The 72,089-nt window shown below is 37.6% G+C and overlaps 1 protein-coding gene across 2 annotated transcripts; it reads left to right on the forward strand.

Moving 5' to 3' along the window:
- The first annotated feature begins 15,772 nt into the window (after window positions 1-15,772).
- Window positions 15,773-54,401, forward strand: MANEA (mannosidase endo-alpha). Of its 2 annotated transcripts, none has more exons than XM_024551731.4 (5): window positions 15,773-15,910; window positions 20,690-21,271; window positions 37,307-37,416; window positions 49,947-50,023; window positions 50,744-54,401. In XM_024551731.4, the coding sequence occupies exons 2-5, from the start codon at window positions 20,728-20,730 to the stop codon at window positions 51,399-51,401; spliced, it is 1,389 nt and encodes a 462-aa protein (XP_024407499.2). In that variant the 5' UTR covers window positions 15,773-15,910; window positions 20,690-20,727; the 3' UTR covers window positions 51,402-54,401. The 2 variants fall into 2 exon arrangements, with proteins under 2 accessions (XP_024407499.2, XP_045044541.2); XM_045188606.3 differs by having other exon boundaries at window positions 15,773-15,906.
- Window positions 54,402-72,089: the final 17,688 nt, after the last annotated feature.

Consider the following 72,089-nt stretch of genomic DNA (forward strand, 5'->3'; position numbering starts at 1 on the left):
CTATATAACCTAGCAGCCAAGGAGAGTGGACTGGAACGTGCATGCGTGAACAATGACAACTTCACTGTAGTAGTCAGTGGGGGCGGTAGATACCATTGAGTGAGCATGTATATGTGTTGCTGTTCCATTCAAAATGACTGAGCAAGTAGAGCAACAAATCTGCATCAAATTTTGCATTAAGCTTGAACATTCCTCTACAGAAACTATTTGGATGATTAAGCAGGCTGCAGCTATGGGCAACTGGTGATTGGCAGCCTCATCATGACAATGAACCTGCTCATGCATTACATCTCGTGAAGAGGTTTTTTGAGAAACATCAAATCGCCCAGGTGACTCAAGCCCCCTACAGCCCAGATTTGGTGCCCTGCAACTTCTGACTTTTCTCGAAACTAAGCTCACCTTTGAAAGGGAAGAGAATTCAGGCTGTCAATGAGATTCAGGAAAATACAACAGAACAGCTAATGATGATTGGGAGAATGGTGTGAGGTCCCAAGGTGCCTACTTTGAAGGGGACTGAGGTGTCATTGTCCTATGTACAATGTTTCTTGTATCTTGTATCTGCTTCAATAAATGTCTATTTTTCATAGTACATGGTAGGATACTTTCTAAACAGACCTCATATGTAAAAACCAAAACCCAAGTTCCCCAAAATAAACACTGTTTAAAGTTTGGTATGTTTATTTTTAGAAATTTGTTCTATGGACACATATTTATATTTTGTTGTTGCTAATGTTGCTCTCTGTATCTTCTCTCACCCCTGTATTTGTATGTATGCACATATGTATGCATGTGTGTATATGTACATGTGGATATTGTGGGAAGCAGAATAATAGGCCCCCAAAGGTGTCCACACTGTCGGGGAGCTTTATCGCAGCCCCCGTCTGCCACGGATGAAGAATAAGTCTACCAAGACATGATTTGCTTGGGGAGGAGAGGTAGCCAATCTCTCAAAGGAGAAGGGCCCCGAGCCTTTCCCTCCATGAGCTTTTATTAGGTTCATTCACACAGGAATACAGATATAGCTCATCAATCATTGTTAGCCAATAAGGGTTAAACAATACATGATTTACAGAGAACTTTGAGGGCTTATTCTGAGTTATAGCCAATTACTTAGAGAGCCATAAAACTTTAGGCGCCAGACTCATCTCAGGTCTGGACCCTTATCTTTTAAGCTGAGGGTGCAAATTAAGTAGGTTTCACAGGAATGTATGTATTTTTTCTTAGGCCTGATTCCCCAGGGAATCCACCCTTTCCAGCACAGGACTGCAATGCCCTCTGTTATTGCTTCAGGCTTAAGTCAGGCAAGGGAAGTAAGGCAGCCAAGAGATTAGGAGACTTCTTGCAGACAGAATGAGGACTCAGGCTATTTCAAAGCTGAGGGGTGAGGGTCCATCACCCCCTTTTTCCACAGCCCCCCAAGTCCATCCCTGTGAGCTTATTCCTGGTGACCATGCCTGTCTTAGGTTGATCCTCCCTTGAGGATTCTTACCTGGCTAACTGGCCAAGCTCAGGGCCAAGCAAGGTGAAGTGGGCAGAGGTGGCACACCTGCCAAGGAGATAAGCTTTGTCTCCTTCGTGGCTTATCGTCCCAATTCTGACTCAGCCTTAACCATGGGGGGTTACAGCTTCTGAAACCAGGCAGGGTGGTTCCCAACACCACACCCTACTCTCCAGAACCTGTGAATATGGTACTTTACGTGACAAAAGGCACTTTGCAGATTCAATTAAGGTTAAGGATTCTGAGATGGGGCTATTATCATGAATTATGCACCTGGGCCCAGTATAACTTCATGAGTTCTTAAAAGTAAAAGAGGGAAGCAGGAGAGTGGGTCAGAGGAATGTGACATGAGAAGAATGTGACCTGCCTTCATGGGTTTAGTAAGGATGGAAGCCATAAGCCAAATAATGTCATGGCCTCTAAAAACTGCAAACTGGCCTCAGTTTACATCCAGCAAGAAAATACAGACCTTGCCCTGGCCATCATGGCTCAGCTGGCTGGGCATTGTCCTGCAAAGCAAAAAGTGGCTGGTTCGATTCCCAGTCAGAGCAGATACCTGGGTTGCAGGCCCATCTTCCATTGGGACGCACATGAGAGGCAACTGATGGATGTTTCTCTCACATGATGTTTCTCTCCTTCTCTTTCTCCCTCCCTTCCCTTCTCTCTAAAAATAAATAAAATCCTTAAAGTACCTTAAAAAAAAGAAAATACAGACCTCAGTCACGTGACATAAGACAATGAATTCTGCCAGCAAACTGAATAAGCGAGGAAACTATCTCCTCTACAGCCTCTAGTAAGGAAGACAGCCTTCTGGCACCTTGATTTTAGCCAAAGGATACACAAGTCTGACTTCTAAAGTACCGAACTGTGAGAGGAGCTATTTGTGTTGCTTAAGCCAATAACATTGCAGTAATTCGATAAAACAGTAATAGAAAACTAATACAGACACAAATATAGTTCTATAGTTATGTACATAATTTTACAACTTCATTCAAAAATATATGCATGTGTATACCTGAAATATATGTTATTAATCAATGCTATTCCAATAAATTTAATAAGAAAATACACGTGAATGCCTTTTTATGTCATTACAAAGAAAACTCACTTATGTGTACAACTTCGCGCATTATAAGTGTAATTTTGTAGGAGAAATTGTTAAAGCTAAAATAGCTCATGTGAAGAGTAGATGCATTTTATCATATGCAGACAATTACCCTTTAAAAGGTTCTATCGATTAATATTTCCACGAATAATATATGAAAGTGTCTATATTCCACATCCTTGCCAAAACGGGATATTGTCAATCATTTTAATGTCATGGCCTTTGCCTTCTATGGGAGTCAAGGTTGCTTTTACAACTATTTAGTACCATTATTTATTCTTTGTCTGCATCTCACATGAATTCTAATGTGACACATTAGAGACCCGCGCATGACTGTGTAAGAATGACCTCCTGACTTAGTAGATTTTCTTGGTGTCTGTGATGACTTGGCAGTATAAAATTAATTATTATCTCAGAAAACATTTAAAGACAGTTTTGAATAAAAAGTCCATACCCCTGAGTCCCAAAGCTTTGTGCTTGGACTCAGCTGACACTGACGGGGCAGCTAACTGTCTACATTCAGTTGGATACTTAGGTGCTGCAGTTGGTGACTAAACACCTACACTTGCCCTGATTCCAGTGCCTCTCTCCAGTCTCTCCCTACTGTCAACGTCAGCACCAAACCTGTAGAGAATTTTCATGACTTTATTTGAGCCAAACTGACAACAGTTGCCAGGAAGCAAGATCTCAATGGGTTCAGAAAATGCTCCAGAGAATGACAGTTTTGCAGCTAATTTTATACATTAGAATCAAAGGAAAAGATGTATAGAGGGTTACATGGAATCTTTTGGTGGTAGATTAATGGGTTGGGAGAAAACAAAAGGGAGAAAAGTCTAGGATTAGATAGGAGAAGCAAAATGGAGAGAGACGTACTTCTTTCACATTGGTAGGTAACAGGATAGTTAATAATTAACATCACAGCACATAGAGATGGTACATGGGCAACAAGACAGCAATGAGGAATGCTGTGGTCTTATGCTCTGGTGCTGGTTCTTGTGACTTCAAGGAGTAGGGAAAGAAAAGTAATCTGATATTTCAAAGGAATGTTAACCTAGAGGCATAAAAACAGTGGATAGAACTCACTTAAGGTCAAGCTCTACCTTTGCTAAGGAAGCTATAGGCCTGGGATATGACTACCCACTCTGACCTTCCCAGTTAGGAATTTGTGATCAGACCATCCTCTGTGGCTATTTTTGGTCACTGAGCTGGTCAGACCTGCCACATGGACCTTCTGAGCTTGTCAGGTTTATTGAATAGCCCCTTTTTTGTTCACACTGCCATTACAACCCCTTCAGAAAGTATTAGTTCCTAGGAAATGCTAAGAAAAACATATGGGGTGCCTTGGGATTTTTTATGAACACATAACAGCTAATATACAGGGGGTTAAGCTAAAAGTCTCCAATCATGTCTTTCATGAGGAATTTACTTAAAATTATACTTGCTTACCAAGTGTTCTCAAATTTCCCCTAGATTACCCTTATTTTTTATTATAAAATATTTTGAATACCTTTTTTAAAAATAAGAAATTCATGGTACCTATAATCCATTTAAATTTAGTTATTTTTGCCTGAGACTTAGGGGTTTTTTTCTTGTTTCTTTGAATTTTTTGTAGTACCTCTTCTAAAACTGTCTGTGCCTAATGGGTTGTTGCTGTTTTGTTTGTATTATTGCTTTTGTTGTTTGGCTTTAATTCTCTATTTTTGACACTTACAGTCTCTCCCTCTCCCTCTTGCTCTTTTTCAGCTCTGCTACATATTAAAGCCAAACAGTTTGCAATTACACTTTATCTAGCATTTCATGTGTGGATGAAGGGGGCTATCTGTGCATATTGGTTAGTTCACCCAGTTGTATTCACCACAAATTTTATTTTGAAATTTAAAGGTGGACATGAAGAACTAGTGCTTTTACTTCCCTCCTGGTCCTGGTATCTCAGGCTGAACTGACAGAAGAATACTTGCCAAAATAGAGTGTATTCTGCACTGGCCACTCAGTCCTTTATTCTGGCTGTGAAGTCACAAGGAGAACTTTTAAAAGAGGTAAAAGAAAACCTGAAAAGTAGGAACATATTCATTTATTTGTAGGGCTTTCTTCTAGCAAAGGGATTATAGTATTTTCTGTAGCTCTGCACAGAGAGCTAGACCAATGTATGGAAGAGAAGGAGAAACTCATTTTAGCTTCATTTGAGGAAAATTTGCTGCAATTTGTCCTGACTTTGTGTCAGTTGCCGGTTCTTGGCTGTTTTAGAGCAAAGTATTGCAAGCATCTGTTTGGAGTGTTGAAGAGATTGTTCTGTTAAGAGAATTGATGTCCAGCTAAACTTTACTATCCTTTTACGCTGTAAAAGCCTCCAAGTTGCTGTAACTCCAACCAAGGCCCAGTAGATGTAATCAAAAGGGGAGTAAATGAGCCTAAACCAGGTGTTTGCAGTCAGTAAGAGTTTTCAGACCCACAGGTTAGTATTGATGGAGGGTATCATTAAACTGACCCCACTAGGAGCTTGAGGGAAAAGGAATCTCACGTCTGAAGGCCAAGATGCCACACCAAGAGTGAGGAAGGCAAGAACTGTCTGTGGAGCTTGAACATTTTTAGGAGGGAATCAAAATTGAAAGAGAAATTTTGGAGAAGCCAAAATATTCTGTTCCTTGGTGAATCCAATCTAAAATTTCCTCATCTTACCTTTTAAATAGAAAAAAGAGCATTGGTACTCACTTGAAAAATAGCTTGGAAGTCAATATTTTCTCTTGACATTCCTTTCTATACTTTTACTGAACAAGATGTACAAAATATAACAATGTTGCAGAATAAAGATATTTCATATCTCGCAACAAATTCCAAACCTACAAAAGAAGTTAAAATGTATGTATAAAACTCTACTATTAATAATTTTTAGGAGCATATTATATTCTTGCAATGAGTCATAAAATAGCATTGAGAGGTAGTAGTTAACAGAATATATTTTTCTGCTGTGAAATCATCAATGATAATTTGAGAAGTTCAGTTTTTATTCTTGCATTTTTTTTAAATTTTAAAAGATGTTTAAACACCATACTCAATTTATTTTGAAAGAAGCAGGAACAGTAAAATGTCACCACCAAGTTATCACCCCCCACACACACACACACAGTGCTTTGTCTCTTATTGAAAAACAAAGAATGAATTTCTGGCCACTAGATACATTCAATTAATCAAACATACTTGAAGATTTGCTTCATGAAATGCATGGAGGCAGATGGTATAAAAATACGCAGGTGAATGAAGAAAAGCCTGCCTTCCAGAACACAAATTCTTTAGCAAGTGTAGACTATACATCGATAAGTGAAGTCACCCAAGCGGTGGTAACGGATAACTAATATAAACCGCATAATATGTATCTGTATCTGTCTTAGTAGATGGCAAATGTCTAGAAGGTAGATTTCTTATGAACTGATGTATTTGGAGAGTAGGCATCACTTAAATATTGTGAATAAATGAATAATCAAATAAAATAAATTGTCATAAAACTAACATATTGAGCAATATTAGCAAACCAAAACCAACCAAAAACAATCAGAATGAAATTTAGTAAATGAAAACCCAGGTTAAATCATTGTATCGAGTATTAACTCTGTAGATATATTTGAAGGATGAAGGTTCTCTCACATCCAAAGAATCTTTTAAGGTCTATAATGTATATATATTATACACATTATATATACATTATATGTATACATTGTGTGTGTATATACACACACACACATATATATACACACAGTACACCCATTGTCTTTCTTCTCACACACTATTTTAAAACCAACCCGAGCATCTCATAATAATGTAATTAATGCAGTATTTCCTCAATCTCTACTGTTCGTTGCTTCATTGATTCAATACATTTATTGAACACTATATTGGATTCCCATGGCTACTGTAACCAATTACCATAAACTTGGTAGCTTAAAAAAACATATTCTTTGAAGTTTTGGAGGTCAGAAGTCTGAACTCAGTTTCACTGGACTGATATCCAGTTGTTGGCACCATCACTCACCTGTAGAAGGCTTAGGGGAGAATCTGCTTTTTTGCTCTTTCCAGCTTCTAAAGATGTATTGCTTGCATTCCTTTGCTCGTGGTCCCTTCCCCAGTCTTCAAAGCAGCAGTCCAGTATTTAGCTTCAGTGGTCACATTACCTTCTAATATGTCAAATCCCGCTCTGTCTCCCTCTTATAAATAAGGATTCTTGTAATGATAGTTTTGGCTCATCCAGAGAATCTTCATCTCAAAATCCTTAATCATACCTGGGAAGTCACTTTTGCCATATAAAGTAGCATTTACAGGTTCAGGGGACTAGGACCTTGATATCTTTGGGAGCCATTATGTAATGGGGTGCAGCCAAGGGGGGGGCCCAATCAGGGATTTGTGATGGGGTCCAGAAGTAGGTGTCCAGGAAATACTAGAAAAAAATATGTACATAGGATGTCCTAACCCCCACAAGTCTGAGCTGTGGGATGGCACTCATGGAGCAGTGCCATTGAAAGTTGTTCTGAATAGCAACAGTTTTGCAGATAACCTCTAGAATGGTCGTTTAACCTTTAATGGTTCCACAGATATGTTAAACAGCTGTGGCCATGCTTTGAGCCAGGGGGATGGGAGTGACTTCAACCCATGATGTCACTGTGAGGCAACTCCCCCTGGTTACAGAGCTCGCATAAGAGCTGGGAGATGATTGCCTCCGCACCACAGGGCCACACCTGCCCGGACTTACTATGGCAGCCCAGTAAAGCTGCAAAAATATGGGAATGCTGGCAGCTGTGGCCAATTGTGGGAGAAGTCGGAAATGGTGGGGCAGAGGAAGATTGGTGCTGGGATTTAAACCCAGGGGTGGCAGCCATGTGGGGTCTTTTTGGGACCACGTGGCTTGGGCAGAGAAGAACCATGGACTTCTATTCCTTTTTCTGAGATACGGTACCCCAGACTGGGCAGAGGGGGAAGGAAGGACTGTGAGTTTGTGGGCATTCTAAAGGACTTTGGGATCTCAATGGAGACATTAAGTCATTACTCTTAAGTTTGTATAGCTCTAAATTAATAATCGCTTTCCTCTCACCAGTCTCTGGCATTGAGAGATGTCTTTCCCTGGTGGCAGGCAAGGCAAACCTAGTATGGGGTGGGAGGACCCCTGGAGCACAAGGGTGGGTCCATTCGGTAATAGTGTATTGTTCCCCACCCCCCACCCCATCGTCCTGTAACAATTATTCATCCTACTACAAACACTACTGTAGCACATCCTACTGTGTGCTAGATGTAGGAGGCAGGGAATCAGACACTTCTGTACCTGCACTTACAGAGACTGACATTATTGGGAATAGAAAAGATGTACAAGGCATAGACCTGCTTTTAATTGGATTCTCTAACAAAGAAATGCTTTAGCAGAGAATAAAGTATTGTTTTCTGTTTTAACAAGAAAAATTGCCAGCTACTTTTTAGAATAAGCACAGAAAATCACCTCGCAGCAGATACTGTTGAGAAGAATTAACTTTTGTCTTTCTTGTATAAATACAGAATGAGTGGGCTCATCTATCTCAGGAAAAAAAACAAGCCTTTCTTTTTTCTTTTAGTAACTTTGAAAGCTCTTCTTTTCTTTTATGTCAGAAGTGGATGGTGTTATGGCAGCAGAAATGTTAGGTGAATTTGGTTAAGGAATCTAAGGTATCCTGCAAAGGAAGAATCCCAAACCATAATGCTTTAGGAAATGACCTTGTAACATCTGGACTTTAAGTGGTATAATTGGGGATTGGCTGGTTGGGTTATGAAACTAGTGTTTGATCACAACACACAAAACTTTCTTCCTCTAAAACACCAAGAGGCTCTATCACCCTGTGTAGAAGTTTCCCCACTCAGGAAGTATATCTCCCTGCTTGCCGAGACTGCAACTAAAGCCATGCACCTCTCTCACCTGCCACCATGTCTGTGAGTGGGGCAGTCTCCCTCTGGAGAAAATGCCCACACCCCGCCACTGATGCACTGATGCCTAGCAGCACCAGTCCACAAGAGGTGAACATTCTGCCACCTCTCTGTGGGAAGGTAATGACACTGGAACTCTCCCCACCTCAATCACACAGGAGTGCCTTGAATCAGAGAATGGAAAGAGCTTTTGTTAAAATAAATAAATAAATAAATAAATAAATAAATAAACCCGGCCTGCTTAGTTGGTGCCTCAGTTCACTCATGACTGCTGTAACAAAGTACCATAGACCACATGGCTCATAAACTACAAACCTTTTATTTCTCACAGTTCTGGAATCTGGAGGTCCATGGTTAGGGAGCCAACATGGTCAAGTGAGGGCCCTCTCTGGGTCTTGAATTTCTGATATGGAAGAAAGGAGTGAGGGATCTCTCTGGAGCCTCTTTTATAAGGGCATTAATCCCATTCTGACATTATCACCTCCCAAATCCTATCACTTCAAGGGTTTGGTTTCAACATACAGACTTTGGAGGAACACAAATAGTTGACCTTAACAGCTGGGAATCATCTACACTGAATTTAATTCTGGGGTGTGAGTAAGTCCTGGAAGAGCCTCTACCCATGGGTAAAGAAGGCACCCAAACCCCTGTGGCCACTACAAAACCAGGGAATTTACACAGTTCTGAGTTTGAGACGTTACCTGCCATGGCCAACTTCTTCTTTGAACTGACTCACACTTCACAAATTTATGTAGGATGAAATGAGACTGGACTCTTTGCTGTCAAGATGCTAGTAGATACTCAGGAACTCTAGATACATATAGTAAAATGATTAGCGTATTAGGGGGATGGATAAGAGTTTAGATCTCTGAATTTTTTGCTACTCTCAGCTGGTAGAAGCTTTGGTGTCCTAATTAGGGGACTTCCTGGAATTAGTCTTTGCATCCCAAACTGTGTCAAGAGATAGCCTAGAAACACCTTCATAAAGTAATATATGATATAAGAATGGAATGACAATTTTTCTAAAGATTTTATTTATTTACTTTTAGAGAAGGGAAGGGAGGGAAAAAGAGAGGGAGAGAAACATCAGTGTGTGGTTGCCCTTTGAGCTTCCCCTACTGGGGACCTGGCCCGCAACCCAGGCATGTGTCCTGACTGGGAGTCAAACCAGCGACCTTTTGGTTTGCAGTCCGACCCGCTCCACTGAGCCACACCAGCCAGAGTTGGAATGACAATTTAATTAAAGAAGAAATCCTCGCTAAATTTTAGATTGCTGCCTCTGACTGTGATTGGACTGAAAGGAGTGGAACAGTCAGTAGGTAACGCACAGCCGTGGAGAAGGTAGACTTGACGTGGACATGGAAGCACGTGCCGGATAACTGGACTTTGCGGGGAGGTTATTCGTTTGTTCTTTAACTGTCTAGCATCCAAAATCCTTCTTTTAAAGGAATATCATAATGTGTTTCTGGTCCCCACTTTCCAATAAGGAAGCCAAAGAGGCTGACTTCCATTTCAAGAAAGCTAAGAAGATACAGACATATGTAATCTAAGCTTAGCTAATCAGGCTATTCTAACCAAAAATTTGAATCCTGAAGAAATGAGGTAAATAATGCAGGCAGAATTGAAAAAAGATTATTCGTGATGGTGTCAGAAGCATTGAGAGTTTAATGCAGCACTGAAAGTGGGCCCCTATCTATACTGTTGCATAAAGCTGTGCTCCCGATTGCCAGCCCTTCTGGTTTCCTGTCCATTGCTACTGTTTAAAGTCCCAGCCTTCAGTGTCATGCTGTACTCTGCTCTATCACCTTTCACATAAAGTCTATCTGTGTTTTAGTTTCCAGATGCAGTTTCTGTTGCTTGCAAAAATGAGCTCTGACTACTGCAAGTGGGAAGGAGATGGCCAGGAACTGAGAAGACATCTCAAGTGAGTGAAGTGATGAGTAGTTATAAAATGACATGATATGTCTAGGAGATGCTAATGAAACTTCTAGGACTAGAGAGCGGAAAGACATGAAATGTTCAGAAGACATATAGTAAGGGTGGTTCTAAGGCCAGGGCAAACAATACATATCAGGAAGTAGGGTTAAATAATAATGACTAAGTAACCTCGTAGTCTTTTACTCTTTTATCCTCCCAAATAAATTATTTGTTGAATTTTTCTTATATGTCAATAACTTCTGTCAGCTCTGGAAATATAAAAAGGGCAAAGCCCTTGCCGTCGATAGGTACTAGTCTTTTACATTGTGGGAGTGCATTTCAGGATACAAACTCCCTGCGTCTTTCAGTCTGGCCATTTAGATCACTCTCTGTCTCTCTCTCCTCCTCCTGCCCCCCTTCCCCTCATCTCTCAAGCTACCCATTGCCACCAATTTATTATTTTAAAAACTAACAGGCATAGAAATTCCAAGTAATATTTCCAATATCATATAATCCTAGAAGAATGAAAGGAAGAGAGCATGTATTCCCTGAGGGCGGCATTCTTCTCTATTTTAAGACCACATAGTTATTTGTTAGTTATGGTTAATTATGATGTATGAGTTTAGTGTGAAATAATATAGCACAGAAGAGAGGGAATGGAAAATCTACACATGAGAGCAGAAAGTCTGGTGCCACCGAAGTCCACCCTGGTAGTTATCACTTGACCCAGCTGCCCCTATGCAATTATCAGCTTGGACTCTTACAAAGCCCTTCTTCCTGGACTACTCAGGCCTGGATTAAAAGTCTATTGCTACAATTTTGATTAATCTCTTGAGACCATAATCAAATAGAAGAGGGAGTTGAAAGCACAAAGTGGTGTAAACTTACTAATCACAAAAGGAACATGACAAAATGTATCTCTCACATCCAAACAGACACTGATATCTCATTTTTTCCAAATTCCCCATTATTGTGAGAGAGTAAAAGAGCCATAAAGGTATGCAGTAGGCTATAAGACAAAATTACAAAGGGTAATTACGTGGGTAATAACACTACTTACACAGCACTGATAGAGATTGTCCAAACCCAGCCCTCACTCACAGTTGGGTGTCAGAGCTTCCTAAGCCATCTCCAAGCCACAACAGCATGCATGTCACCCCACCAGCAGTACTGCTGCAGCCCTAGTCTCCTAAAGAGTCTGTATATGGTGGCGTGCTATGCTAACGTGAAATTAATTAGCTAGGAAGAACTTCTCCTGTGGGGTGCCACTGTGTTACACATATGCCAATTTCTTGATCTCCTTAACCCTAGGATTTACCATATAGGGTCTGGAATAGTCAGAGCTACAAGATCCATCATGGTCATTGCAAGCAGGCCTCAATATTTGATGATAATATTATTTTCTCTGTTTGAGACAATGTGACCAAGGATGGGAAGCACTATATAGAATCAACACTCACGAGCCTCTCTAACCTAAGAACTCTGAGAAACCGGTGGCACAATCCAGTCAGTTTCTACATAGATCTAAGTAGAACTCTGCCAGGAAGAGCTAAATGGGGCATGGGCTTCCTGATGGAAGCTATAAAACATGGGTGTTCTTGGGCAGATAATCAATACATGTACTATGACCAGGTTAGCAAATGCCAGCACTTGGAGTGCCGCCACTGCAGCCAGAGCATGTCTCAAGCATCTGTCTAAATTTCAGACTCCAGACATAGTGGAGGGGCAGATGTATGATGGCACCTGGTGTCAGACTAGGGGGGTCGGTTTATGCTACATTTGGAGGAAGCAATTTAAGGCCCTTTATCTCATCTCCCTATTACTCTTAAAGATGAGCAGGTACATGGAATATATTAATGGGGCATTATAGGAGTACCTTGAATGATATGCTTTTTTTATTGAAATTACACTGGTCTTTGTACCTATCAATGTCAAATGCAGTTTAACCAAAAGAATACTTACCACCTCTAGGGCTAGGACCAGGAGTATACTTTGATGTCCCCTCCCTCCCAAATGGTGTTGGGAACTGCCCTGCCTGGTTTCAGAAGCTGTAACCCCCCATGGCTAAGGCTGAGTAAGGAGACCTTGGGACCATAAGCCACTAAGGAGACAAAGCTTATCTCCCTGGCAGGGGTGCAGCCTCTGCCCCCTTTACTTCATCCTGCTTGGCCCTGGGCAGAAGACTGGTTAGCCAAGGATGGGTAAGATTCTTCAAGGGAGGGACCGTCTAAGACAGGCATGGTTATGAAGGGGCCCTCAGGGAAGGACTTGGGAATCCATAGAAAAGGGGGGTGATGGACCCTCACCCTTTGGCTTGACATAGCCTGAGTCCTCATTCTGTCTGTAAGAAGTGTCCTAATCTCTTGGCTTCCTTACTTCCCCTGCCTGACTTAAGCCTGAAACAATGCCAGAGAGCAGTGCAGCCCTGGGCAGGAATGGGCGGTTCCCCGGGGCGATCACACCTAGGAAAGAACACATAAAATCCTGTGAAACCTGCTGTGCTAAGAATGTCCTCAGTTTTCTGATAAGGGTCAAAGCATGAAATGAGTTTGTTTCCCAAACTTTTATGGCCCTTTAGCTAACAGACCTGACTCAGAATAAGCCCTCAGAGTTCTTTGACTATTATCTATTGTTTGATCCTTACTGCCTGACAATGATGAATGAAGACCTTCCTTGAGGTAATGCTCCCAGAAAAGCAATAAAAGCCTGTCCAGGCAAGGGTTGGGGTGCTCTCTCAGAGAGTGGCCGTGCCGCCCCTTTTCTCCACAGGACTTCTGTAGTCTGTGTGAATTTGTTCATCTCATCCACAACATACAGACCCCACTGGACGAGTCTGCATCAAATGGTATTAAGGAACTTGATAGCTTATAACTGGCACTGGGAGAAGACATCTGCTGAGCATTTGTTTTACCCTTCTGAACACCTGAAGTCCTATGTTAGACCCATGTTAACCACCATTTATATTGGAAACTGGAAGACTGATGTGTGGCAAAATGCTCTCATTTCCATGGCAAAGCCTCTATGCTCTTTTGTTACCTTTCTAAAAACAGGGACACTCCATAGGAAAACTAAACTGCAATGAGATAAGCAACATGTATTTCAAGATCTTGGATTGGACCCAAGTATCTTGGTAAGGTGTGTCTCCTTCTCTTTCTCTATCCTATTTACTGCTGAGGTAAGTCCTGTTCGTTGCCTATCCAATATCCATTCCTTCCTTCTTTCTTAGTAACAGCACTCTGATTTAATTGGGGCCACGGGAGTCACGAGGCAAAAGGCCACATTTCTAAGAGTCCCTTGCAGCTGGATATGGCTAAGTGACTCAATTGCATTCAATCACATGAAATAATAAATTGTTGAATGGTACCTCCCAGAAAATTCCCTAACGAGTAGCTGGATGAGCCATCCTGGCCCTTTCCAACATTTCCTGTCATTGCCTTCCTTCTACTTGCTGACTGGGATTCAGACAAGATGTCTAGAGCGTAGCAGCCACTCTGAACTACATGACAGATGTGAGGATTAGAGCCAGCATATTTTGTCAGGATGGAAGCCAGCAACAAGGATGGTGGAGCAAAAAATAAAAATAAAAATAAATAAATAAATAAATAAAATGAAAAATAAAATAAAATAAAAAGACGAATGTTGATCTATTACAACTGTGGAGTTACCGTATGATCCCCAGAATCCTTTTACATAAGAGAGGAGCAAAGCTTTGTCTTATTTACACAACTATTGAGTATTCTGTTTTATATAATTAATGCTAATCCTAACTGGTATATTTCCTTGCATACTATATATTTTGTATGTGTCTGAGTCTCATTAAAATGGAGACAGGGAAAAGAATGTTTGAAGGTATAAAAGTCTGCATAGGCCTGGGAAACAAGGAGAAGGATCTTTATTGCTAATGCCGAAAGAAATGGATTCTGTTGTTCCGATAGCAAGACAAGATAAAATGCAAGGATTTTATGGGGTGTAGACTATTATAATAATAAGAGGTAATTAGGAGAAACCAAAGGCTACTACTAGGTTAATGCATTAGGATAGAATTTGAGGAGCAAGAGAGAAGTATTTAAACTTTTAAAATACATAATTATATATAAATTAATTTTCAAAAGCAAACAAATGAATTAAAAATGAGACATAATTGAGAACAGGCATTTCACAGGAACACCAAGCATACGCAAAGATGTACAACCCCATTAGCAAGAAGAGATATACAAATTAAAAGAGGTGATTTACAGTCAAAAGTTTTGAATCCAACCATTGCAGGTATTATAATGATGTCCCAGCTTAATGATGTGAAATGGATTTTTGTATAGGTGAATCTCAAAAACCCCAATGTGTAGTCAAAAATGAAGAGTTTGATTCATTATATAAAATACAACACCAGAATATAACTGTATTTTAATGGAATCATACATATACAACTATTTTGCAAAAAAATAAAAGCAAGGAAATGAGTAATACAAAATTTAGATAATGTTATTTCTGAGTGGGAGGGATATACTTTAGAAAGGTCTTCTTATAAAGCTTCAAAACTACTGGTATTTTTCTGCATCTTCTGCTCTGTAGTGTACCTGGATATTGTTTTTATTGCTATTCTTTAAAATGTGCAAATATGGGATGTGTTTATATATGCATATTTCACAATTAAATTTTTTTTAAAATTCAGTCAGGTGTTAAGGAGAGCAAACTGAGTACATCATCAAGTTCTAGACTATGTATGAATCAAGGTTTCCTTGTTACTATGTAACCAAACAAAATAGAGAATTCTCTTGGCTTCTGAGGCTGATGTAAGATGGAACCTTCAGCTGTAACCTCTATTTTAAATGTTCTTGTTCTTCACACCTGCCTCCCTGTTTTCAATTACTTTTATAAGTATTTCAGTACAAAAGTGGTTTTATATAATACTTTGCAAATTAAATGTCATCTTTATCTGTCTACTTTGGTTTTCCAAGTTTCCACTGAAAAAAAATGCAATGCAGTTCTTTAAAAAGTTTGAAAACAACCAGTGTACTCGAGTTAAATGCAAATTTTGAACACCTGTTATCAAAATCAGCTGTCCGTTACTAGTGAGAGCTTCCCAGTGGAACTTTAGTGGACCAGTTTCTAAGAGAGGGGACAGTCATCACCTACCACTGGAGAAAGGGACTGGCACACCAGCCCGACTGTACTCCGCCCCTTTCCCCTAGTAGTTCAGGAAGCACAGAAAAGCTCTCCAGTCTTTCAACCACTACCCCCGCCCCCACCCTCTCCCACTACCCGGGCTTTAGGGAGGGAGCCAGAGCCCCGCCCACTAGTAAGCCCCGCCCTCGGCCGAAGGCTGTGCCAGCGCCTTTTAAGAGGAGGGGCTGGCTGTGCTCGCAGCTGGGAGGTCGTGGGTACTTTCTTTCTACCCCCATTCTCTACGTGAGCCTTAGCAGAAGAGTCTTCGCTGGTGGCCGGGTTCCCACACGTCGGTGAGTAACCTGAGGGAGTCGGGCAGCTGACGCCGCTGGTGGGCACCAGGCCCGCAGCCGGCGCCTGCGCGCTGGTCCGCCTGGAGTCTGCCCGCTGCTCCCCCCCACGGCCCTTGACCCTGCGGCCCTCGGCGGTGCGGAGCTGTGCTCTCCGGTGCCCTGGGCCACCGGGTTCTGGCGCTCTTACCCCGTATTTTTGTCTGGGCTAGTTTTATTGCCTTCTACTGTACTTTATTCCAACCGCCACTTTGGAATGGAACGTCCTCCCGTCGCCTCGGTGTTTCCCTCTTCGCCCCAGCAAATTCTGGCAGCAGCAAATTCTGACTGAAGCCTTTCAGCACCCGCGCCTTTATCCTCACACCTGCAGCCTGGTGTTGAGCCTGTGGGCAGAGTGGAGGGACCTAGGCCTACCCGGCTCGGGGTGCGGCGGGAAGGGCCGGTCGCCTTTCTCCGGTGCCTTTAGTCGGCAGAGGAGAGCAAGGATGGCGAGGCCCCACCGAGGTGGTTTTTCCATTCACCTGTTCACATGTTCGGTAATGTCATCATAGACTTTATCTTTTGCTAAATCTCAAGATGCAACTATGCTGGACTAGTGTCTCTTCCATTTTCCAAAGGAGCAAGTTGAACTTCAGGCAGTTACGATTGTTTTGGTTTCATTATTGCAAGACCCTACAGATAAAATGTAGAAGTGCTTAAAAAAAAGGGAGGACAATGTTATACGAACTTGAAAAAAGACAAATGGGCCTGAAATGACTTGTGTTAACGTATTTAGACAATAGTCTGAAAGACAAATAAAATAAAATTTAAAGATTGGTAATAGTCACATTGCAAATCATTTTCATGATTATATATTACTCCATTCATATTAAACTATATGTAAACTCTGAAAAAATTGTGGAGTGCAATGAATCTTGATACTTTCAGGCTCCCCCATAAAACATTAGTCATGTGATGAATATTAAGTGTATAATCAGAAAATAAACTGTTTTGAGATTAAATTTGGGCTACAGTTTATGAGTAGGTAACATATAATCACTGTTTACTAGTCCATAATGTTTAAATCAAAATATGACCACGTGTCAGCAATTTTTATCTGTGTCACAAAAATTACAGTGTAATATTCTATTAACTTGATTTGTGTAATGTTAGACGTGGAATGGAATGAAAGCAAAAGCTTGTAGTTCTAGAGCCAGAATTGCCCTGCTGCTTGCTAGTTGCTTAACCTCAGGCAGGTTATTTACTGATTGCTAGCTAAGATACTTGGATAAAGTTATCAGTTGCTCTGTATCTTAGTTCCAGCATCTATAATATGGCATTAAGGAGAATTTCTGCTTCATAGGTTGTTGGGAAGATTAAAGTGGAAGGATGAGAATTTTTGTTAACCAAAGGGTACAAGTGTTTACTTAAAACTGACCTGGGCAGGAAGCCTTGCTACAGAAACTGATTTTGAAAGTTCCAGGTGTGTCTTCTAGTATTTATCTCCAACAGCTTCTTAGAAAATAAAATTAGAAGAAAACAATCCAAAAAAAAAAAAGCACTAGATGGTTGTATAATTTAATAATGGATAATTAAAAAGTGAAATGTTTTTGGCTTTTCTCAGTAACAGGATAACAGCAAATACTTTTAAAATGATTTAATAATTTTTATTGTATTTTTTTAAATTACCATTTAGTCCCTTTATACCACCCCCTTGCAATCACTATACTGTTGTCCATGTCCATGAGCCCTTTTTTCTTTTTGCTCAGTCGCAGATACTTTTTGAAATAATAGTTGATATTGTATTGCTTTTGTATCTCTTGGAACTCATTGGACCTCCATGTCAAAAACTAGTATTTCAAAGATTAAAAGCACAAAACACAAATAGAAACCATAAAACTTCAAAAGAACTTCCTATGCAATGTAAACTGCCTTTTGAAAATAACAATTTTCAATAGCTGATACCTGGAGTAAGTTCCTGCTTTGAGAAGCTATACATCACCAATTAACTTGCTTCCCCCCCCCCAAGTCATTTCTGAAACTTCTTTCTTTTGTTGAGCCAAATAAGTACTGTGTTGGCCAAAAAGTTCATGTAGTTTTTTTTTTCTGTGAGATGGCTCTAGCAGTGCTTATTGTCTTTAACATCATTTGAAACAATTTTATTAGGTTGTATTGTGACAGCTGTCATATCAGCATGAATTTAAAAAAACATCAAAATCGGTAAAGCATTCTATAATGCATTCTATATAAAGCATTCTATAATGCTTGTTTTAGCTTAAACCTTATATTATTGGTTTATTTAATGACATACTTTAATGAGTTCAGCTTGGTGTGGTCACAGTGTATTCATGTAATAACTATTAGAATATAATAAAAACTTGATGGGGGGTCCCTAAATTAGACTATTACTAATAACAGAAAGTATTACTTTGATACCTTATTTTCAAAGTTTAGGAAGGAGATTATTTGACACAAAAGCATTTTTATCCAACTAGTGAATTAATATAATTATGAAACAAAATCCCAGACCCACCTACCTATTCCTTTGGTAAAAGTCCATTTTCATGACTTTATAAGAGAGAAGGAGCTGATGTGATGGAGTGCACGGAGGGGAGAGAGGTAGGACACCAGGTACAGTGTCAGAGAAGGTTTAGTAATCAGTGTTGTTTTCTATGTTTCATACACTTTGAGTTATAGATAACTGTACATATTTATGGTATATGTAAATATATGTAAGGTATACATATATGTATAAGATTAACATGCATATTATATTCATAGGTATGTATATATATGGTATATATCTATGTGGTATATGGATATACCATATCTACTTAAATAAAATTTTGAAACTGGGCAAAACAATATTATCGTTTAGGATGCTTATGTTTTGGAAAACCTATTTAAAAAGATGAGGGAATGGTTAACAGAAAAGTCGGGTGGTTTCCCTTAAGTGAGGAGAAGGGGTAGGGCTAGTGATTGTCAGAGAGCATGAAAGGTAGAGATGGGCTTTTAAAAGCTGGCCATTTTATTTTTGAACGTTTCTGTTGAATTCTAGCCCAGAAAGAAATAATGCTTGCTCATCTTAGTATTTCTTGCGTATACACATAATAGAGGCATCCGTTTGTAGAAAGTTGTGTGAGACAGAAAACTTGCTCTACAGATTAAATTTTACTTGTCTTTTCTATCATGGCTAATTTATTTTAACTTAATACTTTAGAATAACAACAGTATGATGTATGGTAGAAGATCCTATTTAATAAATACAATCAGTGTGAACTTTTCACAAAGTAACTTTTTAATAAAAATTGTACATTAAGACTTAAATATTTGATCCATGTGTACACCTACATGCCGATGTACGTACAAGGGGGGACCCAAAATACCCATTGGAGTACACCTATTAAGACATTTTTTCCATTGCTCAAAACAATTTTTGAACTCGTGGATTTTGATGTCTTTTACTGCTTCTGCTGTTTTTTGTTTCACCTCTTCCCCATCAGCAAAACATTCCTCTTTGAGGACTTTTTTATCCGGGGAAACAAAAAAACATCGTTTGGGGTGAGATCATGTGAATAAGGGGGGTGGGGAATGAGGTCATGCTGTTTTTGGTCAGAAACTGGTGAACACAGTGCAATGCGGCCTGTGTGCCCCTAAATCACCCAGCGTGAAAAGGTTAAACTCATTGAAAGAGTCTTCAAAAAAAAAAATTCACTGAAGCTGAACACAGCCTCTCATAGCAACACCTACAACGATACAGATGGGTTCCTAAAACACTCACCTGGTGGAGGAAGCCTGTATTACAACAAGGGACCCACCTTCCAGAAGATAATTTGGGTTTTTGGGGAGTCTCCCCTTGCACACACCTACCTATACATACAGATATATGCACATACTTAATAAAACAAAAATACATGCGAAACCTTAGAAGTTGTAAGTTAATTTTATAACCTCCATTCAGTATAATTTTCAAACTTCTGAAGGAATATTTTTAAAATTAGGAATCTCTACTTTGTGATCATTCAAAATTTTTTGTCTCATTTTATTCCATCTAAAATGTCATTTAAAATGTGTGATGAATTTCTTCCTGTGAAATAATTATTTTAGTTAAAAAGTGAGTTTTTGAAAATGTCATAAGTATTTTCTTTTTTAAAAAAATTATTTCATTGTTCAATTACAGTTGTCTTCATTTTTTCCCCACCTCTCTACCCCACCCCAGCCAAACCTCCCTCCCTCCCCTGCTTCCACCCTCCCCTTTGGTTTTGTCCATGTGTCCTTTATAGTAGTTCCTGAAAACCCTTCTCCCCACTATCCCTTCCCCTCTCCCCTCTGGCTATTGTTAGATTGTTCTTAACTTCAATGTCTCTGGTTATATTTTGTTTGCTCTTTTTCTTTTGTTGATTATGTTCCAGTTAAAAGTGAAATCATATTTTCTTTTTTAAACTATGAACCTTTAACTTTATATTTAGAAAATTTTAGTACCTGTACATAGAATGTTTTCTTTATATTCATCGTACACAAAATCTCGCCAAGTAATGAAAAAATATATTTGTTTTGTTAAATAAAGTTTCCAAAATGTTTATCTGACAAAAAGCAATTGTGGTATCTCCAAATAAATACTTCTATTTAGTTTAGCCATCTATAGATTTTGTTGTAGATGTCAGTATTTGATAATCAATATACTAATGCACTGTAACATTTTTTCAGTGTAATGAACTTTATGAACTTGAGTTTTCATTTTTGAATACATTGGAAAATATCATTAATACCACTTACTAATTACTGTTTTTTAATAAATTACAGCTAAACATTTATCATTTTGGAGTTTAAAGTATGTCATCATGGCAAAGTTTCGAAGAAGGACTTGCATCATTTTGTTACTTTTTATTCTGTTTATTTTTTCTGTGATGATGGGTTTAAAAATGCTGAGACCAAATAAAGCTGCTTTTGGAATTCCTTTTGGACTTGACCTTCTTCCAGAAGTTCATCAACGACCTCCTCGCTTGGGGAAAAATTTTGATTCCCAAATGAGTGACAAAATCAACAGTGAAACAAATATCAAGAATTTAAAAAGAGTTGAAACCACTGTGAAACCTTCCAAAGCCTCTGAACCTTATGTGGAAGAACTGCCACCTCTGAATTATTATTTACATGTATTTTATTACAGTTGGTATGGAAATCCACAATTTGATGGTAAATACATACACTGGAACCATTCAGTTCTGAAGCATTGGGACCCTAGAATAAACAAGAATAATCCACAAGGGAAACACAACCCCCCAGATGACATTGGCTCCAGCTTTTACCCTGAGTTAGGGACTTACAGCTCTCGGGATCCTGCTGTCATCGAAACTCACATGAAGCAAATATACTCAGCTTCAATTGGTAATTATTTTATTTTGTGTGTGTGTTTGGGGGAGCTCTGTGCATGTAAAATATATAATTTTAATGTTCACATTATTAATTATAAATGTAAACATAAACTCCAAATTAAACTGTATATATGTTCTTGAACATACAAGAAATCACCTTTTAACACTACTTTAAAGCATGTTTAATTTAAAAATTTTGTGGGACTTCTGGATATATTGTTTTTATTGATTTCTAATTTGTTATATTTTTTGAATCTTATTAAATCTTGATTTACATAAAAGACAATGAATTCTCCCACTTTAAGTGTACAGCTTAATGATGTTTTTCAAAAATATATACCTGATTAAATCACACCCAGTCATGAAGTAAAATACTCTATAGGCCACAAAGTTTTGTCATGCTTCCCTTTTTCAGTCCCACTCTTTACTCCAGGAGACTGAATCTGATTTTTATCACTGTAGAGAAGGTGTAAATATTCTGTTACTACATAAAAATTGAATTATTCAGCATTTGTGTGTGTGTGTGTGTGTGTGTGTGGTCTTTTGCCAAACCTGCTATTTTGAAATTTACACATGTTAATATCATTAATTCATTGTTTATTATTGCTGAATAATATTGTATTATAATAATTATAACAACTTTTTTCTGCATTCATCTTGGTGGACATTTGAGCTGTTTAAAATTTTAGGCATATAGCAATAATTTGCTCCTGTTTTTCTGATTTTTTTTAAACCATGCTCATTTATATTTGGGCCTGGTTGATTTCAAATGTGTTTTCATTTTGCTATTTATTTTCTATTTATCCCATCTGTTCTGTTCTTTCCCCCCTCTCTTGGCCTTCTCTTATATTGAATATATTTATTCCATTTTATAGCCTCCTCTGGCTTATTACATATATTTCTTCACTATATTTATCTTACGATTGCTCTAAAGTTTACACTATGCACATTTAATTTAACAGATGAGAAATTACTGGTATTTTTGTATTCTTGTCCCCCCTTCAACTTTTCTTCCCCTCAACTTCCGGCACTAAAGTTATACCCCTACTAGTTATACTAAAGTTATACCTCTACTAGTGGGTTAATAAATAGAGTCATATTACCCCACTAGTAAATACATGAAAAAAATTTTATTGGGTGCCTGAAAATTCTTCAGTCATTAAAATATCTTTTATAAAAACCTCCCTGTTTTGGTTCCTTTTGCTTTGTAAGTGTCCCTACGGAGAGGGCCGTTCAGAAGAAATTGGGTGTTGTCAGATTTTTCTGGTTCTACAAAAGGCACAAACTTACTATCAAGCCAATATGTTTGTAGAGATATGTAAGACTTTTTCATGAACAAAATAATACAGAATTTCATGAATCTACATTATAACTGTGCAAGATGGCTTGTTTTTCTTCTGTGGGATATTTTTTTTCCCAACTACTTAAAACAAATCTAAGTTTCTAGTGTATACTTACAGCTCTAATTTCTATTTTCTATGTCATAAAATGTGACAAAATTGAATTGGTAAACTCAGATAACACTGCCACATGTGTATGTTATCTATATCTATTTACAGTTTACTTTTGGGATAAAGACCTTTCAAATGACCTTTTTCTGTTTTCAACAAAGAATTTGCATTACATTCAATTCTTTATTTCAAGGTTGGCTTGTTTGTGGCTATGGAAGCTATTCTTGATTGACAGGGAAAAAAATGGATATTCACGCTAGTTTTAGTTTTCTGAATGTGAACTGAACTGTGTAGAATGAGGGTTTTTTCCCCTTAGATCAGAGGTATAACTGTGTGTGTATATACGTGTGTGTATACGTGTGTGTATATACGTGTGTGTGTATATACGTGTGTGTGTATATACGTGTGTATATACGTGTGTGTATACGTGTGTGTATATACGTGTGTGTATATACGTGTGCGTGTATACGTGTGTGTGTGTATATACGTGTGTGTGTATACGTGTGTGTGTATACGTGTGTATATATGTGTGTGTGTGTGTACGTGTGTGTGTATACGTGTGTGTGTATACGTGTGTGTGTATACGTGTGTGTGTGTACGTGTGTGTGTATATACGTGTGTGTATATACGTGTGTGTGTGTATATACGTGTGTGCACACCAAAAGATACTGGGTGACGTGTTATTGGCTGGCCCTTTCCCTTTTTCAGCTCTTTGAATGTGTTATTCTGCTCTCCCCTGACCTGTAGAGTTTCTGCTGAGAAATCTGTTAATAGCCTAATGGGGGTTCCTTTGTAGGTTATATTCTTTTTTCTCCCATAGCTATTTTAAAATTCTTTATCATCAATTTGTGAGTTTAGTATGTTTCGGAGAAAATCTTTTTGCATAGGATGATCTGTTAGTTTTGTAGACTTATATGTCCAAGTCTTTCTTAGCTTTTGTAAGTTTTTAGGTATTGTTTTTAAAATAAACACTCTGCCCCCTTCACTTCTTCTTGTGGAATTCTGATTTTTCTGATATTTGTCTTTTTGATAGATACACATAGCTCACATAGGGCTTTGTTCACTCTTTTTAAATCTAAATCCCTTTTTTGTTATTTCAAAATTTTTATCTTTTGTTCTCTATTGCATACTTTATTAAATTTATTGAATTTTCAGCTCCAGAATTTTTGTTTGGCTCTTTTTTATAATTTTCTTCTCTATGGTCAAGACCTCATTCTGTTTATATATTTTATTCCTGATTTCATTGGATTGTCTTTCTGAGTTTTCTTGTTAGTTGTTGAGTTTCTTTGTAACAACTATTTTGAATTCTTAATCAACATTCTGTGCCTTTGATCTCGGTTGTTGGAGAATACAATGTTCTTTTTGTGATGCAATATTTGCTTGATTTCTTTCATACTCCTTGTAGTTATGTGTTGGTACCCTCACATTTTAAGTAGTATACATATCCTCAACTTTTTGCTTACTGCCTTCAGCAGATGATGTATTATTGTCTTAAGTTTTTTTGAGAAGGCTGGACTTGGGCAGATTTCCTCTCATGAGTGAGTGCCTGCCTCAATCAGCACTTACTCGATTTTTGCGGGACAGCGATGTGAGGGGTCTAAGCAGTTTTGCTGGTGTTGCTGGTTCTGCAGGGAGTTTTGTGTTTCTTACCTCCTGGGTCCCTTGGAGTAAGGCACTAGGTCCCATAATACCCCAAAAGGTGATTTGTTAGTGTATAGATAAACCAGCTGATTCATTGATTAAAGGGGGATATAAAGGAGGGGTGTCTTATGCCTCCATGTTACTAATGTCACTTCCTATTATTAGGTGAAGAATAGTTTGATGGGAAAATACTGAACATAAAACACTACTTTTGTTCATAGAGTTGGTTGAATGCACATTGACTTGTTTAGCATTCATATGTTTCCTTTGATATAAATGGTCTTCTTTTCATTCTTAAATTGAATCACTGCATAAAATAATTATGCTGTTATATTACAGAGTACAAGTTGGTTAGTATTTTGCTTTTAAAACTAGAGGCATTATGTATATAAATCCTAATGATCTAACCTTTTTCCTAGAAAAGAATGATTTCTAGAAAAAATGAAGTATTAACTCCAACTATTATAAGAATGTATCAAATAGCAAATAGAAACCACTGATAGAATTGTATGCATTTTTAGTATTTTAAGGATCACATATATGTTCTATCCCTAATATTGGTATCTTGCAATTTTAAAGATAACAAATAGGTACGTTTTATTTTTTATAAAAGTTTCTACAAGCATAGTGGAGTACTCAGAATAATGGCCCCCCAAATATACACATTCTAGTCCCCAGAATCTCTGCATATGTTTCCTTACATGGCCAAGGAAATTCAGGGTGCCGATGCAATTAAGATTGCTAACCAGACCTTGAGATGGGATTATCCTGGGTTATTTGGGTGGGACAAATCTAAGCTAATGAGTTTTTAAAAGCAGAAGAGGGAAAAGAAAGGGTCAGTGATATGCTACCTGAAAAGGTCTGGGCTTGTGGTTCCTGCATTTGAAAATGGGGTTAGAGGGTCGTGAGCAAAAGAATGTGGGATCCTCAACCTGTTCAGATCAGAATCTTCTTCAGAACCTCAAGAAAGTAATGTAGAGAAGAAGTTCAACACCTTGATTTTTAGCCTAGTGAGACCCCTGTTACTGCCACCCTACCAAACTATTGATGTAAGATAATAAATTCACATTATTTTAAGCTGCTAAATTTGATAATTTGCTATGACCAATAACAAGTTAATATGTATTAGCAATAGAACACTAATACACATAGCAAAACATAATTCACTCTTTGTCTTTAAAATTATCTTACTTCATCTTGAGTTTAGCACTAAATAATGAGTTTTACCATGTTCCAACCTTGTGCTAGATTCTGTGAACATAAAGATAAATAAGTCACATCTCCTAGTCTTTATTTTTATCTTTGTTGCTTCAAAAGCACTAGATGGAAATCAGCATTACAGTATTTTCTGAAGGCAGAAAATATGTTTTCATAAGGCCACAATTCTTATTTCTGCAACTCCTGCCTTTAAAAATTTGTACTTAAAAGTACAGGAAATAGAACTTAATGATGAATTAATGATGAATAGAACTTAATGATGATTTTTGATGTTAAAATGCACCTATTAACATCTCACAAAATTTCATAAATTTTTCTTTTACTATGTTTGTATTAAATTTAAATGTATATCTATAATTACAGATTGGTGACAGTTTCATATTGCTGGTGATACCTGAGTCTAGTTCTAGTGATTGCTTTGTCTCTTGGGAGTGTGTTGGGATTTTTCATGTTTGTTTGTTTTTTGTATGCTTCAATTTTTTATTCATGAAAGATGGCCATCTTTTGTAGGACTGTAGACACTGAGCTAAGTAGTTTTCTATCCCTGGAAAATGGGCATGCCTCTCTTTCTGCTAAGCCTGTAGTGTGGGCATATACAGTTTTTCTAGCTTCATTTGTTGACAAGACGGTCCTCTCTCCATTGAGTAGTTTTCCACTTTTATCAAAAATTAGATGACTGTATTTTTACTTGGGATTATTTTAGGAATCTATTCTAACCTGTTGATATGTCACCAATATCACCCTGCCTTGATTACTGTAGCTTTGTAATAGGTCTTGAAGTCAGGTAGTATGATTCCTTTTTGTTCTCTTTCAAAATTGCTTAGCTGTAATAATCCCCATGCCCATCCATATCAATTAGTCCAAATATTCAAAATATCGTGGTGGAATTTTGAATAGGATTTTCTTGAATATATAGATTAATATGGGGGAAATTGAAATTTTAAAAATAATGAGTTGAATTAACAATGTTGAACAATAACAAATTAGCATTTCATTTCATGAATATGAAGTATCACCATTTATATAGGGTTTTAATTTTTTTTACTTTTTAAAAAATTTTGGTAATTTGCATTATACAAATCCTGCATATATTTTGTTGCATTTATTTATGAGTATTTCTTTGTTTAGTGGGATGCATCGTAAATGATACTATTTCTTAAATTTTGATTTGTTTTTCACAGTAGTACATAGAAATACAAATTTTATATCTTGTGATTTTGGTAAGCTCACTTATTAACTCTAGGACCATTTTTGTGGGTTCTTTGTTTATGTAGAGATCGAATGCAAATAGAGACATTTCTTTCTTCTCAGTCTCCATACCTTGGACTTTCAGTGTTTTTTAGATAAGATTATGAGAAGAAATCCTTGACTTATTTCTGAGCTAAAGGAAAAGAAGTCTTGTATCAGACAAGTATTATGTTAGTTGTAGAGTTTTTATAAATGTCACTTTTCAAGTCAAAGAAGTTTACTTCTATTATTATTACTGAGAGTTCTATCATATTGAATCTTATCCAGTGCTTTTTCCTGTATCTATTCACATGATCTTTTCTTTTGTTGTTGTTTTTTTCTTAAAAATTTTTTTGCATTTGGGTAAAATACACATAATATAAAATTTACCCTTTTGACCACATTTAAGTGTACATTCACTGCTATTAAATATATGTATTCATCACCACCATCCATCTCCATAACTTTTCATTTTGCAAATTGAAACTCTATCCATCAGACAATAATAACCTATTCCTGCCTCCCTTCAGCTCCTGGCAACCACCATTCTACTTTCTGTCTATTATTTTGCCTCTAAGCACCTCATATAAGTAGACTCATACCTTGTCTTTTTTCTGACTGGTTTATTTCACTTAGTATAATGTGGGTTTATCTGTGTTGTAGCATATTGCAGAATTTCATTCTTTTTAAAGATTGAATAATATTCCATTGTATGTATACACATTTTGCTTATGAATGCTTGGGTTATTTCCACGTTTTAGCTGTTGTGAATAATGCTACTATAAACGTGGGCGTACAGATATATCTTTGATACCCTTTCAGTACTTTTCATCATATGCCCAGAAGTGGAATTTCTGGATCACATGGTAATTCTAGTTTTCATTTTCTGAGGATCTACCATCCTGTTTTTCACAGTGTCTATACCATTTTACATTTCCACCAAAGAAGCACAAGGATTCCAGTCTCTCCATCTCCTTGCCACCAATTGTTCTTTTTTTTTTTTTTTTTTGGAAGTAACTATCCTAATGGGTGTGAGGTGGTATCTCCTAGTTTTCATCTGCATTTCCTTAATTATGTTTTCACATGCTTGCTTATTGGCCATTTGTATATATTTTTTAATGACATTTTCATTCAAGTCCTTTGTTCATGTTTACTCTGGTGGTTTTGCATTTTTGTTCTTGAGTTGTAGGGGTTCTCTTTTTATTCTGGATATTAATCCTTTATTGGATATTTGATTTACAAATATTTTCTCCCAGTCTATGTGTTGCATTTTTATTTTGTTGATAATGTTTTTTCATGCACAAAATGCTTACATTTTTATGAAGTTCTGTTTGTCTATTCTTTATTGTGTTACCTGTGCCTTTGGTGTCACATCCAAATAATCATTGCCAAACCCAAAGTCATGAAGCTTTGTCCCTAGTGTTTCTCCTAACAGTTTTACTGTTTTAGATCTTGCATTTAGATCTATGATACATTTTGAGTTGATTTTTGTATATGTGTTAGAAAGCGGCCCAGCTTCATTCTTTTGCATGTGGATATCCAGATTCCCCGGCACCATTTGTTGAAAAGACTATGCTTGCTCCATTGAATGGAGTTGGTAACTTTGTTAAAATGATTTGAACGTATATGCAAGGGTTTATTTCTGGTCTATAGAATCTATTCCATTGGTCTGTATGTCCGTCTTTATACCAGAATCACACTGTGCTGATTACTGTTGCTTTGTAGTAAGTGTGAGTCTTCCAGTTTTGTTATTTTTCAAGATGAATTTGGCTCTTCAGAGTCACTTGAAATTCCATATGAATTTCAGGATGGATATTTTTATTTATGCAAAAACATCATTGGGATTTTGATAGGGATCGCATTGATCACTTGGAGTACTGTCGACATTTTATAAGTACTAACCTATTGCTAACCTATTGCACCATTGGAGTTCCTCACATTTTTTTTTTTTTTTTTTTTTTTTAATTTATTTATTTATTTTATTTATTTAGTTCCTCACATTTTAACAAGATTAATTCTTTCAGTCCATTAACATGGATATGTTTGCACTTATTTGTCGTCTTTAATTGCTTTCAGCCTTCTTTGTAGTTCTCATTGTACAAGTCTTTCAACTCCTTGGTTAATTTAATTACTAAGTAATTTATTTTTTAAAATTTTATTGTATTGGAATTTTTATTTTCTTTTCAAATCATTCATTGTTAGTGTATAGAAATGCAGCTGATTTTTGTTTCTTGACTTTATATCCTGTACTTTGCTGAATTCACTTATTACTTTTAGCATATTTAAATGTTGTATTTTCTTTTTATTCCTAGTTTTTTAATCATGAAGGAGTGTTGAATTTTCTCAGAGGCTGTTTCTGAATCAATTGAGATGATTTTTTTCCCTACATTCTGTTAATGTGATATATGACATTAATAGAGTTCCAGATGTTACACCATGCTTATTAATTACATTGTGGGAATAAACCCCATTTAGTTGCGTATAATTTTTTAAAGTGCTGCTGAATTTGATTTGCTAATATTTTGTTGGGAATTTTAGTATCAGTGTTTATAAAGAGAGTGGTCTGTATTTTCTAGTAGCTTCTTTTTTTGACTTTGGCATTAAGGGAATGGTAACTCATAGAGTAGTTAGGAAGTGTGCTCTCCTCTTCAAGTTTTTTAGAACAGTTTGAGAAATTTTACTTTAATCCTTCTTTAAATATTTGGTAGAATTTACTTTAAAGCCATTGGGTTCAGGGTTTTTCTTTGTCAGGAAATTTTTGATTACTGAGTTAAAGAGTTGTTTGTATTATTTCTTCATTATGCTTTTAAAGTATGTGGAGTCTGTATAGATACTATCTCTTTCATTCCTGCTTTTGATAATGTTTCTTTTCTCTCCCTCTTTTTTTTTCTCTTGCCGATATTTCCAGTGGTTCACTAATATTCATCTTTTTGGTGAACCAACATTTGGTTTCATTGATTCTCTGGAAAAAGAACGAATGTGCATTGTGATCCTGTCAGACGGGAACCTTATCAATGTCAGTTAGTTCAAGGTTTTCATAGCATTGTTCAGTTGTTTTCTATCCTTGCCAGTTTTCTACAATACTTGTTTAATCAATTACTGATAAAGCAGTGTTGAAGTCTTTTAGTATAACTGTGGGTACCGAGGGATGACTGTAGTTAAGTTTTGGGGGAGTCAGAAGTTATACTTGAATTTGTGACTGCACAAATTCAAGAGAGGGATGTGTGCCTCCTAACCCTTAGGTTGTTCTAGAGCCAATTGTACTACAGATGTAGTACAAGGATCTCACAGCAATATGTTCCCAATTTCTCTCTCCCATACTTTTTGCTATTGTTATCCTAATTCTTCTATTAGAGAAGTACTATTTGCTGTAGATGAGATTGACAAACATTTTCTGTAAAGGATCAGCTAGTAAATACAGTGGTACCTCAGTACTTGTTAATTCGTTCTGGAAATCATTGAGTGCTGAAACCAACGAGTGAAGAGCAAGTGATGAATGATGAAGCATTTTCTCTTGCGGGGCTGAGTTGTGACTCATACAAGTTCTAGCAGGTGTGATGAGTCCTGACCAAACACTGAGGGTTGAAACATTTTTTTCTCATCAAAATCCAGTGAGCACAGGGTTCAATGAGGTCTGAAGTCTACGAATACCAATATGACTGTAAATTTGTTTTTAGAGGCCACATGCTCTCTTTACCACTACTTAACTCTAGCATTGTAGTGTGAAAGTGGTCATAAACAGTGTGCAAACAAAGGTGTAGATCTGTCTTGCCGAGGGAAAGATTTGGCTTGTGAGCCATAGTTTGCTGACTATAGCTTTAAATATTTATCTATTAAGCAATTAAAAGTAAAAAACAAAAACAAAAAACTAATTGTACCTTCATTTATTACATTTCCAATGTTCCCCATTTTTTATAGAATATCTCAGTATGTCTGGTATCAATCTTGTTCAGCTTCAGAATTTTCCTTTAATATTCATGTAGTACTGATCCACTTGCAATGATTCTTTCAAGTATTGTATTTGTATTTGATATTTTGAATGTTATATCTGCTGCAGAATTGTCAGTGAGCAGGTTTGGGGGGGGGTTTGTTTGTTTTCTTTTGGAACTTTAAAAATATTACTCCATTTTATTCTGCCTTTCATGGTTTTGAGGAGAAGTATGCTGTAGTTTTTTAAAAATCCTTTTATATGTTAATTTTTCTTGTATGTATTTGTCTTTGACTTTAGGATTTTTTTTATTTTTAGTACTTTAAATACATTTTGGGTTTTTTTGTATTTATCCTTCTTAGTGTTCTCTATCTTAGATTTGTTGCTTGTGTCTGTCTTCAGCTTTTTAAAGTTCTTAGCAATGATTTCTTCAACTATACCTTCTGTATCTGAGTTTCCAATTATAAGTGTGTTACAACTGTGATGCAAGAGCTGTTGGATGAACTGTTTGCGTTTGTGTGTTTTTACCCCAATCTTTTTCCTCATTATATTTCATTTTGGTAACTTCTCATATGACTTGCCAGAAGTTACCTGACCCCTCACCTCTGTTGAGTCAGTTCATGAGTCTGTTGAAGGCATTCTTCATCTCTTCAATGTGGTTTTCATTTCCAGCATTTCTACATGCTGATTCTTACAGTTTTTATCCGCAGTTTTTCACCTGGTTTTATATATTGGCTATCTTTCCCATTAGATCCTTTGTCATTGTAATCATACCGATTTTATGTTCCCTGTTTAATGACTTGAACATTTGTTTCATATCTGCATTGGGTTCTATTGATTGCTTTCTTTTAGCAGTGAGTTGTTTTTCTTGTTTCTTATGTGCCTTGTAATTTTTCTTGTCATTCTGTATCATGATAATAGTGTTTATGTCTAGGAATGGGCTTGCCTTCCTTTCTGATAAATCTTTAGTTTGAAAGAGTGTTTGAGATATTTTATTTTTTTAGATTTTTAAATATATTTATTGATTATGCTATTACAGTTGTCCCATTTCCGCCCCTTCACTCCACTCCATCCTGCCCACCCTCTCCCTCCCACATTCCCCCCTATAGTTCATGTCCATGGGTCATACTTATAAGTTCTTTGGCTTCTACATTTCCTATACTATTCTTTCCCTCCCCCTGTCTATTTTCCACCTATCATTTATGCTACTTATTCTCTGTACCTTTCCCCCCTCTCCCCCCTCCCACTCCCCTGTTGATAACCCTCCATGTGATCTCCATTTCTGCAGTTATGTTTCTGTTCTAGTTGTTTGCTTAGTTTGCTTTTGTTTTGTTTTAGGTGTGGTTGTTAAGGACTGTGAGTTTGCTGTCATTTTTACTGTTCATATTTTTTATCTTCTTTTTCTTAGATAAATCCCTTTAACATTTCATGTAATAAGGGCTTGGAGGTGATAAACTGCTTTAACTTGACCTTATCTGAGAAGCACTTTATCTGCCCTTCCATTCTAAATGATAGCTTTGCTGGATAGAGCAATCTTGGATGTAGGCCCTTGGCTTTCATGACTTGGAATACTTCTTGCCAGCCCCCTCTTGCCTGTAAGGTCTCTTTTGAGAAATCAGCTGACAGACTTATGGGAACGACTTTGTAGGCAACTGTGTCCTTTTGTCTTGCTGCTTCTAAGATTCTCTCCTTCTCTTTAATCTTGGGTAATGTTATTATGATGTGCCTTGGTGTGTTCCTCCTTGGCTCCAGCTTCTTTGGGACTCTCTGAGCTTCCTGGACTTCCTGGAAGTCTATTTCCTTTGCCAGACTGGGGAAGTTCTCCTTCATTATTTGTTCAAATAAGTTTTCAATTTTTTGTTCTTCCCCTTCTCCTTCTGGCACCCCTATAATTTGGATGTTGGAATGTTTCAAGATGTCCTGGAGGTTCCTAAGCCTCTCCTCATTTTTCTGAATTCTTGTTTCTTCATTCTTTTCTGGTTGGATATTTCTTTCTTCCTTCTGGTCCACACCATTGATCTGAGTCCCAGTTTCCTTCCCATCACTATTGGTTCCCTGTACATTTTCCTTTGTTTCTCTTAGCATAGCCTTCATTTTTTCATCTAATTTGCAACCAAATTCAACCAATTCTGTGATCTTCCTGATTACCAGTGTTTTGAACTGTGCATCTGATAGGTTGGTGATATCTTCATTGCTTAGTTGTATTATTTCTGGAGCTTTGATTTGTTCTTTCATTTGGGCCATTTTTTTTTTTGTCTTGGCAAGCCTGTTACATAAAGGGGAGGAGCCTTAGGTGTCCACCAGGGCGGGGTAACGCTGGTTGCTGAGCTGTGATGCTGTACGTGGGGGACGGGCCGAGAGGGAGCAATGGGGCTTGCTCCACTCTCTGCTGGTTTTGGGTCACCCCCTCCACTACCCACAATTGTACTGGGCCCCTCTGGTGCTGATTCCCGAGTGGGTGGGCTTGTGCACGCTCTAGGCCCCTGTGGGTCTCTCCAACGCACTCTCCTGTGAGGCTGGGAGTCTCTCCCACTGTCGCCTCAACCCTCACGGGTGTTTTCAATCTGAGGTTTGAGGCTTTATTTCCCTGAGCTGGAGCCCTGGGTTGTGAGGTCTGCTTTGCTCCCCCACCATTCCTCCTGGTTTATCTATGCACGAATGTGGGGCCGCAGGGTCTGCCAGCCACCACCTTGTGGGGTCTGCCAGCTGCAGCCTAGCCTGCCCTGCTCCACAATCCACCCCCTCGCTGAGTCCGCCAGCCACGGCCTTGCTGGGAGTCCTTTCCGCCCCTGGCTGCCCGTCTCCGCCCCTCCTACCAGTTTGGATGAATGTGTCTTTTTTATCTCCTTGGTTGTCGGACTTCCATACAGTTTGATTTTCTGTCAGTTCTGGTTGTTTTTTGTTTTAAAATTATTGTTGTCCTTCTTTTGGTTGTGCATGGAGGCACAGTGTATCTACCTACGCCTCCATGTTAGCAGGAAGATGTTTGAGATATTTTAAAGCAGTTTTAAGTTCTCTATATGTAAAAGAAGCTAACACAAGCTCTATGGAGTTAAAGATATCTAAATTCATTTACTATTTTACTATCTTCTCATTAATTTTTTTATGTAATTATTTTTGGGAGGTGGATCTTACTCTGTGTAATGCATTCTTTCACTTATAATTCTTTAAAACAGACTTTTATGTTATGAGCTGAATTAAAAGACTGCTTCCAGGTGCCAGTGTCTCATCCAATACCAGGTGTCTCAGCTCCATCTTGCTGCAGAAGTGCAGGGCCTGGAGAGGACTTGTGCTCACCAGGAGGGTCAGGATCCAGAACTGTAATGCCATCATCCTGGGCTCCAGTAGTCCAGCATAGTCTCTGCTCCCAGCTGTAGTCTGGCCTGGTCTGCCCCACACTTTAGCTCAAGTGACTGCTACAAGAAGAGAGAACTGGCGAATGAACAAGCCCTGAGCCTTTGTTAAACTTTGATTATATTTCCTTGGGCTTGGGAAGGGGTAAGCTTTCTTTCTCTTTTAAAGATTTTATTTATTCATTTTTAGAGGGGAAGGGAGGGAGAAGAAGAGGGAGAAACACATCAGTGTGCGGTTGCCTCTCACCTGCCCCCTACTGGGGACCTGGCCCGTAACCCAGGCATGTGCCCTGACTGGGAATTGAACCAGCAACCCCTTGCTTTGCAGGCTGGCAGTCAATCCACTGAGCCACACCAGCCAGGGCATCTTTGTTTCAAACTAACCAATCTTTCTAATTCTTTGTGGGCTGTGCTGGGCCCTCCCCCATCCATTCCCTTTCCTGGATCTTGCGGGGTTCAGTGCCCTTATCATATCCTATCCTTTTCCCAGATTTTCCCAGGCTAGTTTCCTCCCCTTTATATCACCATTTTGGCTCCTATTGTGCATGTCTCAATAATTTTGCCTGTCTGGCTTCTGCATATGCTTCAGCAGAGGAATTTCCACTTTACTGGTTCTCTCTCCCTTTAGTAATCTATGGGACAGTGCCATTTGTTCCCTGGGGAGATTGGAAAGCCAGTCCTGCCTCCCTACTTGGGGGAGGTACGGATGTTAATCCCCTTGGCATGACAATGTGGCCAGCTATCCCCTGGAATCAGGCTTAATATCTGATTCCAATTGCTCCCTTCCTTGGTTAATAACTACCTACCTACTGTAACAATGTGGACTCAACAGTATGGTAAAATTAGTTTCAATAGATGTCATCCTAGTTGAGGTTGCAGAACCTACCTATCTGCATTAAATGAAGACTTACTGTGCAAAGATAATATTGGACAGGGGAGCACAGTCCAATTAGTATATCAGATAACATTAGGCTTGTGGAAGTGATAATTGATACAATAAAGAAACTGAAATACAGTAACAGGATAAGGAAGAACTAAAAACATCCTCCCCAAACCTTAGAACATACCTTCAGTGAGGATCGGAAGAAAAATCAGTAGACACGAACGAGAGTTAGTTAGGGTGTTAGGAGAATCAGAATAGTATAGCGAGGCTGTCCAATAGAACATTCTATGATAATGAAAATGTTCTGTGACTGATGCAAAAGAAAACACTAGCCACTTTAAATTACATTTAAAGTTAGAAGATTTCCTAAGCATTGAAAACCTGAGAGTTAATTTACTGATTTAATGGCTGATTTACTTCTGTCAATTGTACTTTGGGAAAACTGACTTCCTTGCTCACTTCTCTGACCTTAAATTTTCACTTCAATTTGGACAGGTAATTCCTTACTGTCTTCATTTCTTTGGCTTTAAGTAAAAAGTTTTTTTGTGCTTCATATTTCATCTAGTGCTTTGTTTTCTTTCTGGGATTGTTGGTCTAAGTAATCTAATATACTGTCAGTAGAGACAGGAATCTTGTTTTAAATTTAATGGAAGAATGCTTTGTTCGTAATTTTCCTGGACTTGAAGGCATAATCTCCCTTTTGTGTGTTTATCCTTTATTTTTCTCATGTTATTTATCTCCATTTTTTTTCAGGGCTTTTGTTTATAGTTCCACATTAAGAAAGGTTTTGTTGTCACTCTTGTTCCTTTGGTGTTCTAACTATAGGCTAGTAGGCAGCTTGAATGTTTGACCAGTTGTCTCTAGACACATTTCTTACCAACATTTTTCTTTAGATACAACTGCCTTCTTGGCCAGCTAACAGCTTCTTTGAAAGCCCACTTGGAAGATTTTTTTTCTACTTCTTCTGGTTTTGTTACTATTCTTATGTTCAGATTAGATAGGGAACATAGACTTTTTTTATGTTAACTTTAATGACGGTTCTGTGTTGTTCCTGGAGATGGGACTGCTGTGTACATGGCATGCCTCCTACACAGTTTGTCTTCTTATTTAGTTCTCTGTCCGTTTCTAACCTTGCATTTTTTGTATTTCCATCTGCTTCTCTTTTGGTACCATTGTGTTTTTGTCTGTGCCTTAAAGAGTCTGTTGATTGATTTAGAAATTAACACCATCTTTCTAATGGTCTCTCATTTCTTTATATATGTAATGAAGGTTTGAATTAGTTGATTTCAAATATTCCCTCTTTAGTTAGTGATTTTTTTTTTGTAGAGTTGTGTTTCTAAACTTTTTTTTGTAATTTATCTATTTAAAAGCAGTTAGGTACTACCGAGAGAAACTAACGTTTTTAAATTGCTTTGAATCTTTTATTAAAAGATACTAATCCTCACAAAAGTCTGAACGTGAATGTTTATAGCACCTTCATTCATAATTGCTCCAAACTGGAAGCAACCAAGACATCCTTCAGTAGTAAAGTGATGAATAAACAACGTGCGGAACATTTATACAATGTGATGCTAGCAGCAGTAAAAAGAATAAGCCATAAAGCCATAAAAACACATGAATACACCTTAAATGCATATTGCTAAGTGTGAGGAGCCAGTCTGAAAAAAGTTATATTTTGATTTCCACCTATATGACATTCTGGAAAAAGCAAAACTATAGAGATAGTAAAAAAGATCAATTATTGTCTAGGGAATTGAGGTGGAGAGTGAGGAAGGATAAATAGGTAGAACACACAGAGTTTTGAGAGCAGAAAAATTAATCTATATGATAGTAATAGTGAGCAAATAACATTATGCATTTCATTGGTCAAAAGCCATAGAACTACCACAAAAGACCCCAATGTGATCTTTGGACTTTAGTTAATAATGCATTAATATTAGTTCATTATGTGTAACAAATGTACCACACTAATGCAAGATGTTAACAATAGAAACTGTACGTGGAATGCAGAGGGTTTGGGTAGAAGGAGAGTATACGGGAACTCTACTTCCTGTGCAGTGTTTCTACAAACCTAAAACTTGTTCTAGAAAGTAAGAACCTATTAATTAAAAGTTACTGATGCCTGTTAAAGAGTTCATAAAATTGACTGTGCAAGTATCTAATAACCATAGGTAGTATCTAACTAATGTAATAACAATGTTAAGTGGAGTTTTTCTTTTTTATTAAAAGTTTAATTCTTACTCTGTTCCTCCCCATACCTTTTCTTAAAAAAGAATACCTGTAGTCATTCCTGTTTCTGTATTCATTTCTTTCTTTCTTTTTTTTTTTTTTTGGTCTTTTCTGTTAGGTGTACTAGCTCTATCTTGGTACCCACCCGGGTCACATGATGAGAATGGAGTACCTACTGATGACTTGGTACCAACTATTTTGGATAAAGCTCATAAATATAATCTAAAGGTATTTTATTTTATGTATTTTACTTTTTATTGAGATATAATTGGTATGTCATATTAGTTTCAGGTGTTCAGTGTAACAATTGATATATGTATATATTGTGAAACATTCAGACATCACAGTAAGTCTAGTTAATATCCATCACCACGCAGAATAACAGTTTATTTTGTCTCCTGATGAGAATTTATAAGATTTGTTCTTTAGCAACTGTGCAATGCAGTAGTATTAATTAGTAGTCACCATGTTGTACTTTACATCCCAGGACTTACTAATTTTATGACTGAAGTTTGTACCTTTTACCATCTTTACACATTTTACTCCACTTCCACCTCAGGTTCTTTATATATTTTGGATATTAACCCCTTACCAGATATATTGTATGATTTGCAAGTACGTTCTCCCATTTGGTAGTTTGCCTTTCATCTTGTTGATGGTTTCCTGTGCTGTGCAGAAGCTTTTTAGGTTGTAGTCCATTTTATTTTACTCAAGATATTTTTTAGTTTACCTTGTGGTTATTTTTCTAACCAGTTGGTTGTATAATAACATGTTTAATCTACACATAATAGTATTTGTGAGTTTTCCAGTTTTCTTCTTGTAATTGATTGCTAGTTTTATACCACTGTGGTCCAGAAAGATACTTAACGTGATTTCACTCATAAATTTTTTGAGATTTGTTCTGTGGCCTGGAAAATCTTCCATGTGCACTTGAGAAGAATGTGTATTTTGATTCTTTTGGATAGAATGTTCTGTATATGTCTGTTAATTGCATCTAGTATAATGTGTCATTTAAGATCAGTTTCCTCAATTGATGAAAGTGGGGGATTAAAGTCTCCTACAATTATTTTGGTTCTGCCTATTTTACCTTTTAAATTTGTTAATGTTTGCTTTTTATATTTAGATGTCCCTATATTGGATAAATATTTAGAAGTGTTAATTCTCTTGTTGGATTGACACCTATATATATTGATCTTCTTTGTCTCTGATTACAGACTTTTCTTAATGTTTATTTTATCTGATATAAGTATAACGACTCATGCTTTCTTTTGGTTTCCATTTGCATGGAGTATCATTTTTTGAATCCTCTCACATTCAGGCTGTGCGTGTCCTTAATCTAAAGTGAGACTTTTGTAGTTAGCATATAGATGGGTCTTTTATTTTTTAAATTCATTCAGACATTCTATTTTTTTAGAGGGAGCAGAATTTAGCCTATTTATACTTAAAACAGTTACTGATAGGTATGGAGTTTTGCTGATTTAATTGTTTTATAGCTTTTTGTAATTTCTTTGTTTCTTCTTTCTTTTCTTGTTCTCTTCCCTTATAATTTGATGATTTTCTATAGTGGTAGGCTTATATTCCTTCCTCTGGATTTTTTTTTGTATCTACTATATGTTTTTACTTTTTGGTTATCTTGAGGCTTCCATAAAACAACTTATATTTGTAATAGTGTATTTTGTTGATAACAAATTCAATTTGAATGGATTCTAAAGTAGTACATTTTATGCCCCTATTTATATCTTTTTACCTTATTTCCAATGACAAATTATTGTAGTTATTTTTACTAGTTGTCCTTTAATGCCAGCTTTATAGGTGATTAAATCATCACCTTTACAACATTAGATTTTTCTGAATTTTAATAGACAGGGTCTGGCAGAAGTGACACCTGCATGAGTGTGGTTGGTAGGGTAATAATATGGGTGTAATAATTTATAGTTGTAATTTGAACATTTCACCTAAATTGTCATATGGTGTGTTTAATTGTGCTATTGTTACATTACAGAATTACATGCTTATGATTTTGTAATAAAATATTTTGTAAGAAAAAAGGGTGTTATTTGTGCTGGACCCTGTGTATTTACTTATAACAGTGAGATTTATACTTTTATGTTTTCCTATTACAAATTAGCACCCTTTTGTTTAAGCTAAGGTAGTCTCTTTAGCATTTCTATTAAGCCTGGTCTATTAGTCATGAACTTCTCTAGCATTTACTTTTATGGAAAAATCACTATTTCTCATTTAGTTCTGAAGGATAACTTTGCTGGGTAGAGTATTCTAGGTTGAAAGTTTTCTTTTAAAGGTGCTTTATATATATCTTGCCACTTCTGTTGATATAATAGGGGTTTCTTTGTTTATAACATACTGGTTTTTTTCTTTTGCTTCTTTTAAGATTTTGTCCTTTAACTTTTGACTATTTATAACATATCTTGTTGTAGATCTCTTTCAGTGTATTTTATTTGGAACTTGAGGCTTTCTGGATCTGGATGCCTATTCCTTTCCCATATTAGGGAAGTTTTCAGATAAATTTTCTGCCCCTTTCACCCAGGGATCCCTATATTGCAAATATTGGGCCTTTTTGATGTTGTCCCACAAGTCCTTAATTATCTTCTCTCTTCTTTATTCCTTGTTTTTGCTTTATGCTCTTCTGACTGGATGAGTACCACTGCCCTGTCTTTGAGTTCATTGATTTTTTTCTCCTGCTTTATCTAGTTTGTTACCAAATTCTTTCTCTATTGTATATTTTAGTAGTTATTTTATTCGTCAACTCCATTTGTGTTCAATACTTTCTTATATTTTCTATTTGTTGAAATTCTCACTTTGTTCGTGAGTTGTTCTCCTGACCTTGGTGAGCATCCTTATTATTTTGAACTATTCATCACGTGGAAAACTTCACTTGTTTTCTATTGCTACATTGCAAAATACCCCCAAACTTGGCAGTTTAAAATAACACACATTTATCATATACAATTTTTTTAAGATTCTATTTGTATATTTTTAGACAGAGGGGAAGGGAGGGAGAAAGAGAGGGAGAGAAACATCAATGTGTGGTTGCCTGTCGAGTGCCCCCCACTGGGGAACTGGCCCACAACCCAGGTATGTGCCCTGACTGGGAAGCAAACAGCAGATCCTTTGGTTCACAGGCCAGTGCTCAATCCACTGAGCCACACTAGCCAGGGCTATCATATACAATTTCTAAAGGTCAGGAATCTGGAAGTGGCTTAGGTGGGTAGGTGTAGTTCAGGATCTTTCATGAGATTACAGTCAAGCTGTCAGCGGATGCTACAGTCATCCAACTTTCTCATATGATGATCGTTAGGCCTCAGTTTCTTTCAGCTGTTGAAATGGGAGTTTTAGTTCTTCACCACATAAGCCTCTCTGTAGGGCTACCTGTGCCTTCTTATGATATGGGAGCTGGATTTTTCAAAGTGAATGATCAGAGAGAGAGTGTCTAATATAGATGCGGGAGTCTTTTTTTGAGCTAATCTTAGAATTAATACCACTTCCATTCTCTTGTATTGGTTCATCCACTGATAAACCAACCCTGGCACAATGAAGGCATCAACTGCACGTGTCATGAATATCTGAAAATGGGGATCATTGGTGGGCATTTTGCATACTGGCTACTACAGAATTTGCAGATTTATTCCATAGTGACAGCACAGTTCTGATTCAAAACTAAATGATAGCACAAGAAAGAGATGATCTACAGGCTGATCTCACTGATGAAAATATATGCAATATTCCAAAAGAAAAATTAGATAAGAAGTGTTGTTCTTTAATTGTTGTTCAGTACAGTTGTTGCTCACCAGTAAATCTGTCTGGTCTTAGACTTTTCTTTGTTGAAGTTTTTGATTACTGACTCAATTTCCTTACCTAGTAATCAGTATGTTCAGATTTTCTCTGTTTTTCATGATTCAATCTTGGAAGACTGTATGTGTCTAGGAATATATCCATTTTTTCCAGTTTGTGCAATTTGCTGAAGTATAAATGTTAATAGTAATTTCTTTTGATCCTTTGTATTTCTGTAGTTCAGTTGTAACATTTCTTTCATTTCTGAGTTTCCTTATCAGAGCCATCTTTTTGTTTCTAGCTAAAGGTTTGTCAGTATTTTCAAGAAGCCTTTTCTTAGTTTTATTGGTCTTTCCTATTACTTTTTGTCTCTATTTCTTTAATTTCTGCTTTGATCTTTGTCTTTTCCTTCCCTCTAGTTACTATGAGCTTCATTTATTCTTCTTCTAGTTCTTCGAGGTATGGTTAGGTTGTTTATTTGCAACTTTACTTGCTTCTTGAGGTATACGTTTATCACAGTCAACATTCCTCTTAGAACTCTTTTTTTTTCCCTGCATCCATAAGTTTTTGTAGTTATATTTTCCTTTTCTTTTCTTTTCAAGGTATTTTTGATTTCCCTTTTGTCAACCTTTTTGGAGCAATTGTTCAGTAGCATGCTTTCAATTTACATGTATTTGTGAATTTTTCAGTTTTTATCTTGTGATTGATTTCTACTTTCATACCATGTGATCTAAAATATACTTGCTTCGATTTCAGTCTACTTAATTAAGAGTTTTATTGTGGCCTAACTTATATCCTGGAGAATGTTCCATGTTCACTTGAGAATAATAGGTATTTTCTTGCAATTGATGGAACATTCTGCATATATCTGTTATGCCTAGATGACCTAATGTCGGTTCAGGCTGTTGTTTCCGTATTGATTTTCTGTCTGGATACTTTATCCATCTATGTAAGTAGGGTATTAATGTCTGACACTATTATTGTATTGCTGTCTATTTGATCCCTGTGGCCTGTTAATATAAAGTAAATGAAAATCATTTACTTTATATTAGGTGCTCTTATGTTGTAAATATTTACAAATGTTATATCCTCCTATTGAATTGACCACTTTTTCATTATGCAACTCTCTTTTTTTGCCTCTTACTACAATCTTTGTTTTAAAAGTTCACTTTTGTATGATATAATTGTAGCTGCCCCAATTTGTTCTGGTTTCCTATGTATAAAGTATATTTTATCATTCCTTCACTTTCAGACTGTTACTTTTTTTACATCTGAATGTAAATTGGCCTTGTTTTTTAACCAATTTAACCTCTCTTTTGATGAAAGAAGTTTTTCCATTTACGTAACAAGTAGTTGCTCCCAGGATTCTCCTTAGTGCCGTTTTGTTTGCTTCCAGCTGCTTTGTAAAGGCTTCATTCCTTTCTTCTTCTCTCGCTCTCTTCCCTGTATGCTTTGACAACTTTCTCTAGAGGTATGATTAGATTCTTTCCCATTACCTGTTGTGTATCTACTGTAGGTTTTTCTTTGTGTTTACCATATGGCTTACATAAACAACTTGTATTTATTTTAATAGTCTATGTTAGGATTGTAAAATAAGTTTCAACTAATTCTAAAACTGTATGTTTTTACTCTTCCCAGTCACAGTTTATATTTTGGTTGTCATGTTTTACATCTTTTTAACTTGTGTACTCTTAACTAGTTATTTTAGTTTTTTATAACTTTTGTCTTTAGCCTTCTTACCAGCATTACAAATGATTTTTCAGTTACCTTTACTATGTATTTACCTTTCCGAGAGATATTTGTACTTTCAAATGTATTCTTGTTATAATTTATAGCCTTTTCTTTTCAGCTTAAGAAAGTCTCTCTACATTTCTCCTAAGGCTGGTTTCGTGGTGATGAACTCCTTTAGCTTTTGCTTGTCTTTATTTCTCCTTCAATTCTGAATATCTTTGCTGGCAGAATATTCTTGGTTGGAAGTTTTCTTTTTCCTTTTAGCACTTTGAATATGTTGTGTCATTTTCTTCCACCCTGCAAAGTTTCTGCTGAAAAAATCTCCTGTTTATCTTGTGGGGATTCCCTTGTGTATGGCAAGTTTTTACTTTTTATTTTTGCTGTTTTTAAGATTCTCTTTTTTCACTTTTGACATTTTAATTGTATCTTTCTCTGGGTCTTTTGGGTTCATTTCATTTGGAATTCTCTAGGCTTTTTTTAATCTGGAAATGTTTCCTTCCTCAGGTTAGGGAAGTTTTTAGTTATTTCTTCAAATAAGTTTTCTGTTTCACTTTCTTTTTATTCTTATTTCTTGTTGCTACTTTTATTGGGTGAGTTTTTCTGTCCTGTCTTCAGGTTCACTGATTCTGTCTTCTATTTCATCTAGTCTTAGGTTGAATCCCTCTAGTACATTTCTCAGTTTACTTACTGAGTTCTTTAGCTCTCTAAATTCTGTTTCGTACTTTCTTTTATTTTTCATCACTTTATTGAAGTTCTCACCTGTTCACCCATCATTCTTTCAAGCCTTGTAAACAACTTTTTGATCATTACTTTGAACTCTTTATCACATAAGTTACCTACTCTTTTATTTCCTGATGTTTATCTTGTTCTTTCATTGGGAGCATATTTCTGTATTTCATTATTTTGTTTGACTCTGTGTTTGTATCTATGCATAAGATGAAACAGCTACCTGTACTAGTCTTGAATGTTTGTATATGAGATGAACCTTACCACTTACTGTGCCCTAGCTCTTCTTTGTCTCCAAAACCTTTTTTTTATTGTCCAAGCAGCCTATTTTTAATAACCCCCAGTAGTTCAGGGTATGCCAAGACCAGTTAATTTTCCATAGGGGAGAGTCTCGGTTGGCAGTAGATTCAGGCTGTTTGTAAGGCAGACCCTTGGGCAGCATCTTTTGAAGAATGCAAATGTGTGTAGTCTTGTGGAACCAAAAGCGTACGCCCCCACCAGCCACCAGAGCCTGGCTACTTAGAGGTGTCCCCTGAGTGGCAGTCATGAAAATTGGTGTTTTAATCAAGTGTAAGCTCCTTTCTGGGAGATACCAGTGAGCTGTAGTGAGGCAGAAGGAGAGCACAATGATGGCATTCTCTGGCCTGCATTCCCCGAGAGCATTTCTGAGGCCCCTAGATGTGTGCCAGGCTTGCTCCAGGTCAAGCAAGGTTGCCTTTCTCACAGAAAGGCTGGGGGTGTGTTACAGTCTTCTGTCTCTCTAGTGCCTGGTGATGGTAGCTAGACAAGACCTGTCTCTCTGACTTATATTCCCTTTGTACCCAGCAACACAGGCCAAACCAGAACTGCCCCTCAGGCCAAAGCTTCTGGACAAGCAAATAGGCCTCTTTCTCAGAAACGCTGGGGGTGTGTCGTATTCATCTATCCGTTACAGTGCCCTGGGACTGGCAGTTTAACAACAACTAATCTTTGATTGCTACAGGCCCATGGGACCCAAGAACACAACCTCTCTGGCCTCCAGAGCAAGGTGATCAAGGGGTGTCTGTCCCCTGGGGGGTAGCCACAGAAAACAGGTCACCAGATGTGTGTTGAAGATCCTGTCCAGGAGATACTGTCACTTTGGGGCACTACTGTGTGAAAGCACAAAGATGGCACCTACTGACTGGATCACGTACAAAGACAGTAACAACCTAAAAAGGAAGAAAGAAAGAAGAGTAAAAAAGAGAGCATCCACCAGCTTTAGCAAGAGGGCACACAGGAAGATGGTGCCCCCCAGCCTCCTTTCTCCAGGAGTGTCCCAGCGGGACTCTGTTTCACAGAGCAGTGCTTTAAAATTAGCAAATGAGTCCCTCTCATATGACGTCTGGGTACTTCTACAAGGATTTTTCTGTAGTGGGCACCAGTGCAGGTGAGTCTGTGCATAGCCCTTTTAAGAGCTGTTCCTCAGTTCACCACAGTTCCTTGGGTGTCCTGGGCACAGGCCCCTTTGGTCATTAAAGATAGATGTTTTGGAAGCTTGTCTCTCAGATGCCGGTTTTAAAAATTAGGATGACCAATGTGGGATATGAACCCTTTGCTCCTCGGGGAGAAGCTCCAGGTTTCAAGTTTCCTTCCAGTTGTGGGTCACTGTGTCATGTGGGAGGATTTTAAGGGGAGATTATGTTTCAGCCATTCTTGCCTGCTTCAATGTGGGTTTCCTCGTTTGCCAGATGTCAAAGAGTTGCGTCGGCAGTTTTTACATTTCTTTTTCCCTCTAGAGGAAATTGTTCCATATGTAGCTATAGATTTGGTATGGCCATTGGAAGAGGCAAGTTCAGGATCTTCCTATGCCTTCAACCCTCTTTTTTTTTTTTCAGTAGAATATATATATTATATATGTATATATACGTATGTGTGCATATATATGTGTATATAGGTATGTGTATATATGCATATATATGTATGTGTGTATATATATGTATATGTGTGTGTGTGTGTATATAGGTATATGTGTGTGTGTATATATATATATTCAATAGAGATATATTTCTTCCAATAAAATTATAAAGTAAATATGCAAATAGTAATATTTGATGCTCACTGAGAAACCACTTCGTAAAAAATTAAATGTAATCAGCATAAATATAGTCAATAATAAAGATCTGTTGATACTTAATTGAGAATAAATAACTAGGGGAAACAAAAATATTTTTAAAATACACTATCATCATAGCACGTGAAAACACTTTCTTTAAAAAGTTAACAGTTTCTACTTGGAAATTTCATTTTTCTGCCCTTTTTTAATTTACATTCTGAAATCTGATATTGTACTGCAGTTTTCAATTTTATGAAATATTTTTTCCATCCCTTCACACTGAATTTATGTCTGTCCTGAAATCTGAAGTGCATCTCTTGTTTTCAGTAAGGTGTCACTGTAGCTCAACTCCGTATTTCCTGAGAGTGCTCTCTATCTATTGAAGCTTGCTCTTACAGTGGCACTTGGCAGCCCATACAAGGAGCTGACTTAGGTGTGGGTTTAGCACTGAGTGCGTTGGGGCTGCCTGCAGATGCAGTAGAGTGCTCCCAGGCTGGTACTCCCAGCAGCTCCAGTGTGGACTTCTTGCTGAACACAATCCTTTTAACACCTTTTGAAATTCTTACCTGCCTGTTTCCCAGTATCCCCTCCCTCCAGTTACAGAACTTTCACCATAGTATTCCAAGTGCTAGTAGAGAGAACGGATTTCTCTGGTGGGGTCCCCTCTGCTGTGATAACTGAGCATTCACTGCTTTCCTTTTTCCCCGTGGGAGAGATCACCTCTATCACGTAAATCAGCCCGTTGCAGTGTTTTCTTGGGCAGAGGTGTGGTGCTGGGAGAGTTTCCCTGACAGCCTCCACTGGGCCCAAACTCGTGTTTTTCTTTCTTTCTTTCCCCCTCGAGTGATGTGCTGGAGTCCCGCTGTGGGAAAGCTCGACTTCTGCAAGTTTTCTCTCTAATGCGTGAGTTCCTCCTGTCCAGGTCTGTACTCACCTAGTCTTTGCCCAGCAGTGACAAGAGGTGACCAGGCAGTTTGGCCGTTCCTCTGTTTTCCCAGCCCATGTAGAGGTCTGTCTCTTACAGGCTGCACTGGTGGGCAGGACTCCTCCCTGGTTTCTTGGAGTTAGGTACTAGTTTAGTGCTTTTATTCCTGTATGAATGTCTCATCCTTTGATTAAAAAGGGGGATAAATACCAGGAATGTTTTATAGTTCCATGTTGTTGAAGTCACTCTTCAGGATCACTTTCACATTAGAAAGTGCACTTTTGCTGCAGAATAGAGACGGGCAAGGCCAAAACTAGAAGCATGAAATAAGGGAATATTTATATGAATCTTATTCCCTAACCTAGAGATAAGGCAGACATCTGATTTTATATGTACAGTTGACTCTTGAAGAACCTTTCAACTACATGGGTCCACTGATACACGGGTATTTGTGAATAAATTCCTGTACCATTTTGTATCTGCAGCTGTGAATCCACAGATGCAGAGGGCCAGCTGTACGCATCGGTCTCTGTCATTTTATGTAGAGCACTTGAAAATCTACAAGTTTTGGTGTCTGTGGAGTATCCTGGAACCAACCCCCCTTTGGGCCCCAAAGGACAGCTAAGTTTTGGGGAAGTCAAAAGATACGTAGATTTTTGAAAGTACAGGGGGTCAGCACCCTTAACCCTCATGTTGTTCAACTCTCAACCACAGTATTCTGTCATTGTTAGAAATTATTTTAGTATTGGTCTAATATATTTTGGCAAATGGAGGAGAGAAATAGTGACTAGATCACATCATTACCTAAATCTACAAGTAATTTTATTACAATTAAGAGTTTTAAAATATATGAGTGAAAATTTTAAATGTTGGGTGCTAATTTTGGCTTTTTAAATTACTATACATATATTGAGCTTCAGTTTACAAAAGGATGCCATTTATAGTTTGCAACATTAAAAAAATCATTTTGACACATTTGCTTAGATATGGTATCATTTTTATATAAAATGGAAACATACTTGAAAAATAATTTGCATCTAAAAAGAGTTATTCAAGATAATATGAGTATAAAAATTGCAATAAAAGGAATAAAATACTTAGCAATAGACTAAACACAGGAGGTGAAAGACCTGCACACTGAAAACTACAAACCATTGTTGAAAGAAATTGGAGAAGCCCACAAAAATGGAAAGATACTGTGTTCATGGATTGGAAGAATTAACATTGTTAAAATGCTCATATTACCAAAGCAATCTATAGATTCAGTGCACTCCCTTTCAAAATCCCAATGGCATTTTTCACAGAAATAGAATAAAATATCCTAAAATTTCATGGAACCACAAAGACCCTGAATAGCCAAAGCAGTCCTCAGAAAAAGGAACAAAGTCAGAGGTATCACATGCTCCAGTTTTCAAACTATACTACAAAACTATACTAACTTAAACAGTATGGCATTGGCAGAAAAACAGACCTACAGACCGATGGGAAAGAGTTGAGAGCCCAGATACAAACCCACACATACAAGGACAGCTAATCTGTCCTTTTGTAGCTAATCTGCTACAAAGGAGCCAAGAACATACAATGGAGAAAGCCTTTTCCAAAAGTGGTTCTGGGAAAACTGACAACCACGTGCAAAAGAGTGAAACTAGACCGCTGTCTTTCACCACACACAAAATTTACCTCAAAACGGATTAAAGACTTGAATGTGAGATGAGAAACAATAAGATATATAGAAGAAAAATCATTAATAAACTGAGTGGGCATTAGTCTTAGTGACATTTTTGTGAATTTGACTCCAAAGGCAAAGGAAACTAAAACAAATAGGACCATATCAAACTAAAAAGATTCTATGCTGCAAAGGAAACCATCAAAATATTAAGGCAACCAACTGAATGGGAGAAGATATATGCACATATTTCCAATAAGGGGTTAATGTCTAAAGTAAAAAAATTCATGTCACCACCACCAACAAAACCTGATTTAAAAAATGGGCAGAGTACCCGAATAGACATATTTTCAGGGAAGACATACAGATGGCAATAGGCACATGAAAAGATGTTCAACTTTACTAATTATTATGGAAATGCAAATCAGGACTGCACTGAGATGTCACCTAACACATGGTAGAATGGCTCTTATTAAAATGACAAGAAATAAACACTGGAGAGGATGTGGGGAAATTGGAACCCTGCACACTGTTGTGGTAATGTACGTTGGTCAGTCACTATGGCAAACAGTATGAAGGTTCCTCAAAAAATGAAGAATAGAATTACCAAATGATCCAACAAGCCCTCTTTTGGGTATTTATCTGAAGAATATGAAAACACTAATTTGTAAATATATATATGCACCCCTGTGTTCATTGCAGCATTATTTACAGTAGCTAACCTATGGAAACAAGTGTCCATTGACAGCCGAATGGATAAAGAAGATGTGGTACATATACACAATGGAATACTCCTTAGCCATAAAAAGATGAAATATTGCCATTTGCAACAAGAATGGATCCCCAGAGTATGATGCTAAGTGAAAACTCAGATGGAGAGAAAGATGTAGAATGCGATTCAGTCATTTGAATATAAAACAATATAAAAACAAAACAAAAACTCATTGATACAGACAACAGGTTGATGGTTACTGGGGGGGGGCAAAATGGGTAAGGGGAATCAAATGAATGGTGAAATTGGAAACTAGACTTTTTTGTGGGGAACACAAAATGGATGTTGAATTACAGTGTTGAACACCCGGAATTTTGATAGTGTTATTAAACACCGTATCTTACCTCAATGTAAAGAAATGGAGTCTTCTGTGCACAGTATTTAAAAAATATTTTTGGTTACTGCTTTTTGCTATTACATTAGAGAAATATAAACTATGTCAATAATAACAAGCATTCTGAAAATTATTGCCCTTTATAGTACTAGTGGATATTAATAGTACAAATTAAACATATGTTATTTTGTAAAATGCTATTTTAGTTATACGGAAGAATTCGTTATTTAAAGGCATTTGACACTGACTCCATATAAGTGTACACTTAATCACATCTGAAAAAAGAATCCAGATTTTTCTAGACCATGTTTTTATTTTTATGACCAAAAGAAAGAGAGATGTGTTTGAATATAGAAATATCCATATTTATTCTTTGTAAGGAATACAGGAAGAAGTAGCTCACAGTGGTTGAACACCCCAGCAGTGAGCTCAGATGTCTCCTGCTGGCTGTGTGTGACAAGTTTCAGCACCTGTCCCAACTTGAATGGTCTCCCATAGAAAGTGAGAATAGTACCTTACAGCATCGTCAGAATTAACTGACATAAAATGTATAAAACATTTAGCATATTATTTAATAGAGAAAGCTCTTAGTGTTATTACTATTAAAATTCTCTGATAACTTCTATGTTCAATAAGTATTCATTTTAAATTAAGGTTATTAAATCAAGGGATTAATTTAAAATGTGGGATATACTTTTACATCATAGGTAATTCTTTCTCTAATCAATATTTTTGTTTTAGGTCACTTTTCACATCGAACCATATAGCAATCGAGATGACCAAAACATGTATGAAAATGTCAAGTATATTATAGACAAGTGAGTTTCTTCTCTGTCTATAAACTAATTTTGTATGAGCATTGCAGTCATTTTGAGAAACATTTCTGAAGTTCCTTACAGTTTCCTTTCTGTGTGAATAAAGATTGTCTTTATTATTTTACTTTGTTTATTAGGCTATTTATGTTTTCTTTATACCAACATTTTAAATTGTATTATTTTTTAAGTTTTATGATTATAGAGTTTTGTCTTTTTAAAAGAAGGCTCAGATAATAAAATGTGAACTGCTTCTATAGTAGTGGGCCCACATCGAGTATTTTATTTATTTGGTCTGATTACAAGTAAACAATCTATTAATACAGCTTCATTTTGTTCAAGGGCATGACTGATAATAGTCTGTGACAGATGCCGTACTCTCCCAAAGAAACTTGTCAGCAACAGTGGGCCGTTAATCAGTGATACAAAAAAAGCAGTTTATATCGTCATGTGGAAAATGGGCTTTTCATGGTGTTAGTCAACATTTGTACCTCAATATAAGATCATTGATTTCTTCTTTGGTAATGTCTTAATATATCTAGTATCTCATTTCCTAATGTATAAAACTGAAATGCATTTTTAATAATTGCACTTACACAACTGACTCCCCGGGGAAGGTGAACAGTGTGTATAAACTATGAGTACCTTCATTTTTAGTACATAATTATTGTGTATGGTAAGTGAATTGTTAATGTTCATTCACTTTTACCTATGTTTATATTCTAGATACGGAAGTCATCCAGCCTTTTACAGGTACAAGACTAAGACCGGCAATTCTCTTCCTATGTTTTACATCTATGATTCCTATATTACAAAGCCTGAACAATGGGCCAATCTGTTAACCATCTCAGGGCCTTGGAGCATTCGCAATTCTCCTTATGATGCGTTGTTTATTGCACTTCTGGTAGAAGATAAACATAAATATGATATCCTTCAAAGTGGTTTTAATGGAATTTACACATATTTTGCCACAAATGGCTTTACTTATGGCTCATCATATGAGAACTGGGGTAGGTTAAAATTATTTTGTGATCACTTCCAACTAATATTTATCCCAAGTGTGGGCCCAGGATACATAGATACCAGCATCCGTCCGTGGAACACCCAGAACACTCGGAACCGAGTCAATGGGAAGTATTATGAAACAGCCCTGAGCGCTGCACTCCAAGCCCACCCCAGTGTAATTTCCATCACTTCTTTTAATGAGTGGCATGAAGGAACTCAGATTGAAAAAGCTGTTCCCAAAAGAACCGGTAATACAGTGTACCTGGATTACTGGCCTTATAAACCAAGTCATTATCTGGAACTAACTCGCAAGTGGTCTGCAAAATACAGTAAGGAAAGAACAACTTATGCATTAGATCACCAGCTACCTGTTTCTTAATTCATTAACATTTAATGATTATAGACATCACCTCATTTCAATAAATGCCTTTGGTTTTGTGTTACGGAAAGAAAACTGTCAAAATCAGTTTGCATTGTTACTATTATCTTTTATGAAAATGATTTGTACTTTTTCAAAGGTAGTGATGTTATCATTGCTGCCCTTCACCATGTTGCACTGAGAAAATACCTGAGAGAAACTGTGCAAAAACATTCCCTGTGCCATCATCTGCTAATTTTCTGACCAACATTGAAATCCTGCTTTCATAGCAATTTAACTTTTATTCACAACAGATAAGTGCTTGTTACATAGAGTAGTTAGCACACAGTTAAATCCTGCTTGTATTCTGGCCCAAAGACATAGAACTGTGTGTTTCCTATACAGACTGAAGAAAAAAGACCCAAAAGATAATGTACGTGTTTCATCTCAGCTTCTTCAGTGATTCAATCAACTTTATTGTATTAGGGTTTGGATTATGGATAACTTTAATAATAATTCTTAAGAAAAATAAAATCATATACCTTAAACCTCACTGTGAACTATCCTGTATTAGAAGGGCCTGCTTTCTGCAGTCCAAGAAACCCTCGTTTGCAGATTTTCGGGCACCCATAGCATGCTAGATGCTTTGGATTTCTAATGCGTCTGCTGTACAGTGCTGAATCCCAGATTTTAGACCCATAGAAAGTTCTTTTAGAAAAGTTAATGATAGCATCTTACTTAAGAAAACATAGTTTCAAAATTATGAAGATACAATGCCCAAAATGTTACCATTTTTAGAGTATATTGTCAGTCTTTAACTTGTTATCCTATTAACCATGTCTTTCAATTTAATCAGAGACCAACTGTTAGATAAGAAAAAAGTTGATACTATTTTTGGATTGCCTTCATTTAATATTTTAAGCTATTTATACCAAAAGTACATTTACTTAGCTTTTTTATAGGATTTTAGGGACAAAGAAATGAAAATTTCTTTATGTCTTAAATTCATTCCTGAAGTTTGACATTTGATTAACACTTAATGATAGAAATAATATTCTATTTAAAAGACAGTACTTTTAGTTATTATATATAATAATATTCCAATTTTAATCATTATTCTTGTATGGTTCCTATTAGGTTAAATACTTGTGGGTAGTTATTTGTCATATTGTGACAGGTTAATCACCTGTATGCTAGCTAAGAATGAATCTCTTTACTTTAAAAACTAGAGCATAGAATACATTATATTATTCAGTTAATATTTTTAACTAGAACTATAATAAAAAATCTAATATATATGTTATCACATGAATATTATTTCTTATTTATTAAAGAGAAGCAATAGGGTAATAGTAAACCATAATACATATAAATATTCAGAGTATTAACACATTCTGAAACAAATTGGCCATGGAATTCATTATAAAATAGCCTATCAGAGGATGAAATTTATTTTTAAGCTGTGGTTTTGAAGTAAAATAACATGTTTACAACTTAAGAATTTGCCGTTTCTCAGAGAATGATCAGGCCTCAGGAAATTAGTACAATAGAAGTAATCTATTGTCCATAGGAAATTACAAGGAAACAATCACTACACTGATTGATATAACCAAGCATCTTCACAGGAACACTCAAACCTGTGGATTTTTTTCTAATATCTAGCTAGCCATTATATATTATCAGAGGGATAACTCTAAATATGTCATACCTAATAATATCTTATAATATACCATGTTTTATTAATGTTTGGTTAGAGAAATATCTACTATGGAGGAATTTTGATCATTGCTTATGTTGTATATTTGAACCCAGTATGACAAGAAATGAGTTTTATGAAATAGTTCTAAGATAAAGGGAGAGTGTATAAGAACAAGGTCCGCAAATCCTCAACACACATACTACCCCTTACCCTCCTGCCCCTGTTGCAGAAATAGAAAATCCGCTACAGCGCGGTTTGCCTCTGACCTGCGTTGTGGTTCCCAGCTCATCACCCCAGCAGCCAGGAACAGTCAGATTTCAGAGTAACATAGAACAGATTTTGTCTTCATTGCAGGAAGTTGCCATCGAGGGAAGGATGTTTGGAATCTGATCACATAATGGTTTACTAATTTATAATTATATGAATATTCTATTCCTTTTCTCCTTTAAAAAGTTATTAGGAAGAATTGTCTCTAACAGTTTTGCTATTCTTAGGGAGGAACGCTTTCAAACTCTTCCTCGGGTATTTGTTACAGTTGCTTTTACCATTTGACTAGAAAGAGTTTGATCACAAGTAAGTAAGACCAAAGAATGATTTCCTAATTTTAAAACTATAGGTTTTAATTCAGTAAACTAAAATAATTGCTAAAAGGAAAGACAGTATAATATATGTGAATCATAGTGAATTATTTTACAGTTTAATGAGTCCAATTGTATTGACTGTGTAGAGACCAAATCTTTCCTTCTTTGCTCCCTGTAAGGACTAGTACTGTCAAAACTGGTTGTTAGTAATGTTTATGTCAGTTATATGTTAACTTCTTTTGTTTTAAGAATGTATACTAAAAAATGACTTCTGTTACATGGAGTAGTGAACTTTCATCTAATAAATGCATACATGAAATATATTGTATCTTAGATATGAAAATCTATTCTTTTCTATTTATGAAATGTTTTATTTCATTTCTTGTCAACAGGAGAAAAGTAGTGCTCAGTCACGCTCTATATAATTTCTCTATCCGAGATATGCAGCACTTACAAAGTAGGTATCTTCAATTGTACATGCTTTTTAAAGCTGTGAATCTGAGTTACACACACAAAAATGTGTCCTTTTTTAATTTGGGAGGTGGTGTGCTATTTTATCCTTTAGGCACAATCATATATTAGCTCTGACATCCTCTAGGAAATTGATCTTTCCCCAAAACAGCAAAAGTAACAAGCCACCTGAAAAACTTGCCAAGTTCATAATGTACTGATTTTTCAAAGTACTCAGTTACTCAGTTTAAATCCTATGACTGCCCTTAAACTCTATCGTGCTTGTGGAAACAGTGCTTGAAAATCCGCATCTCAATTGTGAATTAAGGTCGACACTCTCATGTCCTACAGTACAGAACTATGTACTCTATTTACGACTAGTAAATTTCAGGTTTTTTAATAAATATTTACAGTTTCAAAATAAAAAATTGATGTAGCCACAAGCAAAAGAGGTTTTTTTGGCTCATGTTCCTGTTTTTAAAAATGTACTTCAAATTAAATTTTATACTGACTTTGTTATATAACCACGTAAAGCTAAATGTTATTGTGTGCTTAATGTAAGGTTATTAAATTTGAAAATTCAGGGACTACGAGACTAATTTATTCCTAGTCAAATCAGAAAAAAAAGTTGTGCCATTCTGTTGTAGCTATCAGTGAAGGGAGGAGCAATTTTCAATGATTAGCTTTTGTTATTATACAATTACTATTTAAATTATGGCATCAAAAGATAAAATAGTTGAGACTTAATAAGCAATTAGTCATAGATCGAAAAACTTACTAAACTCAAAACAAGTGGCACTTTTTCTCCTGAATGTTCTAGATTTCATTTAAAAGCCTCAGATATATTGAATTTCAAGTTTCTCAATTAATATACAAAATTGACAATAAATGTAAACATAAAGATAAAAAGCATTTTAGAAGCTACTACACTGAAGTAACTATTTCATGGCACAAAGCAATGATGTACCTTGTAAGATAATTCTACATATAATTCAACCTGTGGTATATGATTACATCACCATGTTTTTATGTTTTTGTTTTTAACTTTTTGAAAGAATAGGATAGAAATCTGAACAAAGATCATTTTAAACACCATGAAGTGATAAACCAACTACTCATAATATTTAAAATAAATACATTAATTATAATTGTCTATGCATAAATGTATTTTTGAGTCAGTTTTACAAAAACTGTTATCAGACCACTATATCATTATGTTAACTTGATAATTGTATCTAATGTAATGTGGTCTGGACCATGATCTTAAACATACGAAATGCAAAATAGAAAAATATTTAGAAGAAATTCAATTGTAATGCATGTAGTAAACTTTAGAATTTATATGTTTGAACACAGCCACCTAGGAGTAGCTTGCCACCACTGGCTTGTTTTCACATGCAAAGTAAATACTCATTGAAAACTGCTGTTCTGTGTGTTGTTTTTAATTACCCAGACTGATATTAGCCATGCTGCAGGCCATTAAAGTGGAGCAATCCAATCCCTGACTCCATGTAAAAAGTCAACTGTAAATCTGATCACTATCTTCTTGACAGTTTACTATGTTGCTATATTTATTTAGTTAAAGTGAGTTCTTAAAAATTACGCTCGTTATTTTTTAGGCATTTTGTAAGAAAAATATTTAATGACAATGATATGAACAGGAGTTGAGCACCAATTCTATTTTATTTTTCTTCATATGAGTATTATGTATTTGTAGTTAGACTTCATTTAATCCCCAAATAAAATGTTTTGTTAATATATGTTATTTCCTCATTTCATTTCTTAATTTGAGTCATTCTTAAATAGGGTCAGGTAATGTTTCCTCTTATTAGAGGATGTATACTCTAATTTCAAAAAGACTTTAAATACTTTTCCACAAAAAGTAATTACAAAACTAATATATAAATAACGGTGGAATTAAAAATTGCACGCACAGTATGAGTACATATGATTGACGATACACTTGGTATTGGGCTTCTGAGTGGTTAATGCAAGACACTGCAGTGGTACTTCAGTACTTGGTACCAGTCTGCTCTGGAACTCGTGACAAGTGCCAAAGCCAAGTGCGGAATGATGATGCGTTTTCTCTTGCGGGCCGCATCGTGACTCACGCGAGTCTAGCAAGTGCTCTGAGTCCCAACCAAGCACCGAGTCCTCGGACTTTTTTTTTTTCTTGTCAAAATGCAACAAGTACAGGGTTTGATGCTTTTTGAAGCTGACAAGTGCCAAGGTATGACTGTATCTTGTTGTTATTGCCAGAAAAGAAGCACCTTCTTTCCTATATGAGGCAAACTTTATTTTATTGTTACATTTTAAAATAAATTTCTCAAATAGACATTATATCTAGTGTCAAAATGCAGAAACCTACAGGAACCTGTCAGGCACTGTACATGATGGCGTCAGGCGTAAGACTCTAGATGAAGTGCTAAGGACAGCGGACAACTCTCACGTAAAAAGAGTAGTTGCTCCTCGGCTCCCGTCTGGGTTACCCTTTGCAGCTAAACTGAGGATGTATTTATGCCTGTACATTACCTAAGTTTTTCTAATCATAACGTTGGCAAATAATGTAAAGTTATAAAAACTACTTGCTGATGGGATTCATGTCATGGGTCACTAATATGTGTCCTCATACAAAGAATGTAAAACTATTTTAATAAAAATATTCTCAACATTTTCTAATACTTGAGGATTTTGTGTGACTAGTCATTGGATGATTACTGGACAAATTCCAAGTATATTACAGTAAGAGATAAGTCAGTGAAAGTGAATTGAAGAGGATTCTCTTTCTGTGAGGGCTTTCCTCAGTCTCCTGATGCAAGATCAGAAATTAAAGCACCCCAATAAATGAGTTGGGTTCATATCTGTTGGACAGTCTTCTCTATTATTCCTCCCAATTTGGTTTTTAAATACTGATTTGAATTAATTTATATTCACTGAGAGTGACCTGGGATGCTCTTATTCTGTTGCTTATAAGATTTGAATCCATTTTTGAGGCTTGGCAAGTAGGTAGGAAAAAAACAACAAAAAACTGTAAGTAACTCGGTTAAATTATAGCTCTCTTTACTGAAACCTATTGGTACTTTCAGTCCTTTTGCTGCCTGCCTGCCATTGAACCTTCCTGTCTTGCTTGCTCGACTTGCCTGCCTTTTTTATGTACTTTGCTTCAAAAAGGATGTTAGTGATTTGTTAGAATATATGAGGTGATGATACAGTCTCAGTGAAAAGTAGAGCATGGGTAGGAGTACAGTTACTGAGCCCAGCGTTAAATGCAAACTGAGTATTAGGGCAAATAAACTGCTGTACTGGCAGTCACAAGTTTAATTCTTAACTTTTGAGTAAATGATTTATAAATGACATCAAATCACCTATATATTGTGTAAAGTCCATAGTACACGATACAAATAAATGTCTCAAGAAAAAATATAGCTGCCTTGGTGTTAGGAGAATTCCTTTTGAGGAGTCTCATAAAGGGGACACAACATTATTATGAATGATGTCTTTATCAGCACCTTGCCTCTAGTGCATCATGAACAAATTTCTTAAGGTTCTTAAAAAGATCTTTCTGGTATATGATTCCAGTATCATGCCAAAGCACAATTCACGCATACAAATGCTAAAATTAAAAAGACTAACAATGCTAAAACTCATACTTTGCTGGTGGTAGTATAAAATATTTCACCTTTCAAAAACGATTTGGCAATTTCTTATACATTTAAGCCTATCTTTACAATATGGCCCACAGTCCCACGTCCACTAGTAGGATGGCTCATCTTCCTTAGTCTCCTTCCCTGTCTCAATTCATGACCTCATCATTTCAACCACACCACCAGAAACCTAGGGTTCGTTCTTAGCACACTTTCAGGCCCTAAATCCCGTCAAACGTCAAGTACTGGTTCCTCTTTCCCCTAGACAGTTACTAAATCTACTCTCTCTGTACTATCTGTCTATATCCAAGACATTGTTTTTCACTTGGCCTATTTTCTCAACTAGTTTATATATCTAGAGTGTTAACCACTTTAAATCAATCTCTACAATCAGAGTCAACGTCATTCTCCCAATCGCCTACAGAATAAAGCACAAATTTCTTCATAAGGTATATAAGATGTCCCACTGTTGTCCTATGCCTACAGTGATAGTCTCGTCTGTTTTCTTAATTAAAATTTCTTCTGCAATATTTCAGAGGGATCACCAAACACAACTTTTATTTCATAACCCCTTGAAGGTCTTGTGTGTGTGTGTGTGTGTGTGTGTGTGTGTGTGTGTGTGTGTGTGTGAGAGAGAGAGAGAGAGATCTTGCATTATTCCTCACTTTGTTTACTCCTACTGGAAAAAGGAAGAGAGTAGGACCAAAAAACCAAGGAAGAAAGGATTTCTAATAGCATTTCTAATAAGTGTGTATCAAACACCTTAGTAAGTATTGTATGCTATTTTATACAAAATTCATCAATATTCTGACATAGCCTTTATTTATTTTGCAGTTAGAGAAACTATACATAAGGAAGTTAGCGATGCCCCACAGCTGAGGAGAGTTAGACCTGAACAAACTCATTTTACTATAGGGTCAACTTATCTAGAAGTACTTCCCTACACCAGCCCTTTCCCTACGCTACACTGATTAGGCACTCAGAACACTTCTAGCACTTGTTACTCTTTGTTGAGATAAGCTTTTATACGTGAGTGTCTTTTTCTCTGCTATAAGCACCTTGAGGGCAGGGCATATCTTTGATTATACTTTTTAAAGAACATTAAATATACATGGGAAAAATAGATATGCAAGTTTTTAAAAAGACTGTCATGGACCCAACACTAAAGTTAATGAAATGTACAATTTCTTGCATCTTGGAAGCTAGTTAGTGACTGTCTTTTCCACCTTTATGTCCCCAGTGCCTAGCGCAGGGTAGGTGTGAATTAAATGCTTGTTGAACTGAACATAGGTTCATACGAAGCACCAAATACACAAAAGAATGTCTTACACAGAGGTGCCTATTCACAAATATTTCTTGATGTTATTGTATTACTCCTGGGCTACTGACAAGAAGATTGTAGGTGTGTTCCATGTGATTTTATGGTTGTAGCCAAATAATATGGGAATATATATATATATATATATAAAATACACACACACATATATATATAATTTCCTTTTATATTTGTTAACTAAAACATTAAAAATAAAATTGTAGTTCCATTTCATAAGTTGTTTTTTGGTTAATGAGCTTTTCACACAAAGTCAATTTGAGGAAACTGTGTAAAGCAAACAAAGAAAAAACAAACTTTATCGTTACCTAAAGGTAAGTCTGTTGGTGTTGATTTAACATATTAGTGGCAGAAATTCTAGAATTATCCCAGTTAAACAGACTTTTAATCAGTCATTTACTCTAACAAGTATAATGTTTGAGATAGTCATAGCTTCAGAGCTATTTGCATAATCTCTTTGCTCTTTCCATTAAATATTTTTGCTAAATTTAATACTGCCACTAAAACAGAACACGCATGAGCAATTTTTAAAAGCTAAATATTGACATGCTTTTCAAACAATATTAACATTTAGATAACCATGTGTTGAATATTAATCTCATTTCTCCATTATTCATAATTCCTCATAGATCACTAAATCTTAAAGGCAGTAGAATCAGTTCTTTCTTACTATTTATGACGCAGTACCCCAAATACCTTTCAGAATATTTAGTAATTGATTAAAGTGTGAGGATTGGGCTGGGTGTGCAATTATCCTAGGAAATCACACACTGGAGGAGCCCTACAATTTTTTTAAATTTTTATTTATTTTTGTTCTCTATTGAGGACATACTTACTGATTTTAAAGAGAGGTGAAAGGAAGGAGAGAGAGAGAAACATTGATGTGAGAGAGAAACATCAATCAGTTGCCTTCTGCGTGTGCTCCAACAGGGGCCTGAACTTACATCCTAGGCGTGTGCTTTGACCAGAAATTGAACCCACGATCTTTCCATTTACGGGACGACTCTCCAACCAACTGAGCCACACTGGCCAGGGCCGAAGCCCTGCAAATCTTGAAGAGATTGTTTAGAGTCAAAGGATACACTCATTCTTAGATAAATTTCATTCTTTTTCCCATTTTCTCAAACCTCCACTTCTTTCTCCTCTGTCTAGACAACTCGTGATCTTCCTACTTAGAAAGTACACGTGACTAAAGGTGATGCCCAGTGAGCCCTGCCTTGTATTATCTCTGCCTCCCAAGTGTGGGCAGGATCTATAACTTTGAACAGAATATGGCAAAGGTGAAGGGACTTCTTCGAGGTTGTAATTGAGATCCCTAATCAGTGGTAATCCTCATCCTTGGTGAGCTGACTTAATCAGGTGAGCCCTTTAAAACAGTCCAGACATTAGAGACAAAAGACATTGGAGACACACTTGCAGGCCTGGAGAAGCAAACCACCATGAGTTCATAGCTTAAAAGAAATTAACCCCCCTAACGAATGAGCTGGGAAGAGGATTCTGCGCTTTCCTGTGTCTGTGTCTGTGCATTAGCTGACACCTTAATTACAGCCCTGTAAGAACCTGTGCAGAGAATCTACTTAAGCCGTGATAGGTATCCTAACTCATGGAAACTGACATAGTAAAATGTGTTGTTTTAAGCTGCTACATTCATGATATTTTGTTACACAGCAATAGAAAACTAATACACAATCAAAAGAAAATGTACATAAGCTTCCATGACCACACACACTGTTGAATGCATCATCTGTGCTTGTTACTCTGTCAGCCCTTCTTTCAACTATGAATAAACCGCCCTTGTTTTCATCGAAGGCCAGTCTCTTCCCCCTGGGTTCTAAATCTGATTTCCTCTTGTCCGCTCGAAGGCATTACTCTGACCTTGCTTCTCTCCACTCCCACATCATTAAGTCTCCCCTTTTCTAATGGATCATTCCCATCAACAAACAAAATGTTCTCTCTGACTTCAAAAACCATGCTCCTTCTGTGTATTCTTTCTTTAAAAAACAAAAACAAAATGAAACACAACAGTGAAAAACAATAACCCCAGTCTGTATGTGAGATAAAAACATCAGATACACTCAAATTGAGGGGCATTTTACAAAACACCTACCCAGTGCTCCGTAAAACTGTCAAGGTCATGGAGCAAGGGAAGGCTGAGAAGCCGTCCTGGTCCAGCGGAGACTACGGACACATGGACAACCCCATGCAAATGGTGTCTGGGACTGGATCCTGGAACAGTTAAAGGATGCTGAGGGAACGGCCGCCGACGTCAGATAAAGTCTGACCTAACTAATGTCAGTTTCATAGTTCTGACAAATACAGCACACTGTCCCTCACCTTCTTTGCTTAAATGTCATCTTCCCAGGGAGGCCTCAGCTGACCACTCTGTTTTGTTTTAGATCGCACCCCCTACTGCCATGTAACACACAGTGTGCTTACTTTTAGATGAACTAGAATGAATGCACTATTTCCATGCCCAAAGAGTTCACAACTTGAAAAACTCATTTCTTTACATGATACCTGTTTTTTCCTGCCTGCCCAGTGTCCCTTAACTCTTTCTGATAAAAGTTCTGTCCTTTCTATTTGAGGACCCCCCCACCTTCCCTAGTCCCTGTGGTCCTGGTGGAATTATTCATCCCTGTGTTTCGGGATTGGACATATGATGCAGACTCCCATTGCTCCAGGGCTAGAGTGTGAACCAAGCTCAGCTGAGCTCTACAAATGATGAGTTTGGAGCACTCCGTAGATACTCCGTAGAGGTGGAGACACCGAGTCATGATGGCATTTTGAACTCTCCAATTCTCCCCTAAACTACGCCTTTTGGTTCCATTCCATTAGCCAGGAAAACTTCCTTTTTCATTAAGCTAAGTTACTTAGGTTTATGTCATGGAATTGAGAGAGTTGTAAGTCTCAAAACAGAGGTGGATATGGAGAAGGCACAAGGAGGAGGGAGTGAATCTTCTCTGAAGGGCTCAGGAAACAGCCACAGAGGAGTCATTCTTAAGTTTTAAAGTCTAAGTACCTGCCATATGGGCAAACAAGGAAAATACTTCACTGAATTTCTAAGTTCTTGCTGTGTGCCAAGTGCTATCTTAAATACATTACATGGATTTCGAAATAGATTCAGTTAGTTTCCTAATTGAAGGAAACAGCAATTAATAACCTGCCCACATTTATATCTGATCATTGAATCTTCATCAGCCAAATTCCACAGTATGCTCCTTTGTAAAACAGGTTTTATGATACATAATTTCTGAAAGGTTTGACATGTTCTGGGAACTCATTAAATACACAAGAACTTTGTTATGGATTAGAGTTTCTATAAAGGGTTATAATTTGAGGCCTGAAATGAGTTTTAACTGTGGGTGAGCAATATACTAAAGACCAATGGATAAAACAGAAATGTGGCTTAAGTTAAGAAGGAAAAATAACTAAGTTTGTCAACCAGTGGTCTACCACCTGTGCCCACTGCTCTGCTGACTGAGCAGAGCGGGTGTTGCTGCACGGGTGCGCTGTGAACACCTTCTCACGGGGCCAAGCGCTGGCGTGTGGCCGAGTGTGGCTGGAGCTCCGCGTCAGGTAGCGCTGGTGACAGCTGCTTGGCTGGGCCAGGGTGAGGAGTTCTTTCTAGGACTGCCACTTGTCAAGCAAAGAAACAAATGTTCGAGATGCTTTAGTGTGATGCTTTAGTTCTGAGTAGTAACAGGATATTTCTGGAAAATAATGCTAATTTATATGGGAAAATGTGACAAGTGTATCTGGGATGTATGAATAGTCCTATAAGCTGACAGTTTTGAGAGAACTTCAGTTTATATGCTTACAAAATCCAGTAACATCTAACCCCAATTAATATAGACTTTTTCTATATGCTGCACCTTCCCAAACTTTTTCCCTCATAAATGTTTCTCTTATAAAATAAGCCATTCGTTGCTGATAAAATCTGATTGTTTTTGCAGATGTGATTATAACACCATGGAGATCGGTCCCAGTCACCCCCTTATCATATATGAAACACCCCCACTTTTCTTTAATTGAGGTAGTGGCTTACACTAGTTGCAAGTTCCTGTCGTTGGTCAACCTTATGGCATCATATTAAGATAGCTGAAAACATACAGATTTTCTTTAATGGTGCCCTGAAAAATGTCAGTCTTTTTGAATTTTTATCTTTTGTAGACATTAATCCAAGAATTCATAAGCTGAAATATTTCTTCCTTATTGTGCAATTTCCAAAAACTCTAGGAAAAGGTGTTTTTTATTCACCATTTACAACCACCATGCCTTTTTAATGGTAATTACTATGCTCTAAGAAATAAAATATTCTTTTATTTGACAAACCTATTTTACTTAGCTATAAATTTGACAAACCTATTTTACCTAACTAACTTCAAGTGAGCTAACAATTTATTAATGCCACTTTCACTAAAAAATTAATAAGAACCTTGGAAATAAGCTTAAATGTACTTCATTTTCAAATTTTTAAGAACTTTTCTAGCGCCTCTTTTTCTTTTTGTTTTTTGCTTTCTTTCTCTTCATTCCTCCCTTGCTTTCTGTCTTTTCCACTTCATTTCCTTCTTTTCCCTTCCTTCCTTCCTTTTTTTCCCCTTCCGTTCTTTCTAATAAAAAGCTTAATGGTTCAAAGGACATTTCTGCAGCTTAGATTTTTATAGTCCAATTACTGTGACACAGAGTAGGATGCCTTATCTTATTAAATTCTCTCTTTAATCCTATAATCTAAAAAATTACCTAAGTAATTTTATATGTTATAATCTACCTTGAGTTTTGTGGTCTTTGCAACTAAATTTTAGTTGAGATGATCTAGCACATAGTTGTATAAATTACAAACTCTAAGGTGAACTTGAAGTTGTATTATTCCTTACACATGTTTTGGTCAGAGTGTGTTGATTCATCATAGATGAGGATGATATTTGTGGCTAATATTTTTTGAATATCTTCCGACTGTGCTTTAGCTTTGTTGTCTTATTAACCTTCGAAACATCCCTGTAGGGTAACGGAGCTATCTTTAGCTTCAGTTTTAGTTTCCCCCCATGTAAAATGCAAATAATAGTAGCGCTGACCTCCTGGAGTGATCTGCCACTAGTTGTGGTGAATGACACACAGTAGCCTACACGGGTAGCAGAGCAAGCTAGTGATTGGGGCAGGATTTAAACCAGGACCTGTTTGCTCTAAGTGTGCTTAATTGTGCCACAACGGCATGCTGAATGAAAGCTAACAGCTAGTGGAAAGAACCCCTTCTCCTAGCTCCTTCCCTGCTTTCCACTGAACTGTGAGGGACGGTGACAAAGCCTGGCTGACTTTCACTATGACCATGATCTCTTATCTGCCAATCAACCCAACCTTTCCTTGAACAAATGCCAAGAAGGATCTACAATAACAGGTATCTATCTCTCCGTAAGATACCATCAGTACGAATAACAGTGTCCTATATTCCTCTTTATCTTAGTCCCCTGACAAGAAGTCCAAATCTCTTATGCTTCCTCAAGTTAGTTCCACACGACACTGAATATTTCTTAATTTGACTCAAGCTTCCATTCTTTCTTGCAGCTGACAAACTCTAAGATAACCTCAGTTATTCCAGCCTCCTGGTGCTCAAGTTTTGTATAATCTCTTCCTCTTGGACATGGGCAGGGCCTGTGAGTTGCTTCTAACCTTTCCAGGACTGCATTTGTGACTAAATGTCACATCTCTGATTATGATATGTAAGATTATAATGTCAATTTGGCCAGCAAACTCTCTTCTTTGCTGGTTTTGATGATACACACACCTTATTTGAAAGGTCTACATAGCAGAGAACTGAGGGTGACCAGACAACAGCCAGACCAGAAACTAAGGCCCTCAGTCCTTCATTCTGCAAGTACCTGAGTCCTGCCAACAACCCCAAGTTTCGAAGTGAATCCTTCCCCAGTCAAGTCTTGAGAACATTGTTTTGGCCGACACCCTTACTGCAGCCCTTCAGAGGACTGGATAAACCATGCCTAGAGTTCTGACCCAAATGTTAGGAGAAGATAAATCTGCATTGTTTTAAGCTGCTAAATTTATGACACTCTTGTTACACAGCAATATGCAACTAATACACCCCTAAACTCCCAAAACTCTTTGTCTCTGCTCTCTGGGATTCACTGAGGAAAGAGAGGGATCGGGAGACAAGTTCTGCCCTCACCAGCAAGTACTCCAGTCTGCCTACACGTTCCTCCGGTTCCTCAGCTGTCTGTCCTGTTGCCCTCTCTGACCTTTCCATGCTCCTAAGACCAGCAGAGAAACGTTGCACATTTGTGTCCAATTTCCTCTCTCCATCTCAGAGATTTTACTCTGAGAATTTTTTTTCTCACCATCATCAATTTTTTTCCTATTTATTAGGTAGTTCTCATGTGCATGGAAGCATTTAATACCCCCACCATAAAACAGCACCAAAACCTTTCCTTGACTTCAACTCCCACCAATCACAGCCCTCTGGTTCCCTTATATAACAAATACCTCAGAAGAGTTGTTTTTGCTGTCTTATCTACTTCCCCTGCGATTCTTTGTGTGTGCAATTAGTCTTTCTCTCCTAACACTGCCCTAAAAGTATTGGGTTGACCAAAAATGTGTATAGTTTTTTCTGTAAAATAAAAGACACATTTTTCATTTTCACCAATAACTTTGTTGATTTGGATATTTTGAGTATGTTGGCTATCTCCCACATGGTAGAATGTTGATTGTTTTCAATGTCTCAATTTGATTGCTTTCAACCTCAACTGGTCTACACGACCGTGGAGCATCGTCCAGCAAGAGATCCAGCACGAAACTTCGCAAACCACTTCTGACACATTTGGTCAGTCACAGGACCTTCTCCGTATGTTGCAGAAATCTTTTTTGTGTGTTTCAGTTGTGTTTTTACCTTTCTTGAAATAATAAAGCATAATATGCCAAAAACGTCACTTATTTTCTTCCATCTTCAATATTAAAATGGCTATACAAAAATTCACCAATTTTGATGTTTTATTAAAATGCATGCTGATAGGAATCTAACACAATAGAATCTAACAAAATTGTTTCAAATGAAGTTAAAGACAACTAAGCACTACTAGAGCCATTTTATGGAAAAAAACAAACTTTTGGCCAGCCCAATACTTCTGTTAGGGTCCCTAATGACCTCCAAATTGACAATGTTAAATGGTAATTCTCAGTCTCCATCTTATTCAAACTCTCAGCAGTGACACAGTCAATCCTCTTTGAAGCACACTCTTCCCTTAGTTCTGGGGACATCACCCACCTCATCTCCTTCAAACACTGACTGCTCCTTTCCAGTCTCCCTGGCTGCACCCTCCTGCCTTTCTCAACCTCTGAACCTCCCTCTGCTCCGCGCTGTGTCGTGTACCTCCCCGCTTCCCCACCCACATTCCCTTCCTTGGCAATCTTGTGGGCGTGGCTTTGAGTCTCGTAGGCACGCACTTAACTTCTAAAACAATATTGTAGCATGTAACTTCCCAGCTACATCTATAGCCCCGACTTTTCATCTAGCTCTAGGCTCATATATAATCGGTATTTAGATTTCTAATAAAAGTTTAACTTTTTCAAACTCGAACACAATTTTTTGCATTCCACAAACATTTGCTTTCTGAGAAAGTGGCATCACCATACTTTCTGTTCCTCATGCCCAAATCCTTGGAATCAATATTTATTCAGATACCACATCCATTAATTTGTTGAGAAACTGCCAGTTTTACCTTCAAAATGTGCTCACAGTACCAGCCTTTCTCACTCCATTCACTAGGACCACTTTGGTTCTAGCCGCCATCTTTTCTTCCCTGGCTGTAGCTTCTCACCTTGTTTCTATTTTTGGAAACTTACAATCTATCCCCTTGTTAGTAGCTGAGTGAGTGATTCTTTTTAATATGTCAAGTTACATCACGATATTTCATCTTCTAAAACCACCCAGTGACTCCCCTCGACACTAAGAAGACAATGCAAAGCACTCACAGTAGGTACCTAAGCCTGCAAGGTCTCGCGCCCTTGCTCCTGCCCTATGTCCCCTTCATTCCTCCCTTGCACACTCCACCCGGCCACCCTGGCCTCCTGCTGTCTCTACAGCACCCCTCGCAGATGCCTTCCTCAGGTTTCTCCTTCCTTTACCTTTACAGCTTCCTCTTCCCAGGGTGGCCTTGCCCAAGCTGTCTGCAGAGCTCACTGCTACCCTCATTTCATTTATGCCTCTGGCCAAAAGTCTTAACTCCTCTGCCAGTATACTACTTAAACAGTAGCCCTATCACTCTCTTTTTTCTTTCTTTCTTTCTTTTTTTTTTTTTTGCACTACTTCATTTTTCTTCAAGGCTCTTTTACCAGAAGATATATTCTACCTGTTTGCACCCTTCTGGAATGCAAGCTCCTTGTCTTGGTGGTCCCTTGTTTACTCATGGCTCTATCAGAATGCAGACAAGTGCAAGGGGGCAGTGAAGCAGGGGCAGAGCAGCAAATCATGCAGCTGGACATACCAAAATATCACCATTTGCTGAGTTATAGAAAAGACAGTTTTTTATTAATGTTTTTTATTTTGATGAAGAATTTGCTGTTATGCAATAAATCCATCACCTCTGTACAAGAATTTATTTGTAGCTGTTTATGTACTTTTGATGATCTTATCACATTTCTGAAAGGCTATATTTTTTTTTCTGTGAAACAGGGGATCTTGTCTCCCTTATCCTTGTCCCTGACCACCATGATTCACATAAATAACCCAAATTTTAATTCAGTACACTACCGTAGCGGTACTTATGTGGGCTTTTAAGAAATTTTCACCAATAGATCCTTTTCTCCTCCAATAATTTTCACTGAGGAAAAATCATTAGTGAGGACGTTTTGTAAGATTCATTACTTATTCAGTAACCCTCTAGTTAGCTCTGATCTTTTCCAATGGTGAAAACGTTAAAAAGATCTTTCAAAACTTTCGGAAGACCTTTTCTTTGTCCTACCTAGCAATACCTTTTGCTTCCTTCCACCTTCCTCTTTAAGTACGCCAATGTACCCATGCAGGTCTTTGAGACTGTGGCAAAGCTTCTCTCCCTTTCTTCATTACAAATATTAATACAAAAGAATCCTGCTAACTTATTCTGAGTCTTTATTTGTTTCACATAACCTCTCACACACCTGCTCATCCTCTACGTTTTTAACGCACAGCCAGTCGTCACTTAGTGCCTAACAGTGATGTTAAGCCTCTTCAGAGATGAGTCTACGCCAAACTCGCATAAACCCGTTGTGTAGAATTACATCGGCTCCTTTGAGTGCTTTTCCGATTAAATGGCTTTCTCAAATTCTTGCTAAAAGAATGAAGTCTCCTACTAAAAATGCTTCATTTTCAATGAGCTTGGACCTCTGACAAAGTCAAACTCGGTCATACTGTTGGTAAACTATGTGCATAGAACAAGTATAACTTCTGGATGGGGTTTCACATTTGCAGAAAACAACCACTCTGTGCCATCAAATTAGCATTTCTCCCATTACTTCATCCCTCTTCTCCATTTAGAATGTATAGTTTTGTGCTTCTTGCATTTGAGATTAAAATCTGGCTCTAAGAGGGTTTTTTTTTTTTTTTTCCCCTTAAAACTGCAAGTAGTTTCCATGGAAACACAGCATGGCTTCTCAAATGTCAGCTTCCTCAAGCTAGCGCTTGCCGTTAGGAAGGACCCTTTCTGGGGTGTCACGGTCTCTTCCACCTCTGTGAAGTAAGTAGGGAGTATCGGAACAAGAAGAGGTAATCACGGACAAACTGTACACTTAGGTAGTGTTTCCACACCTAAAAACATGAGGTAAAGACCCATCCATTAAAAATCAGTGTTTTAAGAAAGAATCATTCCCTTCCTGCATACTAATCAAAAAGCAGTGGCAGAGAAACAAACACAGGAATCATATCGATTTTCTGTTCCATAAAATGCATTAGAATAGCTGTGTCCTGCCTCTTCCTCGGCTCTGGAACCTACTTCCCAAAGCAGAGGGGCTACTCCGCACAGAGAAGCCTCCCCCAGCTGGGGGCTCCTAGGCCTGGACAAGCCCAAGACTGGGTGAAATTGTGGACATGGGGTATTGACAAAGTAGGGAGAAAAATGGGTTACCAGGCCTTCGGATGGCAGACCCTGGGAGGCCCCTGGATAGCAGGAGAGATGGTCGGTGATGGATTGGGCCTCAGATCCAGTTTTCCTTGATGATGCCACAGGAAAGATCAAACACCTGGACCCGTGTACGTATGGACTTCCGTTCGCGAGCACAGCGGGATGCTCCAAACGGCGGTCAGCACCACGGAGTGTGTCTCTCTTCTCCATCTGGTCACTTGACTGGTGTCTCAGACAAGTCTGCCGTGGTCCTTGCTACTCGCACTTGCACCGCCTCCTCACTACGGTGTTCTGGGAACAAACAGTAAATCACTGGTTGCCCCGCAACGTGCATGGCTCTGGTCTCCCGATTGCCCCTTCAGCCCCCAAAAGGACCTCTAAAGATACAAAAGGGTGGTTTGGGGCTTTCCTCGGATACCTTCCACAACAGGCAAAGAAGAAGGAATTTGGCATGTCTGTGTCACTCTGCTAGCAACACTGAAGAGAAATTTGATGCCACAAATCCAAATAACCTCCAACAGAGGCTTTTTAAAATAAAAGTTCATTATAAATTGTTATTTTAAGAGTTTCTTCTGAATATTCCTGAAGTCTGAAATTTACCTGCATGGTTATTTTATTTCTTGATTTTTTCATATTAAAAAGAAAAGACTGATGTGGAGCAGGAATTTGCACAGGCTGTAGAGAGCTGTCCTTCCCTCTCTGCCCAACCTTGTTACCTCACTCCGGCCTGGGCCTCGGCAGGGAGGGGCCTGGCCAGCTCCCTGTTTTGTTCTGTGAGACAGCTCAGAGGCCTTGGGCATTGTTTTCTGCTGTGACCTGAGGTCCTCAGCAAGCCTAGGGGCCCAATGCAGCCACGGCTGCTGGTGAGAAGCCCGAGCCTGCCTGCCCAATGGGAGGAGCTGAGGACCCTCTGCCTGGTCTGCCTGACACAGGAAGGCATCAAGAGTATTGCCTTCTCTGTAAGACAATGGGACTCTGCAGAAGCAACTTGTGGCCTCTGCTCTGGGCAAGACGGCTGGCTTTGTCTGGGAGCTGGCCCTGGGCTGGGGTGCCAGATCGCATAGTACAAGCAACCATTTTTGCCAATAGTGTGTGTGTCCGAACATTTCCCTGCTCTACACTCTGGGGCCAGACCACTCTCTGCATGGACCAGAACTTCTTCCCAAACCCACGGTGCTGCTTCCCCATCACCTCCCAGCCCAGACTCCATGGTGGGGAGGCACGGGTCAGAGGCAGCACGGCCTCTGGATGACTCTGGCAAGGGGTGAGTGGGGTGAGGCCAAGGGAGCAACCCCCACCTCCTGCACTGGCCAGTGTATGGGGAAGGACACAGGTTGGTTGCAGCTGACTAGCCTGGCCTCCTGGATCTGGCTCTGTAACTGTACTTGTCTGGCTCTGTGCGCAGGGTCCGAAACCTTACTTCCAGTACCTAGAAACATACAAGACTTCCTAGCAAATCTTAATGTAAAGGAGCTAGAACCACAGAAGGACAGTATGAATTAAAAGAAAAAGTATTGAACTTGAAAAAAAATGAACTTGTCAATAACTTACCAAGTTTTCCTTCTGGGCACTAATTGATTGAAATCTGACTCAGTTTACTACATCAGTTACCCAGACAGTGGCTCCGCCTCCTCATCACTCCCCCTTTACATTCCCTGCACTTCCCCTTCATCTTTCCAAACCTTTTGGTAGTTCTTTGTCACCTTGATTTTTTAAAATTTGGTTTTATTTTTATTAATGTTTATAAAATTTTAGCATGAAAATTCAAAAATAGTCATTTTGAATTTTTGTTGTCATTGGTGAGGCTCTGTTTCTGCCAAGTTATCTTTTTGTTCTATTTTTGTGCTCACTTTTGGCCTTGTCTCTCATATTCAATGCATTCCTCGGGTTACCCTTGGATGTCCACTTATATTTCAGAGTGGGCAATAAAAAGGCTCATGGAAACCTATGGGTAGGACTTAAGTGCGTTTTTATATTTTTTAAAGATTTTATTTATTTGTTTTTTAGAGAGAAGGGAAAGGAAGGACAAAGAGAGGGAGAGAAAAATCAGTGTGTGGTTGCCCCTCACATGCCCCCATTTGGGGACCTGGCCCACAAGCCAGGCATATGCTCCGACTGGGAATTGAATTGGTGACTTTTCGGTTCGCAGGCCCATGCTCCGTCCAATGAGCCATACCAGCCAGGGCTTAAGTGCAGTTTTAATACGGGATGTTCATCTGAACCAATCAGTGAGAAACGTCCTGCAAGCTTCACTAGGTCCTGCCTACTGACTGCTCTCGGCTGCTGGGGGAAGACCGTTTCAGTCTCCCGCCTGGCTGCTAGCCTTCTGGGGCGGATGAAGAAGGATGTTTGGGACTCTGCAATCTGTATGTGCACTTTTATTTACTCCCTCTTTTCTTCATGAGCCCCAGCTTTTGACTTGATCTTCTGTCCCCCAGTCCAAACCCTCACTTTGACCCAATCCAGAAACTTCAATTGCACTGTCGGTGGAAGAAGAGCCATTGCTCAGTTGCAAGAGTGGGAAGGACACGTGAAGGTCTACCAAAGCCTGAAAGAGACTTGCAGTCAGGCTTTGTAGCCCTACTTCCTAACAGTTTCCGGCGGTATCTATTAAAGTGAATTCAGGAGACTTTGAAGGCTCCACAGTGTAAATAGCATCGTCGTTTCTCTGTCTCCCACACTGTTGACTGTGGGCTCAGTTCTCTTGGCTGTGCCAAGTTGGTAGCTCCCTGTGCCTCTCTGCTCCAGCTTCCAAATGTTTTTTACTATAGTGTCTTCCCCAATTCTTCTTGGTCTTGTCATTTTCTAATTCAGAAACAATCTTTGGGTGTCATTTAATGAGATTATAGAAGCTGGAATAGAACATAATGCATGCATTCAACATGCCATCAGTTGTGGTTTTATT

This window comes from Desmodus rotundus, chromosome 11, assembly GCF_022682495.2.
Source record: "Desmodus rotundus isolate HL8 chromosome 11, HLdesRot8A.1, whole genome shotgun sequence".
Lineage (NCBI taxonomy): Eukaryota > Metazoa > Chordata > Mammalia > Chiroptera > Phyllostomidae > Desmodus > Desmodus rotundus.

Coding starts and splice junctions, on each gene's coding strand:
- MANEA (XM_024551731.4), top strand. CDS start 20,728: ATGGCAAAGTTTCGAAGAAGGACTTGCATCATTTTGTTACTTTTTATT. Junction 37,417..49,946: donor CTCATAAATATAATCTAAAG/GTATTTTATTTT, acceptor TTTTTGTTTTAG/GTCACTTTTCACATCGAACC. Junction 50,024..50,743: donor GTCAAGTATATTATAGACAA/GTGAGTTTCTTC, acceptor TTTATATTCTAG/ATACGGAAGTCATCCAGCCT.